Source organism: Protomyctophum parallelum (genome assembly GCF_964188405.1).
Source record: "Protomyctophum parallelum genome assembly, chromosome: 19".
NCBI classification, from domain to species: domain Eukaryota; kingdom Metazoa; phylum Chordata; class Actinopteri; order Myctophiformes; family Myctophidae; genus Protomyctophum; species Protomyctophum parallelum.
Window position 1 is genome coordinate 22,232,506 of NC_139717.1, and position 72,089 is coordinate 22,304,594.

Sequence of the window (72,089 nt, forward strand, 5' to 3'; positions counted from 1 at the left end):
GCCTCTCTGATGAAATGAAATGCTCTTTTAACCTGGTGAAAAACATGAACCTTGTGTGTACCTATTAGTGATTAATATACAGAAAGGAGTTCTTGATCTCCATATCAAATCAAGTGGCGTAGTCAGCAATATCCAGCATTGTTTTATTGAGTTACGACAGTAGTATGCAGGGCAGGAATTTCGCGGCGGGCCACGGCCGTCAAGATTTTACCGTTTTTCATCTGCGCAGTTTTCCAGTCATTACGGTAACCAATGTTCCCCTAACGCCCCGCGCAGAACAAATCTGTGTTGTAGTTGTGTTGACATTTGCAAAGTGTTTTGATTATTTTGCGGTACTTTGCCTTCATAACTACCCCCGCTGCCGCTGGTCTTCATGACACACACGCGCACACACGCACACACACCTCCTCCTCCGCGCCACACATACACGCACTGTCTGACAGAGTAAACAGAGGGCATTAAATTTTAGCCCACACGCTGCCTAGTGTAGCTAATCTAGCTATCCGGTCAAACTGCAACTATCACTCAAAACAAAATAATGTTTTCTACAGTTGCGACAGTGTGGCGGTCCTACGTCACATGCATTAACGTTGGTCGCTGGTCGGACATGGTCCAGCTGATTTATTTTTCTCTAATGCGAAACAGCGTGGCTGTCCATACAAGGAGGAGGAGAGATGATCTACCCCAGACTCTGTATCTCTGAGAGTGTACAAATGGAACCAAATGGACCCTTATGGGTCTGTATCTCTGAGAGTGTACACACTCTGAGAGTGTACATGGAATGGAACCATACACTCTCAGAGTTAAATTAACATTGATTTTACAATATAAATTGGGGGTCCCAGAGATAGAAATCATAGAAATGCCATTTAACATGGCGTAGCCATAATGCGTGTCAAATTGGGGGTCCTTGAAATTAAACGGGTTGAGAATCACTGCTAGAGCAGTAAACATCTTCTCTTATGGGGGTCCTTGGCATATCTTTTCAAATTGGGGGTCCACGGGCTAATTAGTGTCAATTTGGGGGTCCATGACATGAAAAGGTTTGGGAATTGAATTGAATTGAATTGAATTGAATTGAATTGAATTGAATTGAATTGAATTGAATTGAATTGAATTGAATTGAATTGAGTATACTTACTGGACTTTGTGTAATGCAAACGGATGATATTGTGTGTGCTGGGCCGTGTGTTGTGTGTCTAAACTGGAATAACAGTCCTGACGTGACACATAATGGTTATTTTTCTTACGTTTCTTATCATCTTCTTTCTACTTAAATTGTACACAATCAACACCCAATGAAGGTCCCCAGGAGCCCTTGTCTTTGCCTCAAACCCAGTGCCGCACAGTCCAGTTTCCCTGAAGGGCTCCCCAACTAACTAACTAATGGCTAATCTGGCCCTGAGATCTGCTACTATCAAGGTGAAATAATGGCACATTCTGCTAATGAGTATACTTTTACTTTGGTAGCCTACTGAATACCAAACTAAAATGATTGCATGTTTTGATGCGAAATACTTTTGTACTTTTTTACTGAGTTCTAACTATGCTGTTATTCATACACTGACACTATGGAGATAATGACTCATCTCCATCTGCTGTTGTGGGTCATTAGGAAGGTGAGAAGGTTCAAGGAATGTCGCATAATTGCCTTCCTTGAATTTTAAATGCTAATTTCCGAGGGCAGCCCCATGCATGCAGCCACAAATATGCCCTGCTTATATAGGCCACACCGAAAACACTGGTTCTCAATCTGTGGGTCGGGTTCCCAGAGAGGACTTTTAAGACCTTTTTTAATACCTTTACATCAGCGGTTTTCAACCTTTTTTCATATCAAGGTCCATTATTTATTCTGCATTTGAGCCACGGACCACCATTTGATGAGATTTAACCTCTCAGACCCGAGACTAAAGAATATTTGTCATCGTCGGATATGTTGTTCTCTAATTTAATTGTGCAGACTTCTTGTAAATTAAGTAATGCAGATTTTGAACAATGTAACTCTTGAGAGCGTAACATGAAACCAAATGGTTTCATTTTACGCTCTCAAGAGTTAAAGATCTAATAAGAGTTCATTTGGTTACCAACTTTCCATCATTTAGCTGGGGACCAGCTGGACCCCCTCAAGGACCACTGGTGGTCCCTGGACCACTGGGTGAGAGAGAAAGAAAGACCATTACTATACATCAAAAGGGATAAACTATATCCTAATTTAAAAACTGGTCAAACGTTGGCCAAATTGTCAACTTATTGTATAGGCCTATAAGAAAGAGGCAAACATTTAGAACATAGCAGATCTGCTATTTTCACAATATCTGTGGAACAGAGTCAAACCAAATGCGATGCCTCAACTCCTGCAATTATTTCGGGGGGACCCCTGTTCAAATATGATTATGATGTTCCTTTCCCCTGATGGAGGAAATATCTGTATTGTAGTGGAGTAAAATGTACAATATTTCCCCGGGATTTTGTACAGTAGAAGTGAATGTATTGGAAAAAAATACATAATACACACGCACACACACAGCAACGTGTGAGTGAATAGCCCACTGCCATCCGACAGTGGAAAAAGTCAATGAAAGGAGACATCTCTCTCTCTCTCTCTCTCTCTCTCTCTCTCTCTCTCTCTCTCTCTCTCTCTCTCTCTCTCTCTCTCTCTCTCTCTCTCTCTCTCTCTCTCTCTCTCTCTCTTTCTTGTCTGGAAAAAAAAACACAACATTAATTCCATCAAGGAATTTGCAGAATGTGCCATTTCACAAGTTCAAAATGTGTACAAAAGTACAAATGTTGGCTCCGAGATGTAGTGGAGTACAAGTGCAAGTAGCCTACTGGAAATTGGAAATACTCAAGTAAAGTACAAATACCTCAAAATTGTACTTAAGTAAAAGTACTTAGTTACTTTCCACCACTGCCTCTTATTGATATGATTGATGTCGGTGCGGTGCGTGGAGCAGTGTTGTTTTTGGCGGCACATTTTTATTTTAGTTTTAGTCATAGTCTCTTGAATAGCTTTCATTTAGCTTTAGTAACCTGTAATATGTTTTAGTGTTTAGTCTAGTTTTAGTCGACTGACATTTACGGTTGATTTAGTCGACTGAAATGTATTTTGTCGTCGTAATGACAGATCTTACACTTGCTGAAAATAGCCGATCTACAATCAGATCAGATCGTATCAGATCTACAAACTATCAGTAGATCTGATATTTTTAGCATGCAACCAAGTGTAAAATTACTTATAGCCTACTGGATCTCTGGTCCACAAGTCCCTTCCTAATATTTTAGTCTAGTTTTTATTTGACGAAAACTTTTAGTCATCATAGCTTTGTTTTCATTTAGTTTCCATTTAGTTTTCAGCAGTGGAAAAACGTAGTCAACGAACATTGTTCGTCACAGTTTTAGTCGACGAAAACAACACTGGCATGGAGAGCTACCCTAAAGGGCAGTCCATACTGTCTCCGACCATCAAACTTTTCGTCGGAAAGCTCTGGTACAACTACAACATGACATCACTCGCAACTTCTGAAACGCATTCCTCTGAATTTTTGTTCTGAAAGCTGCACTCCCAGATGATCTGACTCGCCGAACTCTAAAAGTTCGGTGGTCGGAAACAGTATGGACTGCCCTTAAGAGAGAACAAATGGAACCAAATGGACCCATCTGGACACTCAGAATTAAAATATTACACTTCTTCAGTGTAGTTTGGGTCCCAGAGATACAATAATTGCATCAATGAAGAGCCATGGTAAGGAAAGGAAAGGTACATTGTTTACCCAGGGTAACTGGACTAAGCTCAAGTACTTGTTTACAGCCAGGCCCTGCTCATAGAACATTTCATAGTAGGGGTTCAATGCCTTGTCCAAGGGCACTTCAGCGGTGGTAATTTTAACGTGCCGGTCCGGGGATACGAACTGGCGACCTTCCGATATCACGCAAACCGTTCGGCCACCGCTGCCCCGCTGGTATTGTTCCACTAGACTATAGTATAGACTGTACCTGCAGCAGCCTGCAAGGGGATACTTGCAAAAGAGAAATGAAGCCAATCCACTTCTAAAAACAAGCCCAATTATATGGCCACATATTCCCAATAAAAAAAGAGTTGATGCATTTATCACACAAGATATCAGAGTGAAATATGGACGTGAGGGTATTGATTTGAGCTCACTCTTTGTGGGCACTAACAGAGAGACTTTGTGTGTGCTGCATGCCTGCCTGTCTCTTGTGGAGCAATAGAAAGCTCCTGTTGTAAACAGATTTTGTATTGTATATTTTTATGTATTGTAGATTTTAAAGTTTTTGATTCATGGGTTTTTATTGTTGTTTGGACCCAATGTTTTATACATTTGTGTCAATAAATAATAAACTAACTAACTATCATCAAGCCCCAAAGTCGCGGTAAATCAGCGGACTTGGCAACCCTGCTCAAGGGGTACAGTACTACAGGCTACACACACACACGTACGACAAAAATGAGGTCGGGAAGCTATGCAGTTTGATATGCATGATTAGAGCCAAACGCGCATAAATTATATCAAGCTGAGAGAGGGTCCTTGACTTTCAAAAAGGTGGGGAAGACTCACTGACCTGGTGCCTTAAAGATGTAAATGCAAATTTCTTAAGGGCAGCTTACCCATAATGCCTTGCGGGGGCTAGCACATCAAGCACCTAAAACAAAGCTCCCCCCAGGTGGTCTCCTCCTCTCACACACACACACACAACACACGCACGCACGCGCACACACGAAGAAGCAAGCCGTTCACACCTCTAATGGTTGCCATTGTGATCCCCCCCCCCCGCCAGTGTCAACAAGTAATAGCCACCACAATTCAATTTCAAAGGAGCTTTATTGGCATGATAAAACATGATGTTTACATTGCCAAAGCAATAGTGTCAAAATATAAGAAAGGAAAAGAAAGAAGAAAATGGGGAAAGTATATAAGATTGAAGGGGGTACAGCATTTTGTAAACAGAGCTATGTCATATTGCGTCGTTACATTAACCCATTTTGGGCGGGAACCCCTTTTGGTGTTTTATACATTATGTTATACTTTAGCTATTGAAAAATAGCAGATCTACAAGCTCATAGCCCGGCACTGAGTGCAGCAGTATAAACTTGTATAGGTCTGCTATTTTTTTTAATCGTGAAAATGTGGCCCAAATGTTTGAATATATATTCTTTCAGAATTTTTTTAACTCAAATCTTTGCTTCTGGGAAGGTCCCTGGAACAACATAATATTCAGATGGGGGTCGCCGGCCAATTACATATATGTTTGGGGGTCCTTGACATGAAAAACTTTGAGAACCATTGAAGAAACGTAGGTTTTTCAGAAAACTGTCAGGATTTAGAAGACATTTGTAGAATCGTCCTCAGATCTAAATAGTACACAAAAAAGCCTCAGATTTAAGATGTGTTTACAGGTAGCAGCTCTGTTTACATGTTACATGTCACACACACTCGCACGTGCACGCACACACACACATTACACGCGCGGCAACGCACGCACACACACACACACACACACACACACACACACACACACACTGTGTTGCCACTTTTGGCCATTAGTCTAGAATTAACAATCATCATTATCGCATCACAGGTGGGTGATTTTTATTGTTGCCAAATTCAGACAGTTATATAGAGTAGTAGTGGTTCTCAACATGCTATCTCTCTTATGGTATCACATATCAAGTACAGCATGGAATTGTGCATGGAATGGAATCTTATAACAAAAACAAAAAAAATGAGGACGAGAACATTAATCAATTTCTTAAGGAAACACATGAAAACACTGCAGTGTATATAGCCTACATAATATTATGTCTGTCTGTCTGTCTGTCTGTCTGTGCGTGCCGTAAACATGGAGTGCTGTCACTGTGTGGGGACTGGGGAGTAGGGACTTTCATCTTGATAAACTTGTAAACATTTTGCGCTGCTGTCTGTTATATCAGTGCGCTCAGCGCTGTGCCTCCATGCCCAAAAGAACAGTGCGTGGCTGCATGCATATAGTGTGAGAGAGAGAGAGAAAGAGGGGGGGTCCAGTCCCAGACGGCACAACACATGCACGTTATGAGTATAATTTTATCACCATAGATTTCACTGTGTAGGCTAGTCCCCCCTGCTGCGTTTCCAATTGCTGCGGATGACAGTGTGAAGGCTAACCGCAGCAAATTAAATATGCAAGAATCCCAACTTCTCCACCCATTCACATCGAGTCTACCGAAGTAGCCTATTAGGTCGGAAAGTGACCTAAGTCTCATCAAATGGTGATCCGTTTGATTGATTGATTGAAATATTTATTAACAGTTTGCAGAATTACAGTACATTTCAAGTACAACTTAACAAAACGGTTAACTGTGAGTGGACGACACCATAAAAGCATTACACTTGTTTAACAAACATGTTTCCGCCCAGTTCCGAACCGGGGACCTTTCGCGTGTCAGGCAAATGTGATAACCACAACACTACGGAAATGCAGTGGCTCAAACGGCCAATACATAATGACAATGAAACAATAATGACATTGGTCATGACATTCAATGACATGACATGACATGACATTCAATCTGAAAAAATGGTTGCTTGAAAATCAAAGCTGCAACCATTTGTGATCTTATTTTAGGTGTAATTTTATGCCGTGTTCCCTATGTAATGTTATGTATTATTCCAAGGTTTGTCTGTCTGTTTTCTGTTTTTCTGTTTCTCTGTGAGGACTGCGGATGAAAACTAGCATTTCTGCTAAAATCCGGTGTATTTGCATCCATGTGACGTTAATATGCACTGTCCTGTCCTGTAAAGAAACAAATGAAGTAAAGTAATGAAAAAAGGTTGACAATTACTGATATAGAGGTATCTAAAAGATATTCTGGAGAGCTGACCATGTCTAATGTCAGGAGAGTGCTTTTGAAACCACTGCAAATCAATTAAATTCAGTTAAATTCAAAGGAGCTTTATCGGCGTGACAAAACACACGTTTACATTGCCAGATGAAGTGTCGCAAACATAATAAGAATAACAAAACGTAAAAAAAATAAAACGCCTCTAGACTTGTAGATCTGCTATTTTGTGTGAATGGGATGATTTGATGCTGGGGCTCAGATAATAATTTAATAAGTTATAAGTTATAATTCACTTATTTTCTGCTCTTGTCTAGTCTTCGTCAGTTCATTAACACGCACACACACACGCACACACACACACACACACACACACACACACACACACACACACACACACACACACACCCTGATAAAGTGCAGTGACTGACAGTGGGCCGGTCAGCTCATCTGCGTGAATGGAGGAGGGTCTTCAACATGCAAGGAGGGCGTTTGGGTTTACACCTCGTGGGGTGGGGGTCTTTCCATGTCAAAGTCACTGTCTCCTCCATCATGCTAAACAGGGGAATGGTCTGCATTTCCATAGCCGTTTCTCCAAAGCACTCTTTTTATAATGTGCATTATGCCTTCTCCCATTCACACGCACGTGCACACACACAGGCACACACACGCACGCACGCACGCGCCAAGCTTGTAGGTCTGCTATTTTTGAAAAATCGAAGAACGACTGACATAGAAACATAGTCAGAAAACAGTCAGAATGTAGAAGACATTTTTAGAATCTGATCTCAGGTCAAAATGGGTTAAATGTTTCTAAAACCCACAGGCATATAGTTAACCGCCGTGGTCTGAATTATTTTGGGCAAGCGAAGATGCTTTTTTTTTGTCACTGTTATTGAACATTTTATATCTCTGCTGTCGCGAGGAAACCACCTAACTCCAAAATGTTCCTTTTTTTCAGAAAATGAAAAATATACATTTTTCAGGAAAATTTGAAAACCTTGTATTATGAAAACAAAGCAATACTGCCTCATCAAAGTTGGTGTTGTGACTTTATATATTGTCAATTAGCCTACTTGCATGAGAGGGGGAGAGGTGGTGAAGTTAGCTGTTTTAGCAGACAGTTTGAGGGTCCAATGGAGTTAAGAGGTTTTGTCCAAAGCGTGTTTTACTACTTTCCATTGGTTTTCAAAACAACACACAGATGTCAAAAATCAAAAACCTTAAAAATGGAGTTAAGAGGTTTCCTCCCGACAACAACGATATGTAAATGTTGAATCATGTTTTGGAGGATTTGAGAACATTCCCAACAATGGGTTTTACTCATGGTTGGTGTGTGTGTGACACACGCTGTTGCCAGATTTAGCGAGAGAAATAAACAACCAGGTCTATGAAAACAAGGCCCAAGAGAAGCAACTTAACACACGAGCACTATGAAAAGACCATTTACAAGCTCTATCTGCTAAAAAAAAAGAGGCAAATATCTTTGGAATATCTTTGAAACATTTGTAACACAAATCTCACAAAATAGCTATTTATTTGGGGTTCCTTGGCATGAGAAATAAGGCCCCATTTCCAAATCCAGCCTGAATCAGATCTGAGCCACATCCAGACTGGAATCTGATTTGTTTAAATGAGTCATGTGACATGTTGGACTCATTTTAAACAAATCTGATTTCAATCTCGATGTGGCACAGATCTGATTCAGGCTAGATCTGTCTGCCAGTGTAAATGGGGCCTTTAGAGTTGTTCCGATACCGATACTGGTATCGGATCCTCGGGGCCGATACCACCCTCAAGTACTCGTACCCGATACTCTGACCCAGGTACCAAAACATCCAATTGACAATGACACTATAGAGCGTTGCAGTCCCCGTTCAGAACGACCAGTGGCCCAGGAAATGATTCTCCATTAATTTTCTCCATAGGCTTTTCAAAAAGGGGGCGGGACTGTGACGCTCTATAGAGCGTCGCAGTCCCGCCCCCTTTCATGACGACGCCAGGCCCAGGAAATGAATCCCAATGCATTTTTCCCATAGGCATTTCAAAACGTATTTATTTAAAGACCTTAAGCGTCGTACGAAGCCAACTCTTGTCGTGACAAATCATGACAACACACACAATATTTTGGACCGAACAAATAATTACAAAGAAGAAAAACAACCAAAAAAGTGTAACCTGTCGTTTTTTTCTACTTTCTAATTCTTTGTTTGGCCCGAAAATTTGTGTTGTCATGATTTATCACGACAAGTTGGCTTTGTCCGCAGCGTAAACGTCTTTAAATAAATACTTTCTGAAAAGTCTATGAGGAAAATTTATGGGATTTAATTTCCGTGTCTCTCGAGGGGGCGGGACTGCAACGCTCTATAGGCTGAACGAATATACGATACGATACGATAAAACTCTATTGTCAGCTTTCACTGAAATTTGTTTTTCCACCGTTGTCACCGTTCAAGATACAGACATAGACAATACATTACAAAAGATACATATTACAGGACACAAATCACAGAAGCAGACAGGAACAATAGAACATATCCTCTTGGTTTACCGCTTTTGGTATAAAAGCAGAACAGACTGCATGCTGTACAAAAGATTTCTTGAGCCTGTTTTTCTTATATTTCTGGACTCTAAACCGCCTCATGGAGGGCAACAGTTGATATTAATTTAACACGTCATGTAAGGGATCAGAGGAGATGCTCTTCGCCAGTCTAAGCATGCTCTTGGTCTGGGCCTCTTTAAAGGAACGTAACATGACCTCAACTGGCCTACCAACAATTTTAGCACAGATCTTATTTTGGCTAAACAGTTTGTTCTTATATAACAAAAACGGTTGAATGCAACGGGAGCAAGGCTGACCCTACACCCTGCAGCAAATTGCCCCAAAAACAGCCGATCTACAAGCATACGTGACAACTGACAAGTGCAGATCGGAACTCCATCTGCATCTATGAGAAAACAAAAATTAAGTATTCGTATGAGTCCTATCGGTACTCTGTCTGAAAAAGAAAATGGGTGGGGGATGAAATCAGCTAACGGTGTCTGTTAGAGAGGGGGTGTGTCGCCGCTGTCGCGACGTACTCACAGTGAATGGTGGCAGGGTTGCCATGTTGGCTTGTTTCCCGCCAAAGTTGGCTTGTTTTTCTGCATGAGTGACAGAATCGTTCTGGTGTCTCTACTATGTTTGTAATAGTATATTAATAAATGACCAAAACATTCATGATTGTAGACATAGATAGTATTTATAATGATACATGCATCAAATATTTTAGTATTAGTATTATATGGCGATATTATTGGGCTTTTTTGGCTTGTTTTTCGAGGGAAGATTTGGCTTATTTCTCTCACAAGAGTTGCCAACACTGAATGGTGGTGACGCGCCTGGGCAGGTTGGTGCCTTGCATGGTTTCCTCCGCCATCGGTGTGTGCTATGAATGTGTGTATGAATGTAACGCACGATATATGTAAAGCGCTTTGGATTTAAAAAAAGCTCTATATAAATGCACCATCTACCAACGTTGCTTATCTAATGCACAGACGTGGCAACACTGGTGACATATTGACAGCTAAGCACAGCAGGATGTGTCTTTGTAAATGTCACAGAGGGGAAAGCAGTCTCTGTGAAGGAAATTATTTTTTACTGGAATGAAAGTGATCTGGAGGCGGTTGGGCTGATGTGGGTGTGTGCCTGACTGTGAGGGGGCTGCTCCAGCCTCCCTGGGGGGGGGGGGGGGCTGTTCAAATGCATACGAGTCCTCCACCTTCAAGCTGCCTTCTTTAAAACCCATTTAGACCTGAGGACGATTCTACAAAATGTCGTCTAAGTTCTGACAGTTTTCTTGAAAAACCCTATGTTCTCACTCAACTATTTCATGTCAACGACGCCCAGAATTGTATGTAATCGGCCGCCGACCCTCATCTCAAAATATGTTGTTCCAGGAAGAATACGTATTCAACGATTTGCGCCACATTTTCAAGATTTTTCCAAAAAATAGCAGATCTACAAGCTCCCAAAAGGTGTTCCCGTCCAGAATACGTTAACCATAATACAGCTCAGTGGTTCTCAACCACTGGTCCGGGGACCACCAGTGGTCCTTGAAGGGCTTCCAGGTGGTCCCCAGCTAAATGGAGAGTTATTGGTAACCAAATGGACCCTCGTATAGGTCCTTATATCGCTTGAGTGTTCAATTATGACACATCTACATTACTTAATTTACAAGAAGTCTACACAATTAGAGAACATAGAATAATTTGTTATTTTGATCAACGTTTGCCTGTTATCTGTCCTTATGGTACAATAATACAGCATGGGATTGTGGACGGAAGCTTATCCAGTGATAAGAAAAATATTCTACGTTTTGGGTCCGAGAGGCTAATTCAATTTCATCAGGTCCGTGGCTTAAATCCCAAATACATAATGGACCTTGAAAAAAGCCCGCAGAGAGAGCTCAAATAACTGCCGTAGTAGAAGAAGCACATCGCTAAAATCCCTTCAACTTTCTAAGTGTTAATGAATCAACGCTGAAAGTGAGTTCATTGTATATAATGTCTTGGAATGGCTTGATGAATTGAACGCACATAGTCTGGACCACAAAGGAAACAAGACCCCTATAGGCCTAGGCTATGGAGCCGCTTTTGTGTTATCCTTTTGGCAATCATTTTAATATCTGCAAGTATACTGTAGAGAAAGTATCAATCGTGTATGTCTCGTGTATTAGTGTAATTTGTGTAATCGTGTATTGTTGTGTATTTGTGTACTATATTCAGAGTTAAGCTCTCTCTCCCTCCTCAAAAATCAATCCAATATACTTCATTGACACAACAGCACAGCAACCTATTTTTGTGAGGAAACGCAGTTAGAAATGATAATCAATACAATAATCAATGAATCAGTCATTTCATTGATTATATTGTGTGTTCTCTCTCTATTTTGTTGAATTATTGCTTAATCGACCGTGTGTGTGTGTGTGTGTGTGTGTGTGTGTGTGTGTGTGTGTGTGTGTGTGTGTGTGTGTGTGTGTGTGCATGCACTATCATTCATCTGCACATCTCCCATAGCACCTGATCATACAGGAAGAGAAGAAAAAAAACTAGATTGTGTTACATGAAAAAAACACATGTGTTTTATTTGGTTTAAATCACTGTTTGGCATGAAACACATTCCTACAAACCACAAGGGCACACACGCACACACACACACACACACACACACACACACACACACACACACACACACACACACACACACACACACACACACACACACACACACACACACACACACACACACACACACACACACGTGCCACCAACGGACCAGAACCAGAACCAATGCAAAGACGGGCTTTGATGTTGCAGCCTTGTCTCTTCTCCTCTCCTCTCCTCTCCATACATTGACTGGAAGCAGCTCATTCATTATTCCCGTCTCGTATTCTGTGTCCAGACAGTCCCCCCCCCCCCCCCCCCCACAGACCCACACACACACACACACACACACACACACACACACACACACACACTAACCAACCCTCCCCTCCCCCACTTACAGCGCTCTGTTCTTCTCTCTTCCAGTACCTCAGGAGGAGAGAGAGAGAGAGAGAGAGAGAGAGAGAGAGAGAGAGAGAGAGAGAGAGAGAGAGAGAGAGAGAGAAGAAGATATTGAGATATATCCCTATAGGACCCTACTCCCTAGCTATTTATATTCAAAATGTATTTCTACACATGTATACATTGTTTTGCCACATACATTCTTACTTTGGCCATGTAGGCCTATGTTTTATCTTGTCAATAAAGCTCAATTTAATTTAATTTATATTAAATTGAATAATTGAAGTTGAAGAGAGAGAGAGAGAGAGAGAGAGAGAGAGAGAGAGAGAGAGAGAGAAGGGTTAAACGGGAATGTCTGGAAGACTGCGCCCCCCCCCCCCCCCCCCCCCCCCCACACACACACACACACACACACACACACACACACACACGCACGCCTTGCGGGGGGGCGGGGCCAGGCAATTTGTGATTGGTCGACGGGCCGACAGGGGAGGAGGGACGCGAGAGCCCTTATTGGTCGAACGACCGGCGAAACAGAGAGAGAGAGAGACTTGAGAAGAAAGAAGCCGGTTTTTAAGAGAGAAGAGATCGAGAGAAAGAAACACAACCTGAAACTGGAAAGTTTAGCACCAGAGAGAGAGAGAGAGATACTCACTGAGCGATCAGAGAGATAACATAAAGGAACTGGATTAGGAGGGATCCGAGAGAATGTTTTGAGGTGATCAAGTTGGACTTGTGCAGTTCTATTAAAAAAAGGTAGAACGATCAGAAGTTTCCTTCCAACGGATTAAACAACAGGAAAAAAAACGACCGTTAATTTGAAAAAAGAAAAAAATCTATTAAAGAGCACCCGCCCGCCGCGATGGTGCAGCGGACAGACGGCATGAGCCCGATCCACCCGGAGGAGGGCGCGCTGAAGCCGGCCGCGGTGGCTCCCACCACCACGGTCACCACAACCACCACAGGTCCCACCAAGCCGGGGGAGGACTGGTGCACGACGGCCACGGGCCACATCAAGAGGCCCATGAACGCGTTCATGGTGTGGTCCAAGATCGAGCGGCGGAAGATCATGGAGCAGAGCCCCGACCTGCACAACGCCGAGATCTCCAAGCGGCTGGGCGTGCGCTGGAAGGGCCTGGCGGAGCCCGAGAAGAGCCCGTTCATCCGCGAGGCGGAGCGGCTCCGGCTCAAGCACATGGCCGACTACCCGGACTACAAGTACCGGCCCAGGAAGAAACCCCGCGGGGTGGCGGCGGTGGTGGACATTGTTGTTGGTGGTGGTGGTGGGTTCGGGTCTTCTTCTGGTGGTGGTGGCGGGGGATTCAAGACGTCCACGCCGGAGAAACAGCAGCAGATCCCCGCTGGTGGCACCGGTAGTACCACCACCACGGTCAAACCTAAGCCCAACCCCGGGAGGAAGCGGTTGAGAGCGGGCAGAGGGAGTACCAAGATCGCCGCTGGTACCGGTACCAGTACCACCACTACTACCACCACCGGACCGGCCATCACCACTGCCGCCAGCAGACCGCCGGTGGCGTGCCCCGCCGGCTCCACCGAAGCCCGGCGCCAGCACCTCTCCGCCGGCCTCAGGGTGAGCCTCAAGCCGCCGGCTGCGGTCAAACGGAGGATCTACTCCACCTCGTCGTCATCCTCCTCCTCATCCTCCGATGATGATGAGGATGAAGAGGAGTATGGATATGTTTCTGAGGAGGACCAGAGGCTTCCATACTACCAGAGGTAGGTTGACTTATTTAGACTTCTTTAAAACATGCATATGTGTGTGCTTCTCCAAAACGTTTATTTTTTAACGTCAAGGAGCCATGATGAATTCCTGTTCATGTTCTTTGGCTTTATAGAAGTGTATATTTGTACGTCTCTAAATGTGTTGATGAATTGAACAAGGTGGACCCTCTTGTAAACAAGTGTAATGCTTTTATTGGGTCGTCCACTCAGTCACTTAACAGTATTTGTATTGAGTTGTGCTTGAAATGTACTGTAATTCTGCAAACTGTTAATACATATTTCAATCAATCAATCAAAACCACAAATCAATATTTGGCTGTGTTTGATACCCTCGTCTAAACATATAGGCTGTTTTAGATATCGGGCAGCCACCCCATCTCCCAGCTCTTTAATAAACGGAAAATACAGGAGAGAGAATCCAGAGGAGAGCGCTTCAATTTGATAGTGTTTGACCAGTTCCAATTTTGCCTGCTTGTTTAGTTTGTGTGTTCTTTCCCCCCCCTGATTCCATTAGTTTACCGTGTCATGTGGGAGTTCTCCATCCGCTTACTTAGGTGAAAACATTTTTTATCAAAGAGCTGGAGAGACTGGGAGACCCCTGTTACTGGACAGACACTACAGCAATGATTACTATCACCTGGTCCATAGAGTTTAAAGTAGCATTTCATCTTCACAAATTATATACTTTATACCCGAGTATGTTGTATCAAAAGTTGAACCTAATAACGACGAGCATATTCTGCGACATACTAGCATGATGTCCAGGCCGGGGCGTGTACTTGAACATCACTAGTAGGGCTTGGTTCCTTTTGATTTCAAATTAAGAACTTCTCTAACTTTAAGAGAACCTCTGTCTGTGACTGGTATCCACATACCAGCTCTGACCTGTGTGATGATGAAAACCGGTTCTAAATGTGTTGGAATGCCAATGGAACCGATTCCTGGTTCATGTCGGATCCGGTTCCTCCGGGAGTTTCCGGATCCCCCCCCAAAACCCCTGACGCTTACAGAAACAGGAGATATACAGGCTCCAGCCTTTCTTTGTGGGCCACGTGGTTCATAGTAGTATTAGTAAGCTGAGTAAATGTAACTAATGTACTATTCTTCTCCCACCTCTTTGCGTCCTACCAGAGTCAACGCGGCCAAGGTCCCGGCCAGCCCGACCCTGAGCTCCAGCGGAGAGCCCTGCCCGGAGAGCAGCATGTACGAGGACACGCCCTGGAGCGCGCCGCTCTCCAAACGCCTCCACGCCGACAACAAGAGCGCCACGATGTACGAGGACACGCCCTGGAGCGCGCCGCTCTCCAAACGCCTCCACGCCGGCAACAAGAACGCCACGATGTACGAGGACACTCCCTGGAGCGCGCCGCTCTCCAAACGCCTCCACGCCGGCAACAAGAGCGCCACGATGTACGAGGACACGCCCTGGAGCGCGCCGCTCTCCAAACGCCTCCACGCCGGCAACAAGAACGCCACGACAACAACATCGGCATCCTTAAGGTCTTCGTCGCTGGCCTTCTCCTCGTCCTCCTCCAATCACTCGGAGCCGAGACGTCCACACCGGTAAGTCCAGTTGCCACACGATCGCCATTCGCCACGATTGTTGTCATTATTATTATTCGCGAAGAGTGTGGTTATTTTTGTCTTTCGCGGATCTACAGCTCATGATGAGCTTGTAAATCGGCCATCTCCGCCACGTTTTAAAATGTTTTGAAAGTATTTAATGATTAAATAGTAAAAATTGTCCTGCTGCGACGTGTTGTGAGCTTGTAGATCGGCTATTTTCAGCATGCAACCATGTGTACATGCCACCAAAGCCCGCCAAAATACATACACATAAAAACATCTTTATAAACTAAAAAGCAAGAGAACCTTCAACCAACATTTTGCTATACGTCAAAGCAGAAGCAATGTTTGGGAAGTGTGCCCATGGCAATCCTTTTAACCCATCCTTTTGGTGTTTCAAGGATTATGTTATACTATAGCTATTGGAAAATTGCAGATCTACAAGCTCATAGCCAAATACAGATAATTCATGAAATAGTTTGAGAGCGACATAGAAAACATAGGTTTTTCCAGAAAACTGTCATGATTTAGAAGACATCTTGTAGAATCGTCCTCGGGTGTCTTACATTTAACATCGCGTTAATTCCACGTGATCCCCTTGCAGGTGTGCGTCGGTGTCCTCGTCCTCGGAGGACTCTTCGGAGCAGGACGACCTGCTCCTCCTGGACCTGAGCGTCAACCTGAACGGCTCCATTTCCTCTGCGGTGCTCCTGGAGCACATGGTAACGGACGGCCACGGCCACCACCACGCCAACCTGTGCCTGGGCTTCGTGGACAGGGACCTGGACCTGTCGTTCGGCGAGGGGGGACTAGGGTTTCCGTCGTCGTCGCGCTCCCTGGCGGCGGGCTCCCACTTCTCCTTCCCCGACTACTGCACGCCCGAACTGAGCGCGATGATCGCCGGGGACCGCTTCTCCGATCTGGTGTTCACCTACTGAAGACCACCTTTTTTTCTCTCTCTCTCCTCTCTCTTCCCCTTTTTTCATCCCGACGACAAGAACTAAAGTGAAACCCCTGCTCCGGGAAGGGTGTACGTCTTTGATCCAGGAACCCGAGTTTATACCCGGGAATTGGTTAACATCACTTTTTTTTTGGTTGATCCGTACCTGGTTTGATCACACTGTGTCAGAGCTGGTCATGTGGACTTCCCGTTTGCGATAACAATTACAATAACGATGGTAATCAAACTTTTTAATTTTATTTCAAGGACCCCCGATAAGTCTTGAGATTGTACAACATCTACAAATGGAAGCAAATTAACCTTTTGGTTCCATTTGTTTCCACACAGTCGGTTACAAACCTTTTCAAGGGTCCGTTTGGAAGCGGAATCCTTAAACCGCTAAACCCTAGATCAAAGCTTCCCCCCCCCCCCCCCCTCTGACAACAAGAACTAAAGCGGACCGTTCTGTGAGATGGAATATCATTTCCACTGTCTGGATTTAGTTTCCATACACTACTAAGGCTCAGGAAGGTGGGTTTCTGGGAACCCCTGAACTTTTCAATATTTTTTTTCTTTCTAAAATAGCCGATCTACGAGGTTGGCGCATAGAGAGCTCGTGGATTTTTGCTTCTTTTATGACGTTTTATTTATGCCATATATGCCCCTTCAGGGTGGTTCTTCTGGTTTTAATGGCGAAACGGAACAAAAAAAAATCACAGAACTTAAGCGGGTTCTTCAAAGCTTCAGGTTATGTTAGTCGAGAAGAGAAGAAATTAATGAACCCAACCACAGCCCGATTCTTTTTCCCCTTTTTTTGGGAGGTCCCGTCATGATTTTGGACGGTCCTAGAGACCACCAGTCCAGCTCCGATAGCTGCACCGACATTTTCAAAAGGAGGGGAAAAAAGTACAAAAGAAAAGTATATTTGATGAAACGAACAGTTGGTATTGGTTGAAAGCCGGGGGAAGATCAAAATGGGAACATTCTGGACACACACGTACACACACAAATCGGGGCTGGTTGGAATGGATGTGTGGGATTTTCTGGTTCCCATTCTGTTGGAAATGAAGGAACACAATGGCAGTGGGGAGAATTGAAATTATTTGTTTTTCTTTTAAGTGAAACTCTGTTACTTTAACTCTCAAGAGCGGTACTTGTCACCCCATGTCAAGGACCCCCAAGTTGCATTTGGTTATAGACAGACCCCTATTTTTTGGAACCAAATGGACCCTTTTACGAGTCTGTAACCCCATGAGAGCATACATTTGTACCCTCTCAAAAGTTACGGGGTGGTCCGTGGACCGGGAGTCCTTGACATAAATACGAAAACAAACTTACAGCAATATACACTGTGGATGTGGTGATGTCACAGTGACAGGACTGCATTACTGGTTTTGGTTTTCAAAACCAAAACCAGACCGGGTTTCATGTCACACAATGGACAATATGGACACAAATACCTCAATATCGATATTGCGACGGTAAAAAAAAGAGGCAATTTTTGGGAATATGACCATTTCTGTGATTAAAAAAAACAAAACACGAATGTTAATGCCATATCATGGTATTACAATATCCAAAATCCCAGTCTCAATCTAGTCTATCGATACAATATCGCCATATTGCCTGGCAGCCCTAGTTTTACGATGATTTTTTTCTGTGTTTTATATTTCAGTTCACCTTTTTCAAGTGTCGATTTCAAAAAGCTCAAAGTTCAAATCAACCGACACCGCTGTCTGCAGGAAACAGTTTTTTGATAACATAACCAACATACCTCATCTTTTAACCCCCCCCCCCCCCCCCCCCCCCCAAAGCTATAAATATTTTCAGGCATATTTTTGTACAGTTCAAAAAGGGAATGTTCTCTTCGCTGTTGCTCCCAGCGAGGTCTTTTTTTGTTGTTTTTGTTTTGTATATATACATTTTTTTCAGGCACTTCATGTTTATTGATGTTATTATTCTAAATATTATTCTTGATTCCCCCCATCCCCTTCGTTTAGCATGCAAGGATCACAGGCCAAAAAATTTGCCTTGCGATGGTTTTAATGCTATGATGCTATGACATGTACGAAACGAAGTAGCCCCGATTAGTCCACGCGGACGTCGGCATAGATTGTATATGTTCTGTAAGATAAAGACAAAAAAAAAGAAGCTAGGAGTTTATGTATATTTGGTATGATTGGGTCCGAGGAGATAGCAGAAAATGGAGTTGTTTTCATTTTTTTATATATATATATATATATATACGGTATATATTATCAACCTTCAATGGCAGATGTTTTTCATTATTTTGTGCAATATAGATTCTTTTAAGGACCAGTTTTTTGTTTTTTTGTAGCAAAACAATTGCATTACTTGTTGTTCTGTACCGTTGCTATGACGACTGAATAAATCAGCTGGAACTGAATTGATTTGGATTGTGTTATTTCAGTGATTTGTGTTATTTCAAAATTGCAGATCCCATGGATTACGGATTAGCTGTTGAAAAATAGCAGATCTACAAGCTCGTAGCGCGGCACTCAGCTTGTAGGTCTGCTATTTTGGAGAAAATGTGGCACAAATCCTTGAATATTATATATTCTTTCACGTGGACATTTTTAACTCAAATATTTGCTTTTGTATATATATTTGATAATATTTTCAGATGGGGGTCGGTGGCCAATTACATATGATTTTGAGTGTCCAGGACTCTCACGACTAACATATAGACGCATGAGGCTTTTCAGAAAACTCTGGATTTAGAAGACATTTTGTAGAATCGTCCTCGGGTCTAAATGGATTAAAGTTCTCAGTCACCACGACTGAATTCAGTCTTTGGGATTCCACAGCAGCCAGTATGTCTTCCATAGAAGCGACTCTTGTACTGAAAATAGTCGATCTACAAGCTCAACACTGTAGATCGTGAGGGGCTGTGTTTTTTCATTTACTGTTTTTATTAATTTTCAATAATTATTTTGGAAAAGAACATCCTCTAGGAGGAGGCCGGAGGATAACAAAAAAAAAATTGTATAGGAAGGGTGCGGGGCAGCTATTATTTTTTAGTTTATTTAACAGGGACAATACAAAAAACAATGTATCAAGTTGTTAAAACATGAAACCGTTGCAATGTATATGGGTTTGTAGCCAAGGCTAATTTGCAACCCCAGTCCCTGGTTGGTTAGGCCTTTCTATAATATGTCCACCTAAAACAATCCTTTAAAACATCTACCTGAAACAATCTTTTACATACAAATACTAACATCCAATACATCTAATCCAAGTACAATACCAGTTTTAAAATGTGCCTAACACATTAGTGTTCGCACCTCTGGCCCGATTTCAACCAGAGTTTGACTTCATCATTAAACAATTTGAGATCAGTTTGTTGTTTTATTTCAGTTGGTAGGGCATTCCACAGGTGTATCCCTTGTACTGAGTAAGAAGACTGACCAAATGTGGTGTTACGCTTTGCTACCTTGAGGTTGCCGGCTGCTGATCCCCTTGTGATCCTACTAGTTGGTCTATCAGATAGAAAAATAGACTCTATCTGGTCCTTTTATCTGCGGACAGTACCGCTGGGGCAAGATCATGAACACATTTGAAAATTACCTTAATGAAAGAGAATTTAATAAAACTGTCAAAACTAAACAAGTTGTATTTTCTAAGTATTATGCAATGATGCCATTGGTTTTTCCATTAATTTGAGTGCTTCTGTTTATAAAGTGATGTGATTGGTTTGATGCCTGACTGTGAGGCCTGGCCCCAGACAGTGATACAGTAGGAGATATGGGAAAAAATCATGGCATGCATAAACAGTTGGGCTGCGTGCAGTGGTATATATTGTCTGGTTAGTCTAAAGCAGTTCAGGTTTGTTTTTAGTGTCTTGCTCAACTTTTTGGTGTGTTTATCAAATTCTTGTTGAGAGTCAAGAATGACACCCAGAAATTTGAATTCCCTGACTTCCTCAATTTCTTCTTGATCTATTTTAATGTTCAATTCATAATTTTCTCACCTCCTTATTGAGAGGTTTTTAGATTCAGAGTTAGGTGATTCCTTTTAAGCCATTGAGACACATCCTCCATTTCCTGGGTTAGTAATGAATATCATATCTAAATACTGAATGGAGTAACTTAAAAAGCTGTCTGTGGTGTTCACATAAGCCTGAGTAGACGATACAATCACCCAAAGTTTTTTTTAAAGTGAAATATCCCTTTAATTGCAGTATAGTTGGGTCATATCTTGATACTTCTGTGACATCAACCTGTTAAGGCACAATAAGGCAAAATTACCTACAATTCATTCTGCTTTAAGTAGCATGTAACATGTCAAACTAGGAGGTTGTCATGATTCTGAATACATTCCAAGCATTAGATTTGAACAAAAAAACACTCCTTGGGTTAAAAACGGCCATAGCCGTCATCACAAATGTGATGAGGTCAGATACATTTGAGCACAATTGGGCACATTTGGGCAAGTTGTTGATGGTGGCCATATGGATCTGGGGCTCTCATGAATTCTGCCCGTATTTCTGCTGGTTTGTTTACCTTCATAGATGATAAATCCACTGAGAAACGGAAACCTTTGCTCTCTCCGCGGTCACGGAAGTATCAGAGCAGTGTTGTTTTTGGCAGCAAATCGTCGTAGTCTCTTGAATAGTTTTCATTTCGTTTTAGTCTCATTTTAGTCACCTGGAAGGTTTTAGTGCCAAGTCTAGAATCAGTCGACTAAATATCATAAGATTTATTGATTTAGTCGACTAAAATGTATTTCAGTCAGACAACTCAAGAAGGATGTAATATATATATATATTTATTGAATATAAGATGAGCAATACAATATATTTATTATGGTTTGGCGATGTATTGGATCTTCTTTTTAGGTACTCAGATCAAGCGCATCAGTCCCGACCATAGGGACTCCGAATCCCCCGTACCTAAATAGTAGATCCAAAACGACAGGTGGTAGCTGGGGTGGAGGTGGAAGCGCAGCAGGTTTGTATACAGCAGCACGCTGATACAGCAGCAGCAGCAGAATTGAGCGCAGGTTGTATATAGCGGCACGCTGAAACAGCAGCAGCAAGCAAGCAAGAAGGCAGAGGAATGCAAACCTCTGGTTCTAGTAGCCGGTATGAAGATGGAGTGAGTGTGTGATTGGCTGAGTGAATAATGTGAATGAGAGCGTGAGGCTGAGGCGGCCCAATTAACGGCCGGCAGCAACTGCACTGAGGTTCCCTGACTGAACTTGCCCTGCGCATGTCTACGACAGGCACAAATGCTCATTTTGGCGGGCCTTGATGCCGTCGTAATGGCTGATTTTACACTTGCTGAAAATAGCCGATCTACAAGCTCACAACGCGTCACAGCTTGTAGATCGGCTATTTTCAGCATGCAACCAAGTGTAAAATGACTTATACTGGATCCTTCCTAACATTTTAGTCTAGTTTGTATTTGTTGACGAAATTGTCAGTATATTTAGTACAAGTTTTAGTCATCATAGCTTAGCTTTCATTTAGTTTCCATGTAGTTTCCGTCAGTGAAAAAAGGTAGTCGACGAACATTTTCCGTCATAGTTTTAGTCGACGAAAACAACACTGTATCAGATACGACCCCACTAGTTGGCCTATTTGAGTAAATGTACTTAGTGACTTTTCACCACCCATGACACACCGTTTTGTTTGGGGACAGATGAAGTGGTGGCCGTCACTATAATCAGCAGCAGCTGGACCCCCCACGGTTAAAAGTGCACCCTGTCAGCGCTTTTTTTTGCTGTTAATCTCCTTCTGCTTCCATAATGCAGGACGTTTGAACACGCCGTGCGCTTCTGTGTTGGTGTCTCTCTCCACCACACACCCTGCACGGTGAGAATCTCCACAAACAACACACACACACTTTCTCCGCTGCCTTTATGGAACTCGCTTATCAGCTTGTTCCAACGCATGCGTGCCATTAATGACGGTAAAGCACAGCCTCTTGTGTACTATTGTATCCATTTACTACACGTGTATTTAAATCAGTCTGGCCGTTAAATCAGTCTGACCAGAAGCTATTAATGAGCATCCATCCATCTTCATCCGCTTATCCGTAGTCGGGTCGCGGGGGCAACAGCTCCACCAGAGAGCTCCAGACCTCCCTCTCCAGAGCAACCCTAACCCTTAGTAACTTCATTCATAACTGGGATCCCGAGGCGGTCCCGGCGAATATTGGAGATATAAACCCTCCATCTCATCCTTAATTGGTCTGCCCACGGGGGTCTCCATCGGGATGTGCATCGAGGACCTCCCTAGGGAAACGCTCGCTTCCTAACCAGATGCCTGAACCACCTTTTAATGAGCATGAGAGGGAATATAAATAGCAGAGGTGTGGCCTTTTCCTCACTAAAATGTACACATCTGATTGATTGAAATAGTTATGTACCCGTGCTTCAAACGAGCATAGTAACACACCTAATCAAAATAATAAAAAATAAATCTCGCAGAGCAGACTCGCTAATGTTCCCCGCAGAATAGGGATGCTTATGGGTGCAAGTGGTTAATTTAAAACAAATAAAATAAATCCCATCACACACAATTGGCGGCCCCCATGGAGTAACTCTGAGGACCCGCTAGGGCAGGTGTGTACAAACCGTCTTCAAAGGTGGCCATATTAGAAAGAATATTATTAAAGTGCAAATAACATGCATTTTAAAACTGCTTTTAATATGTAATAATCATATTGTCTATGTCCCTCAAAGTTATTTCTAATGGTTTGAGCCTCAATCACCACTCTGATATAACCAGGCCTTGTCATTTCTTTCTGGACTTTGAAAGCAGTTTTAGCTGCAGTACCACACTGTCCTGAGGTGGAGAGGGTGCTGATATGCAGATTATTTAATATTTGAGTCATTATAATACTCATGCTAGATAAAACCAGGCTTGTTTCCATTCCATGCCAGCTTGGAAAATCAACAATGGTGGACATTGTAAACAAAGTGGAAATGCAAATTTGCAACTGAAGACTGAAGAAAAGGAGGAATTATACAAAGTAGGGTGACATTGATGACATCACGATGAGGCCAAAATCAGTCGAGCTGTTTCTGAGAGAAATTTCCATTAAAACACCCATATGACATGAAGGCCTGATTGTTCAAAATTGGTTATTTGTGGGGATAGAAAACACACATGGGAGCCCCAAAAACACAAAATAAATTGAAAAAGTTGAATTTTATGTTATAGGTCCTTTAACACCCAAGGGCCAACTACATCTGCTCGATTGACACAATGGGCTGTATTTTGCGTGTCTTAAGTACCAGGTCTTATTCCCTAACTTGAGTAAACTAAGGGAATACGACACGCAAAATACAGCCCAATGTGCCTTCGGACTATAACAAAGTCACATACATACTGTAATGCATCTCATTTAAACGATTTTATGTAACTATCCTCATCATCAATATTATTGTAATAGCAATGGTCTTTTGTTAGGTGTGCTGTGAACAAAAAACAAAAATAACTCAGCCTTTTTCACATTACCAAATGTAGCCGGACGTGCAAGGTATAACAACATTAAATAAAATAGCCTTCAGAATGAGACAACAAGGAACAAGGAATCTTGAAAATGAGTGATGGGAGATTAATCGGAAAACACATCGGTATCGGCCGGTAATGGCCTTAAAAGGATATAATATATATACCGATATTATCGGCAATCGGTATCGGTAAAATAATATATTGGTTTTAGCAGATACTTTATTTGATAATTATGTTGGGGGGGGGGGGGGGGGGGGGGGGGAAGAAAAAAACTGAAAATGTCACGATATCTGTCTGTTGTATATGTAGCCCTCCCATCAGCCTTACTCACATTAATTATCAGGTTAATGAAAAGCATGGGAGGAGCAATACCAAAATTCTCGTTATCTAGGTTCTCACAAGGGTGACCAAAAAGAGACCTCAGGTAGCCACAGAGACATAGATGTCCTCAGTGATGTCAGTAGGTAGCAGAACATCTGCAACAGCTGATTGATGATGTCACTACACCAGTCACTTCTGTAAACTGGAGAAATCTGGGCCACCAGCAGCGAAGTTCCCAGAGATCTCTGCTCCGCTGAAGTCAAAGCCAGGATTCTCCCTCTGGAAGCGCTCCAGTGTGAGTTTCTTCTGCATCTGGTCCTGGACCATGGGGTCTGCGGCGTACTGGCCCTCTAGCAGGGACCCCCAGCAGTTCCCTGCCTGACGGTTGGCCTTCATCAAGATAATGCGGATTAAACTCTTGTCCTCCAGAGTCCATGTCCCCTCGTCAGACACAGTGGTCCCAAAAAACTTCCCCTTGATTATCTCTTTTCCCTTGACGTAAACTTCCATCTGTTTTGAGCTCAAACTGCACTTGACCTCCTTTCCGGACGTCCCCTGCGGCACGTTGACTTCGACGAAGATCTCCTCCATGGTTTGGTACCAGGACCCCCAGGGGGTCTGGCATGGGACCACCCCACTCCTCTCCTCGAAATTCACAGTACAGCCGCGATTCAAACGTCCTCCTAATCCACAGTACTGACAGCCCGACAATCATGTGTGTGCGCACACCGTCTGGAGGTTCTGTGTGTCCCCCCTCTTTTCCTTCACTTCCGTTTCCCTCTCCTTAAAGGCACAGTACACACATCTTCACAAATAATAATAACCTCCCAGTTTCAAAGAAATACAGTTGACAAAGTTATAGAAAATAACAAAAGTCAAAGACTAAAGGCTTTAATCAATGAATATAATTATTCAGGGGCACTACATATACTTGTATTATGTAGTCATGTTCTAGTGTTTCCTGTTTTCCCTAGTTACTGTTTCCTATTCTGTATTGAATCAAAAAAATACCCCGGTGAGAACTTAACTGGGATGTCTGAATGTCTGACACAACAATATCTGTGTTAAAGGTCAAATATTCTGTCTCGTAGGGAAGGCGTTGGAGTGTCTCAAGTGGATCGTAGTAAATGCTGCTTGCATCTCATCTCGATGGAAATAACTCTTTATATAGGGCTTGGCTGGATGCTTGTTAGGATGACAATGCCAGTCGGCTAGAAGCTTGTCACAGCGACGATGCCAGTCGTCATATCCATATATGGAGTTCTATATTGACCTGATGTCAACACTAGATGTCTCTGTCGTCTCTACAATGGAGCTCGTCGGCCCAGGCCAAATATGAAGATTGCAATGTTAGACTTGGTTAAGTTAGTTAAATAATTATGGCGGCAGTCGTGTGTGTAAACCTTACACACTAGGAGTCCCGGAACCCCTGTTGATGACCCCTGCAACCACTACACTGTAGGGTGATCTATCTAGAAGTTCCACAAATCTCTGTCTGTGTGCCTGTTCTCCGTGCTCGCCCACATACGGAGTTCCACACTATTTGGTATCAGTGTGACGACATCGATATGACCTCAGTCTTGCCCTAATATGGAGTGCCACATGCGAGTGCGTGACATCGTTCCAAACAGGTCGATGTAGAGAAACCAAAAAAACTCACAGCTCCACGGCTCCAGGAGGCGACGTGAACTCGACGTTAACAAGAAGCAGGTGTCAGACTTCCTGTCTTGGGCAGAGTGCTTGTTTGTTGCTTCGCTAATGTCTTCCCAGGTGCCTTTTTCAGAAGAGGATCTGTCCTGTTCTGTGTGCCGCGGCGTATTTAGAGATCCTGTCATCCTGCCATGCAGCCACAGCTTCTGTAAAGCCTGTCTGCAGGAATGGTGGAAACGGAAGGAAATAACGCAATGTCCGGTGTGTAAGAGGACAAATAAAAGAACGCACACGCCCTGTAACCTGGCTCTGAAGAACCTGTGCGAGACTTTCACGAAGGAGAAACGTCGGAAAATGGGTCCAGAGGAAGCAGCGGCGGAGGAAACACTGGAGCTCTTGCAGAAGAAACTGAACGTCTTCACTGAAGTAAGAACAAACTGTGACCAGATAGCAGAACACATCGAGGTCCAGACACAGAACACAGAGAGGAAGATCAAGGAACAGTTTCAGAAGCTTCATCTGTTTCTACAAGAGGAAGAGGAGGCTAGGATCGCTGCACTGAGGGAGGAAGAGTCCAAGAAGAGTCAGATGATGAAGGAGAAGATTGAGGGTCTGAAGAGAGACATAGTAACCCTTTCAAACGACATCAGAGGTGTAGAGGAGGAGCTGAGAGCTGAACACATCTCATTCCTGCAGAACTGCAAGACCACGGCGGATAGAGTCCAGCTCACCCTGCAGGACCCACAGCCGGTCCCAGGAGCACTGATAGACGAAGCCAAACACCTGGGAAACCTGGCCTTCAGAGTCTGGGACAGGATGAAGGACATTGTCTCCTACACCCCTGTCATTCTGGACCCCAACACTGCACATCCTAGACTCACCTTGTCTGATGATCTGACCAGCGTGAGACGTGGAGAGGTACAGCAGCTCCCTGACAACGCTGAGAGGTTCGACTGCCGTGGCTATGTCCTGGGTTCTGAGGGCTTCAACTCTGGGACTCGCAGCTGGGACGTCGAGGTCGGAGACAACACGATCTGGGACATCGGTGTGTTATCAGAGTGTCAGCCGAGGAAGGGAAAAACAAAACCAAGGAGTCAATACTGGAAAATATCCAGTCGTTGTTGTATGTACATCGCAGAGTCCCCCTCCGCCTTGCTCCGACTTTCGGTGACACAGAAACCCCGGAGGATTAGAGTCCGGCTGGACTGGGACGCTGGGGAGCTGTCCTTCTCCGATCTGGATTCCGACGCACGCCTGCACACCTTCACAAACGCCTTCACCGACACACTTTTTCCATACTTAAAGAATATCAGCAGTGCTCTCCCTCTGAAGATGTTGCCCAGGGAGATCGGTGCAATCTAAGAGTTAAACAAGGTCAGGGGAATATCAGACGCAGAGGCATGAAGGGGATGACTGATTTACAAAGCGCACATGTTGTAGTTGCGTTAAATATCTCTGCAGAAAGTATAGCTCTCAATGTAGAGCGCCTACTTTACGTGAGTGATTGTTGCAACATGGCAAGGGTCTACACATTTTAGACCAATTCATCAATAATATATATATATATATATATTTTTTTTTACATAAACCCACCCGGGGTCCCCAGATGACAGTGACAATTTAACCCACTGCTACCACCACTACGGGAAATGTGGCGCCAGTGCCAGAAAAATGTGTGGAATCCCAAATAAGAGGCTCCCTGACTAACCACGTGGTGTAGCCCCCCATACAGCTGTTGTTATTATTAGGCATGGAGGGGCAGCAGTGCCCAGCGCTAGCATTATCGATAGCTTAGCTTGTTTTCAGGTTTTATAAGATCCTAAAGACCTCATTTGGAGCAGATAAAGGACAAATAAGCACGTGTGAGTAAAATAAATAAATAAGTAAATTAATGAATGAATGAATGTTTTTAATTACCGGATTAAATTACACTAAAGGTAGATGGATTTTACGTTCTGGTACAGACGGGGGGTGGAGAATAAAACGGAATTCCACGTTTTCGGCATGCATTCGGTTAACAGAGTAATTAAAAGCATCGTGTGTGTGTGTGTAGGTGGCTTCCATTACGGAGCCATGCGCACTCCTTTATTTAAGCATCTATTAACAGAACTTTTTTTTATATCCAAAGCCAAAGTAGCGTAACGTGGGTTAATCATTAACACTTAGCCCGCTAGCATTTATTGACAAATTAGGATCTAATTCATGCCTTTTCATTCAAGCATTTGTCCCAGTTGAGCACTTATTTTGAAAATCCACATTTCCAGACTTCCGGAAGTGAACATAAACTAGTAAATGAAACGGGTCCCGTTCAACTGTTGTTTACAAGATGGATCTATACCGGGGCATTGGAGGGCTCCACATCTCCACATCAGGGGGCGGGACTGCAACGCTCTATAGGGCAGGAGCCTATCTCCTGTTTCTGTAGCCATGAGGCCCATAGGACAGGAGGAGCCTATCTCCTGTTTCTGTAGCCATGAGGCCCATAGGGCAGGAGCCTATCTCCTGTTTCTGTAGCCATGAGGAGGCCCATAGGGCAGGAGCCTATCTCCTGTTTCTGTAGCCATGAGGAGGCCCATATGGCAGGAGCCTATCTCCTGTTTCTGTAGCCATGAGGCCCATAGGGCAGGAGCCTATCTCCTGTTTCTGTAGCGTGAGGCAAATTGATGTACAAGTACACCCCCTGGACATGACGCTAGTATGTCACAGGGACTTAACCCAAATCCAACCCTTGATGCTGAGTGCCAAGCAGGGAGGCACTGGGTCCCATTTTACAGTCTTTGGTATATGACCCGGCCGGGGATTGAACCCCGAGCTCCCAGTCTAAGGGCGGACACTCTAACCACAAGGCCACTGAGCTGGTTCCCGCCCAGATTGGGTTAAGTCTTTTTTTTTTTTAAAGAAGATCTGCTTCTGGTTTCACTTCACGCAGGTTGGCTCATATCCTTTAAGTGCCGACCTCAGAGAGAGAGAGAAGCCAGTCAGTGATTGTTCATGTGGTCGGGACTCAGGGTGACCGACCGCTGCTACTAAAGTGACAAAAAACCCCAATGAACCGTGACATCATTACAGCTCTTTACTCACTATCACCGTGACAAAGTCATGTCCCGGCGCACGCACGCACGCACGCACGCACGCACACACACACACACACACACACACACACACACACACACACACACACACACACACACACACACACACACACACACACACACACACACACACACACACACACACACAGCTAGCATGTCATTACGCCAATACAGCATCAGTGCTGTTTTTGGCAGCTTTTAGTCGACTAAATCTACAGTGGATTTAGTCAACTAAAATGTATTTTGGCAGGCCTTTATGCCATCGTAATGGCTGATTTTACACTTGCTGAAAATAGCCTATCTACAAGTGACAACGTGTCACACTCCGACCCGTTGTGAGCTTGTAGATCGGCTATTTTCAGCATGCAACCAAGTGTAAAATGACTTATACTGGATCTCTTGTCCACTAGTCCCTTCCTACCATTCTAGTCTAGTTTTTTATTGCTGACGAAATTGTCAGTATATTTAGTCTTATAGTTTTGGTCCGCATAGCGCATTCGCCATTCGCCAGCGAAAGTCTGCAAAATTCGACACCAGAGCGAAAAAAATAAGGAGCGAAAACAGTTGCATTTTTGCAAATTTGCCACTCATGTGGAAGCTTGCATTACACACACACACACACACACACACACACACACATACACACACACACACACACACACAGAGACAGACACACGCACAGCTAGCACGTCATTACGCCAACGCAGCATATATAGACTTCTACTGATGTATACATCACTTACTTCGATAGTCTTCTGTATTCTGTAACTTTAGCGGATGTAACCGTAGATCTACAAGCATCGACCAAGTCATGCCCACTGACTCTGATTAGTCTTTTCTTTCCACAAATCTGGTACCGTAATTTGGCCCTCGAGTCCACTCATTCTGCTCGAGTCCCGAGTCACTACAATGCTTCTTCTCGAAAACGAGAACAATGGGGTATTCCTAAATAAATAATTTCAAACAATGCAATGAGATACATAGTATTATACCACATTTTACCCATTCACATTAACATTATAAGGGAGCTTATTACACACACGCACACACACACAAGTTCACACATGCCTCGTGGCTTCAGGCACGTTTTTGTGTGTCACCATGACACTGGGGAATCTCCGTGGAAACTCAGATGTGTGATGTGAGAGTGATAGAGAGAGAGAGAGAGAGAGAGAGAGAGAGAGAGAGAGTGTGTGTGTGTGTGTGTGTGTGTGTGTGTGTGTGTGTGTGTGTGCGTATGCGTGTGTGTGTGTCGTCATAGGTTTGACTCACCACAGACATGCTCTGAGGGAAACCTGCCCGACCACAGCTATGCTATCATACCACTTATGTAACTAGATATGCATCATTGCTGATTTATGTAATATAAATCATTGCTGTTGGCATAATTTGTCGGGCAGAAACCTCCAGAATTCTCCATAGCAGTGTTCATTTAGACAGCGACAGAGTCACCATAACCCATAACACGCCATTTAGTTTGAGTCCTATTTTAGTCACCTGAAATTGTTTAGTCTTAGTCGACTAAATATCAGAATATATTAGTCTTAGTATAGTCAACTAATTTTTTTAATTAATACCCTACTTCAGTGGTTCCAGACCTTGTTTAGCTCGAGGCACAAAAGACAAATTTGATGTCTGCCTGGCCGGGACCCAAACTATGGTGAAAATAGCAGACCAGCGACACGTTGTGATCTTGTAGATCTGCTAGAGAAGTGGAGAAAATCAATTTAGGAAAATAATTACATTTGTTCCAATTCTTTTTTTTTTAATTCTGTTAAATTAATGTTGTTAAATTGATTAATTGAAATATTTATTAACGGTTTGCAGAATTGCAGTACATTTCAAGCACAACTCAATATAAAGACTGTTAACTGTGAGTGGACGACCCAATAAAGCATTACACTTGTTTACAAGAGGGTCCACCTTGTTCAATTCATCAAAACATTTAGAGACGTAGAAAACATGTCTTTGCCATTTCTGAAAATGTTAGATTGTTTTTGGTTACAACAAAGAAAAACCCTCAAATGGGTTCCGACCCAGTGTTTTGGAAACATTCATAGCGCAGCACCGAGTGCCACGAGCTTGTAGATCTGCTATCTTTGAGAAATCATGAAAATGTGGCGCAAATCTTTGAATATATATTCTTTCACAGCAAACATTTTTAGCTCAAATCTTTGCTTCTGCAGGGGGTCCCTGGAACAACATATTTTTAGATGGGGGTCCGCAGCCAGATATATCTAATTCTGGGGGGTCCTTGACATGAAAAAGTATGAGCACCACTGACAAACTGTTACCTTTAGCCGTCTTTGGCGTTTGGATCCTGAAAAGTAACACTTTGTGGACATAATATGAGGTTTAAACCCGATAGAGACGATTATGTGTTATGTGTATGGATCCTATTACATAGCATTACTCTGCCTGGCCATTACATTACATGTCATTCATCACAGCTGTACGGAGGGTTACTCCCATGTCTGTCTGTCTGTCTGTCTGTCTGTCTGTCTGTCTGTCTGTCTGTCTAAAAACAGTCTAAAAACCAGGAAGAGACGCCGGCAGACAGCGGCTTTTGGCATGGCATGGAATCCTAGGTGTGCTTTCACCCTGCCTGCCTGCCTGCCTGCCTGCCTGCCTGCCTGCCTGCCTGCCTGCCTGCCTGCCTGCCTGCCTGCCTGCCTGCCTGCCTGCCTGCCTGCCTGCCTGCCTGCCTGCCTGCCTGCCTGCCTGCCTGCCTGCCTGCCTGCCTGCCTGCCTGCCTGCCTGCCTGCCTGCCTGCCTGCCTGCCTGCCTGCCTGCCTGCCTGCCTGCCTGCCTGCCTGCCTGCCTGCCTGCCTGCCTGCCTGCCTGCCTGCCTGCCTGCCTGCCTGCCTGCCTGCCTGCCTGCCTGCCTGCCTGCCTGCCTGCCTGCCTGCCTGCCTGCCTGCCTGCCTGCCTGCCTGCCTGCCTGCCTGCCTGCCTGCCTGCCTGCCTGCCTGCCTGCCTGCCTGCCTGCCTGCCTGCCTGCCTGCCTGCCTGCCTGCCTGCCTGCCTGCCTGCCTGCCTGCCTGCCTGCCTGCCTGCCTGCCTGCCTGCCTGCCTGCCTGCCTGCCTGCCTGCCTGCCTGCCTGCCTGCCTGCCTGCCTGCCTGCCTGCCTGCCTGCCTGCCTGCCTGCCTGCCTGCCTGCCTGCCTGCCTGCCTGCCTGCCTGCCTGCCTGCCTGCCTGCCTGCCTGCCTGCCTGCCTGCCTGCCTGCCTGCCTGCCTGCCTGCCTGCCTGCCTGCCTGCCTGCCTGCCTGCCTGCCTGCCTGCCTGCCTGCCTGCCTGCCTGCCTGCCTGCCTGCCTGCCTGCCTGCCTGCCTGCCTGCCTGCCTGCCTGCCTGCCTGCCTGCCTGCCTGCCTGCCTGCCTGCCTGCCTGCCTGCCTGCCTGCCTGCCTGCCTGCCTGCCTGCCTGCCTGCCTGCCTGCCTGCCTGCCTGCCTGCCTGCCTGCCTGCCTGCCTGCCTGCCTGCCTGCCTGCCTGCCTGCCTGCCTGCCTGCCTGCCTGCCTGCCTGCCTGCCTGCCTGCCTGCCTGCCTGCCTGCCTGCCTGCCTGCCTGCCTGCCTGCCTGCCTGCCTGCCTGCCTGCCTGCCTGCCTGCCTGCCTGCCTGCCTGCCTGCCTGCCTGCCTGCCTGCCTGCCTGCCTGCCTGCCTGCCTGCCTGCCTGCCTGCCTGCCTGCCTGCCTGCCTGCCTGCCTGCCTGCCTGCCTGCCTGCCTGCCTGCCTGCCTGCCTGCCTGCCTGCCTGCCTGCCTGCCTGCCTGCCTGCCTGCCTGCCTGCCTGCCTGCCTGCCTGCCTGCCTGCCTGCCTTCCTGCCTTCCTTCCTTCCTTCCTTCCTTCCTTCCTTCCTGCCTGCCTGCCTGCCTGCCGGGGTGCAAACTTAGTTTAGACTAGTCATTGGTTAGACATGGTTCAAGGTTAGGTTTAAATGTGCTGCCCCGTGGGAGGTTAGGTTTAGGGTGAGGGTTTGAGATAGGTTGTAGTTGTAGGACTAATGACTGGTCTAACCAATGACAATGTCTAAACCAAATACTGTCTAAACTAAGTACTGCACCCGCAAATTAAATATAAAATGCACTTTTTAGCCAAAAAGGCCTAATTCTTCCACCGAAAAAACAACAACTTTTAGTTACTCCACTGCGCCCTCTAACGATATTGCCAAGAGAAAATCTCATAGACAATCTAAAATCTAATTTCAGAGGGCTCGGAGTGCGTCCACTAAGGAAAGTTTAGGCTTTCTAATTACACCAGCCGCCTTTGTATTCGTAAGTAGGTAAAACGTTCTTTATTTTTTAAGCTACAGACGAGAGGCTGGTCTGCAGAACAGTAGAGCTATGGACCAGAGCTAATTGATCAAAATTCAAATACATCAATACAAATCGTAATCCAGGATCATAGGTAAACCATTGAAATTCCATTGAAACCATACAAACTATAGGATGACAGGTCAACAAATGAACCTGGGCATCTGTCATAACATCTAAATTACCACGATGGATTTTGTGCATGTAGGCTATGTGTTGAGGATTTCATGAAAGCATTGCAAATAAATTGTCAGTTTGTAATAGTTAGCTAGCTTATTATTAATGGGTTATATGTACTCATTGGTGTAAAGTAACTAAGTACTAAATACAACTTTGAGATATTTGTACTTTACTATATAGTATATTTCCAATACATTTACCACTGCATCTCGGATTCAAAATATTGTACTTTTAATCCACTACATTTATTTGAAAACTGTACTTGCTAGTTACTTTGTAGATTTAGATATTACAAAACAAACACCCTAACCACTTCAGCCCTATACATTTCGGCCATTTGAAAATAGCCGATAAGCTCATTGTGAGCTTGTAAATCTGCCATTTTCAAAATACTTTTTGTCTTATACATTTGAAAACTTGAAATGGGACAGATCTGCGCAAAGAATACTACTTTTTCTTTTGGTAGCATGTAGCCTATATTTTGATACCAATACATTTTGAATTCCAGAACTTTAATTACTACTTGCAAGTTGCAACATAGTATTTCTACATTGCAGTATTGCTACTTTTAATTAATCCATTCTGGGCGGGAACCCCTTTTGGTGTTACGTTATACTTTAGCTATTACAAAAATAGCAGATCTACAAGCTCATAGCGAGCTACGAGCTTTGAAAAGTTGTGAAAATGTGGTGCAAATCTTTGAATATATATTTCAGAGGGAACATTTTTAACTAAAATATTTGCTTCTGGGGGGTCCCTGGAACAACATATCTTGAGATGGGGGTCCGTGGCCTAATAGAGATAATTTTGGGGGTCCTTGACATGAAAAAGGCAAAGGCTTTTCAGAAAACTATTAGGATTTCGAAGCCTTCTTTTTTGTCTAAAATGGGTTAAGTAAATAAAAGTGCCCTTTCCACGATTTCCACCACTGCGTGTACTAGATCAGATCTCAACACATGTTCAACCTTCAGGGAACACAGTCCCACATGCCCTGGAACAAGGCAGTGAATGCACCTCTATAGCTATAGCGCGTAACCCAACGTGGTGTTTAAACGCCGACTCAGCCTTAGTCAGACACACTCACAGAGGATGATGAGCAGCATGATGCAACAGCTTGACGTGCGTGCGCGCGCGTGAGCACACTTTGTAACCCATGTGTATGCATTTAACTAAATGATCGTCTTTCGTTTTTTAACCAGTTGGTGTTAACTGTTTTAAAAATGTCAATCCATCTATGTTCCATTATAGTTTGTGCTGTCCACTGGTCCCATGGACTCCGCATTCCAGACCTGAAATGATGAGGTTATTAGCGATAGGATGGGATTGAAAGTGTATACAGAGTTGTGTGTATGTCTGCTCGTCTGATGGGATAGGTGTTTTTTGAGACGTGTTTCTGAAGTGTGTTTGGTTTTTCCTAGGTAATGTAAATCGCAGTGTGTGCAAGTAAGTGATGATATAAAGTTTCTATCATAGTTTATATTCTAAACTATATTGGGGTTTGTCAGAGACAGGTAGCCTCGGTACCAGGCTTTCATTTTTGTTGGTGCAAAAATTGAAAGCCTGGAGGAACGCATTGGCCGCTCTGGTCTAAAAGTGGGAGTCAACCCTTCCGGGTGGGCGTCGCTCCAAATGATGTGACATAGCACTGCACTAGGGGGGAGAGGAGGGGCCGGGGGTGACGGACAGATCGATGAGATCCAATCAGGGCGTGCGCAAATCTGAGCCGCGACCCGCCCCTCTAGACCAGAAACCTAACACGTTAGCTCAGGCTAAGAGACAGGGGATCCTGGATGGGGAAAGATGTGTGACTATGGGGTGCATGTGGTTTTGGGGGCTTGGGAGGTAATGCAGAAAAGCTGGAATGCACAAGGAGGTCTCCCGGGTTCTAATTATTCCTTTTGAGTGCCGATATGATATGACCTTATGTGATCATAATGGGGGGTATAGGATTATCGTATAGTGGTTAAATTCTGTTTGAATTCATGGTGTATAGCTCTGGTCCATAGCCTTCTACTGCTTCTACGATTCTGCCCTGCGCAGTAAGGCTATGGGACTTTCCGTTTTAAATCTCAAATCAAAATCAGACCAGCCTCTCCTCTTTGGCGTAAATAAAAAGAACGTTTTTGCTACTCACCAAAACAAAGGCGGGTTGTGTCATTAGAAAGCCTACTTTCCTTAGTGGACGCACTCTGATCCCCCCACCACACGTATAAACGGTACTTTTTGGCCAGAAAGGGATTTATTTTCACCGGAGGAAAGATATTCTCTATGAGGCAGTTCTCTGGGCAATATCAGTAGAGGGCGCAGCGGAGTAACTAAAAATATTTTTCCGGTGGAAACAAAATCCCCTTTTGGCCAAAAAGTACAGAGATTAACATACCTCTCAATGAAACGCATGATTAGAGCTATGGACCAGAGCTAGTGTATATCATGGCCTCTGCAGGATATCTGCTCAGTGGTTGGGCAGGAATACTAAGGTTATGGTTCGGGCTGAGGTTAGAGTCAGGTTTAGGTTAGATTTAAAAAGGAAGAATAAGGCCCTTTCCCAATTCCTTTTTTAACCCTACCCCTCAGCCCTTGCCCCTTCCCCTTGCCCCTACATAATGAGTGTCAAGGGGTAGGGAGATAAATCCTCCCCCTAGGAATTGGAACATCCCTAAATATTGAACGTCCCTTGTAGAAATTGATATGTGATATAGCCTAATATATTGATATACAACCTGATATACAACCTGATAAAATAGCTGATCTGCAAGCTCACTATAGGCCAGTGGTTCCCAAACCTTTTCATGTCAAGGACACCCAAATTGACACTAATTAGCCCGCAGACACCCATTTGAAGAGATATGCCAGGGACCCCATAGATTGTTACGGCTCTAGCAGTGTCAAGGACCGCCAGTGTGACATGCATTAGTCCATGGACCCCCATTTGATGGCATTTCTGTCTCTGGGACCCCAAATTTATATTGTAAAATCAATGTCTCTGAGAGTGTACAAATGGACCCTTATGGGTCCATTTGGTTCCAAACTATCATTTAGCTGGGGACCCCCGTATTTTGGCAGCGTCGCTTCCCGACGAATAACACACGCTATGTTTTTGGCGGTTAATTTGGTCTCTGTTAACTATAAGATCCTGTCAATTTACAATTTAGCAGACACTCTTAATCCATGAGAGGTACTCATATAGAACCAGAGCTCAGCTGTCAGTCTGCTGTGGAACTTTTGGTTCAGATAGTGTCAGGATATGATTTTAGGACCCAGAAGCGGACAGAAACAGGTTGAAGGTGAAACAGAGTTTTAATTGTAATTCAGTTCACAGGTAAGGAAGTCCAAAACAAGTCCATGAAACAGATCCACAAAAAACCCTGGCAAACAAATCCAAAATCCGGCAGGCAAAAGGAAGGTCAGAATCCAGGCAGGTGGTCAAAGAACAAAAATCTAAATGCAAGCAAAAACTGGTGGGACTGGAGCAGAGAGCACAGGGACACAGGAGATATAATCTGGCAGAGAACAAAGAGACAAGCAGGGTTTAAGTAGACTGAGTGTGACAAACGAACAGAGTGCAGGTGTGAAGCTCCACTCTGATTGGCTGATTGAGAGTGAGCAGATGAGTGGGAGTGACGGCACTGGAATGACAAGAAATGACAATTAGTCAGGGCAGAAGCACATATGGCAAGTATAGTCACACCCACAGGCAAGCCTCAGACTGTATTCCTGACAGTACCCCTCCCCTGACGGATGCCTCCTGGCATCACTGATGGATGAGAAGGATGTTGACGATGGAAATCCTGGATGAGAGAACGGTCCAGAATGTCTCTAGCAGGAACCCAAGTTCTCTCCTCCGGACCGTAACCCTCCCAGTCAACAAGGTACTGCATACCTCTGCCACGGCGTCTGGAATCTAACAGCTGGCGAACAGTGTAGGCAGGAGCCCCATCGATAAGCCGTGGAGGCGGTGGGGCTGGGGATGGCGGTGCATGAGGACTATGGAGAACAGGCTTGATCCGGGACACATGGAACGTAGGATGAACACGACGAAGAGAATTAGGCAGTCTGAGTCTTACCACTGAAGGACTGATAATCTTAATGATGGGGTAGGGACCAATAAACCGGGGAGCCAACTTCCGTGAACATGACCTCAAAGGAAGATCACGAGTGGACAACCAAACCTTCTGACCACATCGGTATCGAGGTGCTCTGGTGCGGCGTCTATCCGCAGCCCTCCTCACCTGCTCCCCATGACGAAGGAGAGTTAAGCGAGCCTTCCTCCAGGTCCTCTTACACCGGCGGATGAAGGCCTGGACAGATGGGACTCTGGCCTCCTCCTCCTGAGATGGAAACAGAGGGGGTTGATAGCCAAGACAACATTGAAAAGGGGACAGCCCAGTGGAGGATACCGGTAGTGAATTGTGTGCATATTCAACCCATGCCAAACGCTGACTCCAGGAGGATGGATTTTGAGAGGCCACACAACGAAGCACCCGTTCCAAGTCCTGGTTGGCCCGCTCCGTCTGTCCATTTGTCTGAGGATGGTATCCGGACGACAGGCTAACTGTAGCACCCAGAAGTCTACAGAATTCCCTCCAAAACTGTGAAATAAACTGGGGGCCTCTGTCAGAAACCACATCAACACATAAGCCGTGAATCTTAAAAACATTGTCAATCATGAGTTCAGCTGTTTTCTTAGCAGAGGGTAAGCTCTCAAGAGCAATGAAATGAGCAGATTTTGAAAACCTGTCTACTACCGTAAGAACAGCAGTGTTACCATCGGAGGGGGGAAGTCCAGTCACAAAATCCAGAGAAATGTGGGACCAAGGGCGTTGTGGTACGGGCAAAGGTTGCAGCAGACCCGCAGGAGGTTGGTTGGAGTTCTTATTTCGAGCACAGACTGAACAGGCAGCAACAAAGGTCCTGACATCCTCCGTCATAGACGGCCACCAAAAGCGCTGACGTAGAAATGCCATGGTTCTTCTGACACCAGGATGGCATGCGAGCTGTGAAGAATGGCCCCACTGGAGGACCTGGGAGCGTGTGTTGCTCGGAACAAACAACATGTTAGCAGGACAGTTTGCAGGGGTTGACTCCTGTTGCTGCGCATTACGTACTGCATTTTCAACATCCCAGGTTACTGCAGCCACAAAACATTGTGAAGGAAGAATTGTGTCTGATCTCTTACTTTCCTCTGATTTGCAGAACTGTCGAGACAAAGCATCAGGCTTTCCATTCTTGGAACCGGGTCTGTAAGACAGAACAAAATTAAAGCGAGCAAAAAACAACGACCACCGTGCCTGACGAGAACTTAGGCGCTTAGCCGTCTTGAGGTACTCCAAATTCTTATGATCCGTCCAGACGACAAATGGGACAGAGGCACCCTCAAGCCAGTGACGCCACTCCTCCAAAGCCATTCTCACTGCCAGCAACTCACGGTCCCCGACAGCATAGTTTCTTTCGGTGGAGTCTAATCGATGGGAGAAAAAGGCACAGGGGTGAATCTTGTGATCCCTCTCAGAACGCTGGGACAACACTGCACCGATACCAACATCTGAGGCATCCACCTCCACAATGAACTGGAGAGAGGGGTCGGGAAGTGTCAAAATGGGTGCAGTTGTGAAAAGCCCTTTGAGTAGATTAAAAGCCTTGCTGGCTCCGTCTGACCAGCAAAACCTAATCTTGGTAGAAGTAAGATCTGTGAGAGGTGCAGCGATCTTACTGTAATCCCTTATGAAACGCCTATAAAAATTGGCGAATCCCAAAAACCTCTGAACGTCCTTACGGTTTTGAGGGGTGGGCCAGTCGACCACTGCTTTCACCTTCGCTTCATCCATCTGGACTCCTCCTGCACCGGCAACAAAACCCAGGAAAGACACTGTAGTTTGATGGAATGAGCACTTCTCCGCCTTGACATAAAGTTGATTCTCCAACAGTCTCTGCAGCACCCGACGGACATGCTGGACATGCTCCTGGACAGACTGGGAAAAAATCAGTATGTCATCGAGGTAAATGAATACAAATAGGCCCACCATGTCCCGTAGCACATCGTTCACCATACTCTGAAAAACTGCGGGGGCATTTGTCAATCCGAACGGCATAACAAGATACTCATAATGTCCAGATGCAGTGTTGAACGCTGTTTTCCACTCATCTCCTTCACGAATGCGAACCAGATGGTACGCGTTGCGAAGATCCAACTTGGTGAACACAGTAGCCCCCTGTATCAGTTCAAAAGCAGAGGACATGAGGGGTAACGGATAACAATTCTTTACAGTGATAGCATTTAACCCTCTATAGTCAATGCATGGGCGAAGAGAGTCGTCCTTCTTCTTCACAAAAAAGAAACCTGCCCCTGCAGGTGAAGAGGAGGGCCGGATGATTCCAGCTGCCAGTGACTCACTAATGTACTTATTCATTGCCTTGACCTCAGGCGGCGCTAGTGAGTAAAGGCGACCCCGGGGGGGGCTAGTTCCCTCCAACAGATCAACAGGGCAGTCATAGAGGCGATGAGGTGGTAAAGATAGGGCCCGGGACTTGCTAAATACTGGTTGAAGGTCCAGATACTCAGGGGGAACTGCAGACAGATCAGGAAAGTCCTCCTGAGTGATTATAGGGGGGGGGACAGAACACTGGGCAGAGCGGAGACAGTGTGAGTGACAAAAATCACTCCAACCCACAATGGTATTCATAACCCAGTTAATATGAGGATTATGTTTAACCAACCAGGGATGACCTAAAACTATAGGAGCCATAGGTGAGTCAATAATATGCAGGGCTATCTCCTCATGATGATTGCCAGATAAAAGAAGACTCACCGGGGCTGTGATGTGGGAAATACTGGCGAGCTTCTTCCCATTGAGTGCATTGGCCTGCAGTGGTGACTGTAGAGCGGTGATGGAAACGCCCAACTGTGCAGCCAACGCAGTGTCGATGAAGCTCTCGTCAGCACCAGAATCCACCAGCACGGAAAGGGGAAGTTGCTGACCTCCCCAGGTCAATGTAGCAGGCAACAGAGTACGCAGTGTAGGGGAACTTTGAACAGGGGTCACGCTCACCAGTACTCCCCGGTCTACTAGCGAGCGTTCCCTTTTACCGGACAGGTAGCAATGAAATGTCCTACTGTGCCACAGTACAGACACGCCTTGGCCTCTCTCCTTCTCTGTTTCTCAACGGAAGTCAGATGTGTACGATCCACTTGCATGGGCTCCACAGACAGTACCTTGTTGACTGGGAGGGTTACGGTCCGGAGGAGAGAACTTGGGTTCCTGCTAGAGACATTCTGGACCGTTCTCTCATCCAGGATTTCCATCGTCAACATCCTTCTCATCCATCAGTGATGCCAGGAGGCATCCGTCAGGGGAGGGGTACTGTCAGGAATACAGTCTGAGGCTTGCCTGTGGGTGTGACTATACTTGCCATATGTGCTTCTGCCCTGACTAATTGTCATTTCTTGTCATTCCAGTGCCGTCACTCCCACTCATCTGCTCACTCTCAATCAGCCAATCAGAGTGGAGCTTCACACCTGCACTCTGTTCGTTTGTCACACTCAGTCTACTTAAACCCTGCTTGTCTCTTTGTTCTCTGCCAGATTATATCTCCTGTGTCCCTGTGCTCTCTGCTCCAGTCCCACCAGTTTTTGCTTGCATTTAGATTTTTGTTCTTTGACCACCTGCCTGGATTCTGACCTTCCTTTTGCCTGCCGGATTTTGGATTTGTTTGCCAGGGTTTTTTGTGGATCTGTTTCATGGACTTGTTTTGGACTTCCTTACCTGTGAACTGAATTACAATTAAAACTCTGTTTCACCTTCAACCTGTTTCTGTCCGCTTCTGGGTCCTAAAATCATATCCTGACATTGGCCAGATTATAATGTCAGGATATGATTTTAGGACCCAGAAGCGGACAGAAACAGGTTGAAGGTGAAACAGAGTTTTAATTGTAATTCAGTTCACAGGTAAGGAAGTCCAAAACAAGTCCATGAAACAGATCCACAAAAAACCCTGGCAAACAAATCCAAAATCCGGCAGGCAAAAGGAAGGTCAGAATCCAGGCAGGTGGTCAAAGAACAAAAATCTAAATGCAAGCAAAAACTGGTGGGACTGGAGCAGAGAGCACAGGGACACAGGAGATATAATCTGGCAGAGAACAAAGAGACAAGCAGGGTTTAAGTAGACTGAGTGTGACAAACGAACAGAGTGCAGGTGTGAAGCTCCACTCTGATTGGCTGATTGAGAGTGAGCAGATGAGTGGGAGTGACGGCACTGGAATGACAAGAAATGACAATTAGTCAGGGCAGAAGCACATATGGCAAGTATAGTCACACCCACAGGCAAGCCTCAGACTGTATTCCTGACAGATAGATTATATCAGTGACCTTCCTGTCTGTCCACAATCCAAATTAACCCATCTCTTTCATGCTGTGAGCAGGTTGAGAAGTGCAAGTGCAAAAAGAAGAAGAAGAGAAGAAAAAAAAAAACATTATTCTACTCTCAAACCCATTCAGAACTGGAACCCATTTTTGGGTTAGTTGCTATACAGTATTTAGCAACATATGTGAAGTGAGGGGCGCTAATATATTACAGTCTAACTCATGTTTATTAGGTGATGTAATGGTGATATAAAACAAACAGTGCAAACACAAACATTAAACGCCATTAACAATAAAGGGACAATATGACGTAATGAGGTACATTATGATGTAAAATTTCCCTTCATTGTCAATGGCGTTTACAATACAAACATTGGACTAAAGACAAACATTAAACCTGTGTACCCTCAAAAGTATACAGGCTATATTTAAATGTATTAACATATGTATATAAATTATTTTAAGCCTATAAAGCCTTCCAGGATCCTGGTGAATCATCACCATAAAACCTTTGATTCTGTGAATAAATTAAAATGAAAAACGCTAAACAAAGAGCATTTATTAAATGTAGTATACCATATCATATAATTAAATATGCAATCTTGTGGTTTGTTTTCTCACAGAATCAGAGGTGTTATGGTCATGACTCACCAGGATCCTGGATGGATTGATTCTAGGCTCAGAATAATTTATATAAATATTCTAGTAAGTCTCTATGAGAGAGTACACTGTACCATGGCTCCCCCTAGTGACCGTTTATGGTACGTGCACCGTGCACGCTCCAGGCTCCAGCAGGGCTAGTGCGCATGCGCACACATGCGCACTAGCCCTGCTGGAGCCTGTGCACACACAGCACAGTCTTTTTGGCAAATCTAGAACTTCCTGTTTGGGAGCTAGCAAGAATAAAAGTGTTAATTAAATATTAGTATTATTATTACATTACAGTTATTGTAAAGACGATGTAAGAACGCATTCATGATATCTGTATTTTTTTAATTGCTTATACTAGGCTTATAGCCTACTGTGTGGCATCACCTATTTAATAGTGTCTATAGAGACATATGCAGACTGACGCTAAAGCAAAAGAGGGCGCTGTTCTCCTTATTTGCAGATGGATTAATATTATTATATTATTGAGCTTTTAGATGATAGATTGTGTGTTGCATAGCAACACGTTGTGAGCTTGTAGATCTGTCTTATTATATAAATTAAAATAAATCTAAACAATTGGAGAATGTAGTTTTTTTTTCTTAAACCAGTGGTCCGGGGACCACAGTGGTCCTTGAGCGAGTTCCTGGTGGACCTCAGCTAACTGATGGAGAGTGGTAACCATATGGACCCTTATAGATCTTACTTAAATTACAATTAATCTAAACAATTCGAGAATGTAGCTTTTTCTTCTTAAACCAGTGGTCCGGGGACCACCAATCGTCCTTGAGGGAGTTCCTGGTGGTCCTCAGCTAAATGATGGAGAGTTGGTAACCAAGGTAGGGTAGACCCTTGCATTACTTAAATTAAAATAAGTCTAACAATTGGAGGACATAATTCTATTCTTCCATCAACACCTGTTAATACAGCATGGAATTGTGGAAAAAATCTTATCCAACAACAAAATATTCTTAGTCTTACAAATAGCCTATAGGCCTATAACAAATGGTCGTCTGTGGCTTTCATAAATTGAACAGGGACAAACATCCCTGCTATGTTTCGACTAGTGTGACATACGCACGCGTCCGGGGAGACCCCCTCTACAACACCACACCCTCCGCTAAGCAGCAGGGGTGTAAAAAAGAAATTGGCACGCCATACAGTGAGGTCAGAGGTAAAAAATAATATCCCATTTCCAGACTAAAGTGGACTGCACCTCTGCTGCTTAGCGGAGGATGTGGTGGTGTAGACTGTAGAGGAGGTCTCCCCGGACGCGTGCATATGTCACACTAATCGAAACATATAGCAGGGATTTTTGTCCAGCGTCCATGCACTCCAGTGAATAGCATTTATCCATTTTAGATAACTTTTAGACGTCATTGAATTACTTATTTTTACACAGAAACATAATATGTGTCTCATATCATCGTTTAAATGCTTAATTTATAGTTTTAATGTGCAAATTAATCTTTTTTTTCAATTCTAGAGTGTAGTCTACTCTTATTTTGAAGAGATCGTCCACCGGAAGTCTTATATTTGCTAGTTTAGATTTGGCTCCGTCTTTTGAGCTAATTTAGAACTTCCTGTCTGAGAGCTAGCTAATTTAAGACATCCGGTTGCCTTCAGAATAAAATAAGGTTATTTAATTAATAATTATTACATTACATTATTAGTATTATTATTACATTACAGTTATTGTAAAGACACACATTATGTTTCTGTGTAAAAATAAGTAATTAAATAACATCAAAAAGTTATCTAAATGGATAAATGCTATTCACTGGAGTGAATATTCTATTATATTCTAAAAACGACTTATAAATCCTAAAGCCTTGTTCATACTTCACTGTGCAACGGTCCTATGCTGGACAATAGCAGATATGCAAACTCACAGCACATCTCATTCAAGACACTGAACTTGCAGATCTGCCATTTTTGAACACACTATAAAGTTAACCATTTATCATGCTGCTCTACGTGGCACTGCATTCTGTGACATTAAACCAAATGGCATTTTCCACTCTATGACACTACTGTTCTACATTTTTGTCTAATAAAATAGGCTATTAATTTAATCAATCAAACTGCATTAACTAACAGAGATACTACTAACCAAGCTATCCATGTCAACATGCTCTATAGGAGTCTCAATAACAGGTATAAGTAACGTTTAATGTTTAGTAATTTTTAATGTAGCAGAAGAGGCCATTCATTGAACAGAGTTTTGCACAATTTTAACATCCCAGATCGATTGAAATATGAATCTACTGTGCTGTGCTACACCATGATATATTAAGAGTACAATAACATTCCATTGTGAATAAAAACGTATTAACCACAGTGTAATGCTAAAGGTTTCATCACAGGGCTGTCTGCTTCATGTAATATCATTAAAAGTGTTGTTGGTGACAGTTATATGAGTTGGAAGCATTAAGACCCATTTTAACCCTCAATGGCTTCCTTTCTGACAAATAACGTTATTGTAAAAAAAAAAAAAAGATTCACGCGTAGCTATTTTGCATTTACAATAGAGCACCGAAGTCTGACGTCACTTTCAGTAGAGGGCGTCAGTCCCCAAGTTCATGTATTTGTTTAGTTGCATTGAAAGCCTCATTATAACAACTGTGTTTGAACAATAAACATGTCACCCCGGCCGCTTCACTCATATGGATATGAAGAATCAACTGACTGAGAGAAAACGCTAATGTTACTGCTGCTGAATTAGTTCGATTTTCGCTAGAAGCAGACCGTATCATATATGAGTGACTGACTGTTGCAAACGATACAGAGACACCTCCCTGACAATAACGCCGAGACAGCTTGTTTATTTTTGGACCACAACGCTTATAGTAGACCAGGGGAATGGTCGGGATGAGCCAGTTACGTCAGGACTTCGGTGCTCAATGAGAAGCGGATGGGACCAAGGGACCCGGATGTAACGTAGAAGGACTACAATAAATTCGCTGTTAAATCTCGCGGGCGTGGCCTCACACCGGAAGGAAGTGCCGCCGTCCTCAAATACGGAAGAGACGCGTGGAGGTCGGCTTGGTCAGTGTTTGTTTGGAAGTGCCACGTCACCATCTTCCGGGTCCGTCTTCGGAGCAAGTAAGTGATTAAATGTTATTTAATACTTAACGCTGTTGTTGTTTTTGTGTTCAAACGTCTATCACTTGAAGTTACTTGTTATGATGTTTATATATGATGTTTGTACACCGAATGGTTACTGTTGAAGGTTTATAAACAACGGGCCCGTCGATGACAGAGTGTTTTTCCTTCTACCAAAACAAACACAATTGTTTTTCCATCTAGTCGAGGTCCATTATTCATTAAGTATTTGAGCCACGGACCACCATGTTACATTTATAGACTCACATTAGAAATGAGCGAGTTATGATTAAAAGAACGTATAAGACGTATGATCTTGGCTCTTTGCTCTTTAACACACGACACAGACGGCTAGCTAACTAGGCTAGCTAGCTTCTAGCCTGTTGTTTGTTGGTGAAAGACTCCAAGCTGGGAAGTGTATTTCAGCGAGTAGCTATACGTGGTTTTGTTTATTTTCTGTAAAGTATAACCCTCGCTGCTACTCGCTGAAATACACTTCCCAGCTTGGAGTAAATAAACAAAACCACGTATAGCTACTCGCTGAAATACACTTCCCAACTTGGAGTCTTTCACCAACAAACAACAGGCTAGAAGCTAGCTAGCCTAGTTAGCTAGCCGTCTGTGTCACTCATTTCTTGCTCATTTAAAAAAAGGTTATATACTATGTAAACTATGAAATGCAGGCTTTCATTTGGTATATAGAACGTTTGTGTAGGCCGTCTCTATGAAACGGTATCAATTGAAAAGGAAATGTCGGGAAATCGCTTTATTTTTTCCCTCGCGCACCCAGCGCCAAGATCACGCGTCGTGTAGGCCGTCTCTACGAAACGGTATCAATTGACTAATGATCATTATGACTTGCTGTTTGCTGTATCTGTTTTTAAATAGCAAAATACTGGGTCAATTGTCTGACTTTGATTGCTTAAAGTAGACCTGCATAAAATTCTGTACTGCAGCTATTTACAACCAGGTAGTGTATAAGTTAAATTGAATTGTTGTACTTTCAAAAGGGTTTATTGGGGCACCTAAGGTGTTAGATCTCATTCTTCTGCCCTTTGTTTCATTGCACACATGTTAAAGCATTGGTCTAAAACTACATAGCCTATATCCATTGAAAACTCTGTTAGCCTACTAGTTACTTTTTAGATTGTATTATTACAAAATATACACTAAACAACTTCAGTCCTATATTTCTTTACTTTAACTTACTTTTACTTTAACCTAGTGGGGGAGTGGTTAGTGGGTGGGGGAGTGATTATGCAAGAAATTAGGGTTGTGGACAAGTATCTATTGTCACACCCATTCAAGTGGTGCTAAAATTTCAGGATTCTTTGCATGGCTTATTCTCTGCTTTGGGGTTTCTGTTTCAACAAGTTTTAGATGGTCATATCTCCTTCAATTATTGTCCAATTTCATTGAATGATACATCATATGAAAGCTTACATTCTGTACTTTAATAATTTACTGTAATCTGTAAAAATCGAGTTGAGGCATATTCTGCTGGCACTGGTCACAGATTCTAAACACAACAAGTAACTTAAAAAGTGATAACATGTTTGAGCCACGGACCACCATTTCACATTAATAGACTCTCACAATGGTGGTCAGTGATTATGCAAGAAATTAGGGTTGTGGACAAGTATCTATTGTCACACCCATTCAAGTGGTGCTAAAATTTCAGGATTCTTTGCATGGCTTATTCTCTGCTTTGGGGTTTCTGTTTCAACAAGTTTTAGATGGTCATATCTCCTTCAATTATTGTCCAATTTCATTGAATGATACATCATATGAAAGCTTACATTCTGTACTTTAATAATTTACTGTAATCTGTAAAAATCGAGTTGAGGCATATTCTGCTGGCACTGGTCACAGATTCTAAACACAACAAGTAACTTAAAAAGTGATAACATGTTTGAGCCACGGACCACCATTTCACATTAATAGACTCTCACAATGGTGGTCAGTGGCTCAAATGGGTCTGAGAGACTAGATGGCGTCAAATGTTGGTCCGTGGTTCAAACGCTGAATAAATAATCGACTAGAGGTGAGAAGAGTATTGTTTGGTAGGTAAAGGACACACATTCTGTGAAAATTGGCGCGAAGCAACAAACATTCTTTGAAATTGGTGGGAAACGATCCCGGGCACTCATGTTAACAAAGCTCAGTCACTAACCACTATGCTACAATCAGCATTATATAATTAAAGGATCAAAAGTAGCAATCTTCTACATTCTCTAATTGTGTAGTTTTTTGGAAATTAAGCAGATGCTTAACAACAATTGAACTATTGAGAGTGTAAAGATCTACTATTGGGGTCAATTTGGTTACCTAAATTAAATTGCTCTGTATTGTGACAGTAATCATTGCTATAGAGTGTGTGTTCAGTAACAGTGTTAAATAGCTCTATAGTGTGACAGAAATCATTGCTATAGTGTGTGTTCAGTAACAGTGTTAAATAGATATTGTGACAGTAATCATTGCTATAGTGTGTGTTCAGTAACAGTGTTAAATAGCTCTATATTGTGACAGTAATCATTGCTATAGTGTTTGTTCAGTAACAGAGGTCTCCCGGTCTCTCCAGCTTTTTGTTAAACACAGTCCCATAGTCACAGTACCTCCCATTCACTCCCACTCAGTCCCATTCACTCCCATTCACTTTTATTCACTTCCATTCAGTCACATAGTAACAGTACATCCCATTCAGTCCCATTCACTCCCATAGTATCAGTCCCATAGTAACAATACCTCCCATTCACTCCCATCCACTCCCATGCACTCCCATAGTATCAGTCCCATAGTAACAGTACCTCCCTTTCACTCCCATTCAGTCCCATAGTATCAGTAACTCCCATTATCTTGCAACACAGCAGCCAAGTATATGCAGAACATGTATACACGCATTTGACATAACACAAACAACAAGACAATTTACATACATAAAGACATGAAGACAAGAGCAATATCCACCGCTTTGATTATCCTGTGGCTACTACAACTCCTGATTAAACCCTTTTCTATTTATTAAAGAGCTGGAGAGACAGGAATATTCCTGTTACTGAACACACACTATAGCAATTATTACTGTCACAATAACTTTGTACTTTTGCTACTGATGTTTGTGTGCAACATTTGAGCTGGTGTCAAGTCACCTTAATTCAAGTGATAGATTATATACAGGGGCATGCCATATGGTCTACCTGCACAGCCTTTGTGATTACTGGTAGATCACGATGTACCTTTTGGGCACCCCTGCAATACAGGATTCCTGTCCAGAATTGTTTTTTATTAAATATAGAGGGTTTAAGTGTAGGGTTTGTCATGTTGGTGTTCTCTATAACTTTTCGTCCTGGGCATGACGTTAAACTGTCCAGTGTAACTCCAAGTTACATGGGGTGGGTATGGTTTGAGAGTTTGTGATGCTCAGTTCTTTTTTTGGGTCTCGGTTCCTCAGGTGGAAGCTGCATAGTTGGGTTTTTGATGGGTTGGGTTTCAAGTGGCTGGTCGTTTGTTTAGATATTGAAAAGGAGGGGGGCGAGCGCGCTACCTTGTGGGAGGCCGTTCTTTTCGGCTTTCCATTTACTCCTCTGGTCATTTAACTGAACATAGAAGCGCCTGTTGTTGAGGAGGCTTTTCCTGACCATTGTGCGGTGTTGGACAGTGTCGTAGGCAGCAGAGAGATCTCTGAATGCTGCTCCAGTTATTTGTTTCCCCTCAAACCCATCCTCAATGTGTTGGGTGAGGTTGAGCTCTGTCCAGCACAGGAGCGGCTGGGACGGAAACCAGCTTGGTCTTTAGTCAGCTTGGTATCTATGAGTGGCAACAAGGCGTTGGAGTAGCAGCTTCTCATATAGCCTTGTAGGTGATGCAGAGGGAAATGGGTCGGTAGCTCTTTGTGGATAATGGGTCTATGCCAGGTTTAGGTATTGCAACCACGTTGGCCTTTTCCCAGACAGAAGGGATGGTTTTCTGTGCTATGCATGTGTTCAGCATCCCCACAAGCCAGGTCTTTGCGTTGGGTCCCAGGTGCTGTAACATTTCTGCCAGTAGGTCATCAATCCCTGCTGCTTTTCCGGGTTTCAACTTTCCCATTGCAGTTTCAAGTTCTTCTAGGTCGAAGGGTTTGGTTTGAGGGCTGGCTGATTGTGGTTGGTCTGATACCACTGTGCGATGGTATTCTCCTGTGGGTCGGTGGCGGTCTTGGTCACAACTGGTGGCCAACAGTTGTAACCAACACCGCCACCGACCCACATAGAATACCATCGCACAGTGGTATCAGACCAACCACAATCAGCCAGCCCTCAAACCAAACCCTTCGACTTAGAAGAACGTGAAACTGCAATGGGAAAGTTGAAACCCGGAAAAGCAGCAGGGATTGATGGCATACTGGCAGAAATGATACAGCACCTGGGACCTATCGCAAGGACCTGGCTTGTGGGGATGCTGAACACATGCATAGCACAGAAAACCATCCCTTCTGTTTGGAAAAAGGCTGGAGTAGTTGCAATCCCTAAACCTGGCAAAGACCCATTATCCCCGAAGAGCTACCGACCCATTTCCCTCCTCTGCATCACCTACAAGCTCTATGAGAGGCACTAGAATTTCTGAACAGACTATATTTACATCAATATGTCTGGGTCCCCACCTACTCACTCAGGGTTGACGTGTCACACCTGCAGTGATGGGAGGGGCACCAAAATGTGGTATTTTGATTGTTTAATGGGGGCACTCCCTTAGTATAAAAGTGTATGTTTTGTGTACACATGACCTGATGAAGATCAAATGGATCGAAACGCTGTCAGTATTTCAACAAAGAACGTCTTTCTTATACCTGTGGTGTGCGGGCTCCATCCAATACCTACACCAGTTGTGATGCAACAGAGTTTGCTGTGACCGTTGTGAATTATGGGTGGTGTGGTTTTTGCCAAGACGGTGGATTGTGGCCCATGCCTTCCTGCTGTTATTTGACATGTTGGTGTTCTCTATATCTTTTCGTCCTGGGCATGACGTTAAACTGTTCCGTTCGAGAGGACCAGCGACCCTCGAATGTAAACGGCCACGAAAGGAAATTATGTGTGTGTGAGGTGTTCTCTATAGGTTGGGTTTCAGGTGGTTGTATTGTAGTAGCTTGACATTTCTTGGAGGGCACTTTCAAGGACAGACTCAATCTTCTGGAAGTCTGCTTGTTGGGTCGTAATGCAGAGGTTGTCGGCGTAGATGAAACGCTGGCATTAGGCATTGGGTAGTGGCTGGTCGTTTGTGTAGATATTGAAAAGGAGGGGGCGAGCACGCTACCTTGTTGGAGGCCGTTCTTTTGGGCTTTCCATTTACTCCTCTGGTCATTTAACTGGACATAGAAGCGCCTGTTGTTGAGGAGGCTTTTCCTGACCATTGTGCGGTGTTGGACAGTGTCGTAGGCAGCAGAGAGATCTCTGAATGCTGCTCCAGTTATTTGTTTCCCCTCAAACCCATCCTCAATGTGTTGGGTGAGGTTGAGCTCTGTCCAGCACAGGAGTGGCTGGGACGGAAACCAGCTTGGTCTTTAGTCAGCTTGGTATCTATGAGTGGCAACAAGGCGTTGGAGTAGCAGCTTCTCATATAGCCTTGTAGGTGATGCAGAGGGAAATGGGTCGGTAGCTCTTTGTGGATAATGGGTCTTTGCCAGGTTTAGGGATTGCAACCACTTTGGCCTTTTCCCAGACAGAAGGGATGGTTTTCTGTGCTATGCATGTGTTCAGCATCCCCACAAGCCAGGTCTTTGCGTTGGGTCCCAGGTGCTGTAACATTTCTGCCAGTAGGTCATCAATCCCTGCTGCTTTTCCGGGTTTCAACTTTCCCATTGCAGTTTCAAGTTCTTCTAGGTCGAAGGGTTTGGTTTGAGGGCTGGCTGATTGTGGTTGGTCTGGTACCACTGTGCGATGGTATTCTCCTGTGGGTCGGTGGCGGTCTTGGTCACAACTGGTGGCCAACAGTTGTAACCAACACCGCCACCGACCCACATAGAATACCATCGCACAGTGGTATCAGACCAACCACAATCAGCCAGCCCTCAAACCAAACCCTTCGACTTAGAAGAACGTGAAACTGCAATGGGAAAGTTGAAACCCGGAAAAGCAGCAGGGATTGATGGCATACTGGCAGAAATGATACAGCACCTGGGACCTATCGCAAGGACCTGGCTTGTGGGGATGCTGAACACATGCATAGCACAGAAAACCATCCCTTCTGTTTGGAAAAAGGCTGGAGTAGTTGCAATCCCTAAACCTGGCAAAGACCCATTATCCCCGAAGAGCTACCGACCCAGTTCCCTCCTCTGCATCACCTACAAGCTCTATGAGAGGCACTAGAATTTCTGAACAGACTATATTTACATCAATATGTCTGGGTCCCCACCTACTCACTCAGGGTTGACGTGTCACACCTGCAGTGATGGGAGGGGCACCAAAATGTGGTATTTTGATTGTTTAATGGGGGCACTCCCTTAGTATAAAAGTGTATGTTTTGTGTACACATGACCTGATGAAGATCAAATGGATCGAAACGCTGTCAGTATTTCAACAAAGAACGTCTTTCTTATACCTGTGGTGTGCGGGCTCCATCCAATACCTACACCAGTTGTGATGCAACAGAGTTTGCTGTGACCGTTGTGAATTATGGGTGGTGTGGTTTTTGCCAAGACGGTGGATTGTGGCCCATGCCTTCCTGCTGTTATTTGACATGTTGGTGTTCTCTATATCTTTTCGTCCTGGGCATGACGTTAAACTGTTCCGTTCGAGAGGACCAGCGACCCTCGAATGTAAACGGCCACGAAAGGAAATTATGTGTGTGTGAGGTGTTCTCTATAGGTTGGGTTTCAGGTGGTTGTATTGTAGTAGCTTGACATTTCTTGGAGGGCACTTTCAAGGACAGACTCAATCTTCTGGAAGTCTGCTTGTTGGGTCGTAATGCAGAGGTTGTCGGCGTAGATGAAACGCTGGCATTAGGCATTGGGTAGTGGCTGGTCGTTTGTGTAGATATTGAAAAGGAGGGGGGCGAGCACGCTACCTTGTTGGAGGCCGTTCTTTTGGGCTTTCCATTTACTCCTCTGGTCATTTAACTGGACATAGAAGCGCCTGTTGTTGAGGAGGCTTTTCCTGACCATTGTGCGGTGTTGGACAGTGTCGTAGGCAGCAGAGAGATCTCTGAATGCTGCTCCAGTTATTTGTTTCCCCTCAAACCCATCCTCAATGTGTTGGGTGAGGTTGAGCTCTGTCCAGCACAGGAGCGGCTGGGACGGAAACCAGCTTGGTCTTTAGTCAGCTTGGTATCTATGAGTGGCAACAAGGCGTTGGAGTAGCAGCTTCTCATATAGCCTTGTAGGTGATGCAGAGGGAAATGGGTCGGTAGCTCTTTGTGGATAATGGGTCTTTGCCAGGTTTAGGGATTGCAACCACTTTGGCCTTTTCCCAGACAGAAGGGATGGTTTTCTGTGCTATGCATGTGTTCAGCATCCCCACAAGCCAGGTCTTTGCGTTGGGTCCCAGGTGCTGTAACATTTCTGCCAGTAGGTCATCAATCCCTGCTGCTTTTCCGGGTTTCAACTTTCCCATTGCAGTTTCAAGTTCTTCTAGGTCGAAGGGTTTGGTTTGAGGGCTGGCTGATTGTGGTTGGTCTGATACCACTGTGCGATGGTATTCTCCTGTGGGTCGGTGGCGGTCTTGGTCACAACTGGTGGCCAACAGTTGTAACCAACACCGCCACCGACCCACATAGAATACCATCGCACAGTGGTATCAGACCAACCACAATCAGCCAGCCCTCAAACCAAACCCTTCGACTTAGAAGAACGTGAAACTGCAATGGGAAAGTTGAAACCCGGAAAAGCAGCAGGGATTGATGGCATACTGGCAGAAATGATACAGCACCTGGGACCTATCGCAAGGACCTGGCTTGTGGGGATGCTGAACACATGCATAGCACAGAAAACCATCCCTTCTGTTTGGAAAAAGGCTGGAGTAGTTGCAATCCCTAAACCTGGCAAAGACCCATTATCCCCGAAGAGCTACCGACCCAGTTCCCTCCTCTGCATCACCTACAAGCTCTATGAGAGGCACTAGAATTTCTGAACAGACTATATTTACATCAATATGTCTGGGTCCCCACCTACTCACTCAGGGTTGACGTGTCACACCTGCAGTGATGGGAGGGGCACCAAAATGTGGTATTTTGATTGTTTAATGGGGGCACTCCCTTAGTATAAAAGTGTATGTTTTGTGTACACATGACCTGATGAAGATCAAATGGATCGAAACGCTGTCAGTATTTCAACAAAGAACGTCTTTCTTATACCTGTGGTGTGCGGGCTCCATCCAATACCTACACCAGTTGTGATGCAACAGAGTTTGCTGTGACCGTTGTGAATTATGGGTGGTGTGGTTTTTGCCAAGACGGTGGATTGTGGCCCATGCCTTCCTGCTGTTATTTGACATGTTGGTGTTCTCTATATCTTTTCGTCCTGGGCATGACGTTAAACTGTTCCGTTCGAGAGGACCAGCGACCCTCGAATGTAAACGGCCACGAAAGGAAATTATGTGTGTGTGAGGTGTTCTCTATAGGTTGGGTTTCAGGTGGTTGTATTGTAGTAGCTTGACATTTCTTGGAGGGCACTTTCAAGGACAGACTCAATCTTCTGGAAGTCTGCTTGTTGGGTCGTAATGCAGAGGTTGTCGGCGTAGATGAAACGCTGGCATTAGGCATTGGGTAGTGGCTGGTCGTTTGTGTAGATATTGAAAAGGAGGGGGGCGAGCACGCTACCTTGTTGGAGGCCGTTCTTTTGGGCTTTCCATTTACTCCTCTGGTCATTTAACTGGACATAGAAGCGCCTGTTGTTGAGGAGGCTTTTCCTGACCATTGTGCGGTGTTGGACAGTGTCGTAGGCAGCAGAGAGATCTCTGAATGCTGCTCCAGTTATTTGTTTCCCCTCAAACCCATCCTCAATGTGTTGGGTGAGGTTGAGCTCTGTCCAGCACAGGAGCGGCTGGGACGGAAACCAGCTTGGTCTTTAGTCAGCTTGGTATCTATGAGTGGCAACAAGGCGTTGGAGTAGCAGCTTCTCATATAGCCTTGTAGGTGATGCAGAGGGAAATGGGTCGGTAGCTCTTTGTGGATAATGGGTCTTTGCCAGGTTTAGGGATTGCAACCACTTTGGCCTTTTCCCAGACAGAAGGGATGGTTTTCTGTGCTATGCATGTGTTCAGCATCCCCACAAGCCAGGTCTTTGCGTTGGGTCCCAGGTGCTGTAACATTTCTGCCAGTAGGTCATCAATCCCTGCTGCTTTTCCGGGTTTCAACTTTCCCATTGCAGTTTCAAGTTCTTCTAGGTCGAAGGGTTTGGTTTGAGGGCTGGCTGATTGTGGTTGGTCTGGTACCACTGTGCGATGGTATTCTCCTGTGGGTCGGTGGCGGTCTTGGTCACAACTGGTGGCCAACAGTTGTAACCAACACCGCCACCGACCCACATAGAATACCATCGCACAGTGGTATCAGACCAACCACAATCAGCCAGCCCTCAAACCAAACCCTTCGACTTAGAAGAACGTGAAACTGCAATGGGAAAGTTGAAACCCGGAAAAGCAGCAGGGATTGATGGCATACTGGCAGAAATGATACAGCACCTGGGACCTATCGCAAGGACCTGGCTTGTGGGGATGCTGAACACATGCATAGCACAGAAAACCATCCCTTCTGTTTGGAAAAAGGCTGGAGTAGTTGCAATCCCTAAACCTGGCAAAGACCCATTATCCCCGAAGAGCTACCGACCCATTTCCCTCCTCTGCATCACGTCTTTCTTATACCTGTGGTGTGCGGGCTCCATCCAATACCTACACCAGTTGTGATGCAACAGAGTTTGCTGTGACCGTTGTGAATTATGGGTGGTGTGGTCTTTGCCAAGACGGTGGATTGTGGCCCATGCCTTCCTGCTGTTATTTGTCATTATGGTGTTCTCTATATCTTTTCGTCCTGGGCATGACGTTAAACTGTTCCGTTCGAGAGGACCAGCGACCCTCGAATGTAAACGGCCACGAAAGGAAACTGTGTGTGTGAGGTGTTCTCTATCATTTCATTCCAGACTTCACTGTCTATCTCCTGTGTTTTCCATTCATCTTGAGCGTTACACAGTCGTCTGATGTGCGGGTGGAGGTGCCGGCTAGCGCATAAAGGCACGGACGGGACAGGTGTTGTCTTGACCCATCCCGTGATGATGCGACAGGTGTCATTTAGGGCTGTGTCGACCAATTTGGTGTGACGTGATCGGCTCCAGCTTGAGCAGGCATACTCTGCTGTAGAGAAAGACAGGGCCATGGCAGTTGCACGGATTGTTTGTGGGTCTGCGCCCCACTTGGGAGTTCACTAGTTTTCACAGGATGTTATTGTGGGTGTTGACCGTGGCTTTTGTGTTCTCCAGGTGTTTTTTTGAAGAAGAGTGTCCTGTCCAGTGTAACTCCAAGATACATGGGGTGGGTATGGTTGGAGAGTTTGTGACCATCCCAAGTGACGCTCAGTTCTTTTCTCGCGTCTCGGTTCCTCAGGTGGAAGCTGCATAGTTGGGTTTGTGTGTCTTTCTTTTTCTGTCTTTCTTTCTTAGGACGGAGATCAAGGTAGACGCCATAGGAAGGCTCAACACTAGCCGATGCCCCTAGAGATCCATCCCAAAGCTTCCCTCAGGGAGCACAGCAAGCCAGCTAGCCAGCAAGCCTGCCCAGTCAGCCAACGCAGCCAGTTAGCTCCGCCAGTCAGCCAGTGTAGAAAGTCAGGCTGCCAAGCCAGAGCATATCAGCCCTTGCAGTCAGCCATTGCAGCCATACCAGCCTTGCTCAGTCAGCTCAGCCAGGCCTCTCTTGAGGCCTGGCTCTCTGTCTGCCTGGCCCGGTCTGCCCTGCCCTGCCTTGCAGCAACAGAACCAGCCTTTCTGGAAAGCCAGCCAGCTCAGAATGCGAGCTGAGCAAGCCAGTGCAGCAGCAAGCCCAGACTAGGTTACCGCAGCCTTACTGTGCAGCCACAGCCACTCAGTCTAGACCAGCAGGAGCTGGCCAGGCTCCAACCCTTGCAGCGCAGCCTTAGGCCGGACAGTCCCCCTGCCTGCACTTTGTTGCCTTCCTGGCCTGTCTGCCTGCCTAGGCGCCTCGGTCTTCCTGTCTGTCTGCCTTGGCCTGCCAGTCTGAAACTGGTTTAGACTAACTGCGTGCTTGCCAGCTGCGCTGGCTTGCTGAGCTCGTATTCTGAGCTGGCTGGCTTGCCAGCAAGGCTGGTTCTGTTGCTGCAAGGCAGGGCGGGGCAGACCGGGCCAGGCAGACAGAGAGCCAGGCCTCGAGAGAGGCCTGGCTGAGCTGACTGAGCAAGGCTGGTATGGCTACAATGGTTGACTGCAAGGGCTGATGTGCGCTGGCTTGGCAGCCTGACTTTCTACACTGGCTGACTGGCGGAGCTGGCTGGCTGCGTTGGCTGACTGGGCGGGCTTGCTGGCTAGCTGGCTTGCTGGACTCCCTGAGGGAACCTTTGGGATGGATCTCTAGGGGCATCGGCTTGTGTTGAGCCTTCCAACGGCGTCTACCTTGATCTTCGTCCTAAGAAAGAAAGACAGAAAAAGAAACACACACACAAACTCAACTATGCAGCTTCCACATGAGGAAGGCACGCAGGCAGGCACAAGCTGCCTGCGTGCTTGCTTCGCCCTCCAGTTGCTGCTCCAGTTATTTGTTTTCCCTCAAACCCATCCTCAATGTGTTGGGTGAGGTTGAGCTCTGTCCAGCACAGGACGGGACGGAAACCAGCTTGGTCTTTAGTCAGCTTGGTGTCTCTGAGTGGTATGAGGCGTTGGAGTAGCAGCCTCTCTTGTAGGTGATGCAGAGGAGGGAAATGGGTCGGTAGCTCTTTGAGGATGATGGGTCTTTGCCAGGTTTGGGGATTGCAACCACTTTGGCTTTTCTCCAGACAGAAGGGATGGTTTTCTGTGCCATGCATGTGTTCAGCATCCCCACGAGCCAGGTCTTTGCGTTAGGTTCCAGGTGCTGTATAATTTCTGCCAGTATGTCATCAATCCCTGCTGCTTTTCCGGGTTTCAACTTTCCCATTGCAGTTTTGAGTTCTTCTAGGTCGAAGGGTTTGGTTTGAGGGCTGGCTGATTGTGGTTGGTCTGATACCACTGTGCGATGGTATTCTCCTGTGGGTCGTGGCGGTGTTGGTTACGACTGTTGGCCACCAGTTGTGATGCAACAGAGTTCGCTGTGACCGTTGTGAATTATGGGTGGCTCCCTGAGGTCCTTGATCGCCTTTGGGTCCAACAGTGGTCATTGAAGCGTGCACACACATGCACACATGCACCTACACACACAGGGGCACATGCATATGCACACCTGGACCTTTAAATGAACAACAACACAAAAACTAAGGCACTGGTGTCGGACTTCTGGTTTACCGGAACGGGGTTCAACTCCCTGCAGTGCCCTGCTCAATGTGTTGTATTTCATTCATTGGTCCATGGTCTCAGGTCATTGAGCGGCGCGCTATAGTGTGCGATTCTTCATCATTGTTGAGGATTTTTTAAAGGTGAAAATCAAGGAAAAGCAAAAGGCTATAGTCCATGGTCACGGACCGCATACTGGTCAAGGTCATTTATACTGGTGAAGATCATTTACTAGTCTTCTAAAGGTCATTTATACTGGTGAAGATCATTTACTAGTCTTCTAAAGGTCATTTATACTGGTCAAGGTCAATTACTAGTCTCATGAAGGTAATTTATACTGGTCACAGTCATATACTGGTCACGGTCATTTCTACTGGTGAAGGTCATTTATACTGGTCAAGGTCATTTGTACTTGTCAAGGTCATTTATACTGGTCAAGGTCATTTACTAGTCTTATTGAAGGTAATTTATACTGCTCAAGGTCATTGATATTGGTCAAGGTCATTAAGTGGCACGCTATAGTGCGCGATTCTTCATCATGGTTGAGGATTTGAAAAAAGGTTAAATTGCAGAAAAGCGAAAGGCTAAAGTCCATGGTCACGGAGGGCATACTATAGTATGTTGTTTTTCTTTTTTTTGGTGGTGTGCGGGCTCCATCCAATAACTACACCAGTTGTGATGCAATAGAGTTTGCTGTGACCGTTGTGAATTATGGGTGGTGTGGTCTTTGCCAAGACGGTGGATTATGGCCCATGCCTTCCTGCTGTTATTTGTCATGTTGGTGTTCTCTATATCTTTTCGTCCTGGGCATGACGTTAAACTGTTCCGTTCGAGAGGACCGGCGACCCTCGAATGTAAACAGGTGTTGGGACAGGGTCAGGTGTTGTCTTGATGCATCCTATGATGATGCCACAGGTGTCATTTAGGGCTGTGTCGACCAATTTGGTGTGACGGGATAGGCTTGTAGGTGATGCAGAGGAGGGAAATGGGTCGGTAGCTCTTTGGGGATAATGGGTCTTTGCCAGGTTTAGGGATTGCAACCACTTTGGCCTTTTTCCAGACAGAAGGGATGGTTTTCTGTGCTATGCATGTGTTCAGCATCCCCACAAGCCAGGTCTTTCCGTTAGGTCCCAGGTGCTGTATCATTTCTGCTAGTAGGTCATCAATCCCTGCTGCTTTTCCGGGTTTCAACTTTCCCATTGCAGTTTCACGTTCTTCTAGGTCGAAGGGTTTGGTTTGAAGGCTGGCTGATTGTGGTTGGTCTGATACCACTGTGCGATGGTATTCTCCTGTGGGTTGGTGGCGGTCTTGGTCACAACTGGTGGCCAACAGTTGTAACCAACACCGCCACCGACCCACATAGAATACCATCGCACAGTGGTATCAGACCAACCATAATCAGCCATCACTCAAACCAAACCCTTCGACCTAGAAGAACTTGAAACTGCAATGGGAAAGTTGAAACCCGGAAAAGCAGCAGGGATTGATGACCTACTGGCAGAAATGATACAGCACCTGGGACCTAACTCAAGGCCCTGGCTTGTGGGGATGCTGAACACATGCACAGCACAGAAAACCACCCCTTCTGTCTGGAAAAAGGCCAAAGTGGTTGCATTCCCTAAACCTGGCAAAGAACCATTATCCCCGAAGAGCTACCGACCCATTTCCCTCCTCTGCATCACGTCTTTCTTATACCTGTGGTGTGCGGGCTCCATCCAATACCTACACTAGTTGTGATGCAACAGAATTTGCTGTGACCGTTGTGAATTATGGGTGGTGTGGTCTTTGCCAAGACGGTGGATTGGGGCCCATGCCTTCCTGCTGTTATTTGTCATTTGTCATTATGGTGTTCTCTATATCTTTTCGTCCTGGGCATGACGTTAAACTGTTCCGTTTGAGAGGACCGGCGACCCTCGAATGTAAACAGCCACGAAAGGAAACTGTGTGTGTGAGGTGTTCTCTATCATTTCATTCCAGACTTCACTGTCTATCTCCTGTGTTTTCCATTCATCTTGAGCGTTACACAGTCGTCTGATGTGCGGGGGGAGGTGCCGGCTAGCGCATAAAGGCACGGACGGGACAGGTGTTTTCTTGACCCATCCCGTGATGATGCGACAGGTGTCATTTAGGGCTGTGTCGACCAATTTGGTGTGACGTGATCGGCTCCAGCTTGAGCAGGAATACTCTGCTGTAGAGAAAGACAGGGCCATGGCAGTTGCACGGATTGTTTGTGGGTCTGCGCCCCACTTGGGAGTTCACTAGTTTTCACAGGATGTTATTGTGGGTGTTGACCGTGGCTTTTGTGTTCTCCAGGTGTTTTTTTGAAGAAGAGTGTCCTGTCCAGTGTAACTCCAAGATACATGGGGTGGGTATGGTTGGAGAGTTTGTGACCATCCCAAGTGACGCTCAGTTCTTTTCTCGCGTCTCGGTTCCTCAGGTGGAAGCTGCATAGTTGGGTTTGTGTGTCTTTCTTTTTCTGTCTTTCTTTCTTAGGACGGAGATCAAGGTAGACGCCATAGGAAGGCTCAACACTAGCCGATGCCCCTAGAGATCCATCCCAAAGCTTCCCTCAGGGAGCACAGCAAGCCAGCTAGCCAGCAAGCCTGCCCAGTCAGCCAACGCAGCCAGTTAGCTCCGCCAGTCAGCCAGTGTAGAAAGTCAGGCTGCCAAGCCAGAGCATATCAGCCCTTGCAGTCAGCCATTGCAGCCATACCAGCCTTGCTCAGTCAGCTCAGCCAGGCCTCTCTTGAGGCCTGGCTCTCTGTCTGCCTGGCCCGGTCTGCCCTGCCCTGCCTTGCAGCAACAGAACCAGCCTTTCTGGAAAGCCAGCCAGCTCAGAATGCGAGCTGAGCAAGCCAGTGCAGCAGCAAGCCCAGACTAGGTTACCGCAGCCTTACTGTGCAGCCACAGCCACTCAGTCTAGACCAGCAGGAGCTGGCCAGGCTCCAACCCTTGCAGCGCAGCCTTAGGCCGGACAGTCCCCCTGCCTGCACTTTGTTGCCTTCCTGGCCTGTCTGCCTGCCTAGGCGCCTCGGTCTTCCTGTCTGTCTGCCTTGGCCTGCCAGTCTGAAACTGGTTTAGACTAACTGCGTGCTTGCCAGCTGCGCTGGCTTGCTGAGCTCGTATTCTGAGCTGGCTGGCTTGCCAGCAAGGCTGGTTCTGTTGCTGCAAGGCAGGGCGGGGCAGACCGGGCCAGGCAGACAGAGAGCCAGGCCTCGAGAGAGGCCTGGCTGAGCTGACTGAGCAAAGCTGGTATGGCTACAATGGTTGACTGCAAGGGCTGATGTGCGCTGGCTTGGCAGCCTGACTTTCTACACTGGCTGACTGGCGGAGCTGGCTGGCTGCGTTGGCTGACTGGGCGGGCTTGCTGGCTAGCTGGCTTGCTGGGCTCCCTGAGGGAAGCTTTGGGATGGATCTCTAGGGGCATCGGCTTGTGTTGAGCCTTCCAACGGCGTCTACCTTGATCTTCGTCCTAAGAAAGAAAGACAGAAAAAGAAAGACACACACAAACTCAACTACGCAGCTTCCACATGAGGAAGGCAGGCAGGCACGCACGCACGCAGGCAGGCACAAGCTGCCTGCGTGCTTGCTTCGCCCTCCAGTTATTTGTTTTCCCTCAAACCCATCCTCAATGTGTTGGGTGAGGTTGAGCTCTGTCCAGCACAGGAGCGGCCGGGACGGAAACCAGCTTGGTCTTTAGTCAGCTTGGTGTCTATGAGTGGCATGAGGCGTTGGAGTAGCAGCCTCTCTTGTAGGTGATGCAGAAGAGGGAAATGGGTCGGTTGCTCTTTGGGGATGATGGGTCTTTGCCAGGTTTAGGGATTGCAACCACTTTGGCCGTTCTCCAGACAGAAGGGATGGTTTTCTGTGCCATGCATGTATTCAGCATCCCTACGAGCCAGGTCTTTGCGTTAGGTTCCAGGTGCTGTATAATTTCTGCCAGTATGTCATCAATCCCTGCTGCTTTTCCGGGTTTCAACTTTCCCATTGCAGTTTCGAGTTCTTCTAGGTCGAAGGGTTTGGTTTGAGGGCTGGCTGATTGTGGTTGGTCTGATACCACTGTGTGATGGTATTCTCCTGTGGGTCGGTGGCGGTCTTGGTCACAACTGGTGGCCAACAGTTGTGATGCAACAGAGTTCGCTGTGACCGTTGTGAATTATGGGTGGCTCCCTGAGGTCCTTGATCCCCATGGGGTCCAACAGTGGTCATTGAAGTGTGCACACACACATGCACACATGCACCTACACACACAGGCCTGTAAATGAACAACAACACAAAAACTAAGGCACTGGTGTCGGACTTCTGGTTTACCGGAACGGGGTTCAACTCCCTGCAGTGCCCTGCTCAATGTGTTGTATTTACATGGTTCATTGGTCCATGGTCTCAGGTCATTGTCATTATCCCTGAAGACTGACCCATTTCCCTCCTCTGCATCACCTACAAGCTATATGAGAGGCACTACATTTTCTGAACAGATTATATTTACATCAATATGTCTGGGTCCCCACCTACTCACTCAGGGTTGACGTGTCACACCTGCAGTGATGGGAGGGGCACCAAAATGTGGTGTTTTGATTGGTTAATGGAGGCACTCCCTTAGTATAAAAGTGTATGTTTTGTGTACACATGACCTGATGAAGATCAAATTGATCGAAACGTCAGTATTTCAATAAAGAACGTCTTTCTTATACCTGTGGTGTGCGGGCTCCATCCAATACCTACACCAGTTGTGATGCAACAGAGTTTGCTGTGACCGTTGTGAATTATGGGTGGTGTGGTCTTTGCCAAGACGGTGGATTGTGGCCCATGCCTTCCTGCGTTTATTTGTCATGTTGGTGTTCTCTATATCTTTTCGTCCTGGGCATGACGTTAAACTGTTCCGTTCGAGAGGACCGGCGACCCTCGAATGTAAACAGGTGTTAGGACAGGGACAGGTGTTGTCTTGATGCATCCCGTGATGATGCGACAGGTGTCATTTAGGGCTGTGTCGACCAATTTGGTGTGACGTGATCGGCTCCAGCTTGAGCAGGCATACTCTGCTGTAGAGAAAGACAGGGCCATGGCAGTTGCACGGATTGTTTGTGGGTCTGCACCCCACTTGGAGTTCACTAGTTTTCACAGGATGTTATTGTGGGTGTTGACCGTGGCTTTTGTGTTCTCCAGGTGTTTTTTGAAGAAGAGTGTCCTGTCCAGTGTAACTCCAAGATACATGGGGTGGGTATGGTTGGAGAGTTTGTGACCATCCCAAGTGACGCTCAGTTCTGGCTGACTGGGCGGGCTTGCTGAGGGAAGCTTTGGGATGGATCTCTAGGGGCATCGGCTTGTGTTGAGCCTTCCAACGGCGTCTACCTTGATCTTCGTCCTAAGAAAGAAAGACAGAAAAAGAAAGACACACACAAACTCAACTACGCAGCTTCCACATGAGGAAGGCAGAAAAAAAAGGTGAAAATCAAGGAAAAGCGAAAGGCTATAGTCCATGGTCACGGACCGCATACTGGTCAAGGTCATTTATACTGGTAAAGATCATTTACTAGTCTTATGAAGGTCATTTATACTGGTCAAGGTCATTTACTAGTCTCATGAAGGTAATTTATATTGGTCAGTCATATACTGGTCACGGTCATTTATACTGGTCAAGGTCATTTGTACTTGTCAAGGTCATTTATACTGGTCAAGGTCATTTACTAGTCTTATTGAAGGTCATTTATACTGCTCAAGGTCATTGATCAATATCAATGACCTTGATGACCCCAAGGTCATTAAGTGGCATGCTATAGTGCGCGATTCTTCATCATTGTTTACGATTTGAAAAAAGGTAAAATTGCGGAAAAGCGAAAGGCTATAGTCCATGGTCACGGAGGGCATACTATAGTATGTTGTCTTTCAAGATTTCGGAGGATTTGAAAAAAAGGTGAAAATCACGGAAAAGCTAAAGGCTATAGTCCATAGTCTCGGAAAGCATACAAAAATGTGTGGTGCTATACAGGCCGTTCTGGAAAATTTGGGACAGAGGTTCATCGTTGGCATCCAGGGAGTGTGTGTGCAAAATTTGGCATCGACCGGGTTAATGGTGCTGGAGATTAGCTGTTAACAAACTGACGGACACACACACACACACACACACACACACACACACACACACACTCTCACTCAGAGTGCAAAACATACTCTATCCCCATGGCTTTGGCCTGGTGCCATACCGTTATTAATTATTGCCTACAATGTCAATTGTGAAATTACTTTACCGTTGCAATGCAAAATTTACATTTCAACGAATGGACCTCGTAAAACAAAACAAAAACCAAGGCACTGGTTGTGGTACTTCTGGTTTACCGGAATGGGGTTCAACTCCCTGCAGTGCTCTGCTCAATTTGTTGTATTTACATGGTTCATTTTTATTTTCTGCTCATTGTGTTGCCTTTTCATAGATGATAACCCCCAGGTTCTTTAATGTGTTTGCACTCCCTACAGTTAGGTTACCAAGTCTATTTATTTATTATTTCTGTTCACTAGAACTAGAACCAATTACCAAAGTAGGCTTTCTAATGACACAACTCGCCTTTGTTTTTATGTGTAGCAAAAACGTTCTTTTTATTTACGCCAAAGAGTAGAGGCTGGTCTGCATTCATGCGAGCGGGGAAGTTTAGAGTAACATAGCTCTAAATGAAACGCATTAGAGCTATGGACCAGAGCTAGTAGTCATAGCACTTCATGGTATATGCATAGTTTATATAGTTTCATTATAGATATATTAAACAGAGAGGACTGGAGTCAATTGGGTTATATTATGTTTAACACTAATTTGAAGCTGTCAAAATCTGACAGACTTCTGGCGGCCATGGCCACGCCCACCTTTTGGTAACGCCCACTTTCGGCCAAGCCCACAAAAAGGACCCCCCATGTCATTTGCCAGGCAGGCTCCACTCTCAGACAGATATTTGGCTCCGTCTTGTGAGCTAATTTAGAATTTCCTGTCTGAGAGCTAGCTAATTTAAGACATCCGGTTGCCTTCAGAATAAAATAAGGTTATTTAATTCGTTAATTAAATAATTGTCAATGCCCCAAGGCACAGCACTTTTTTGAGCGTTGACCTCAGTAGAAGGTCTGCTGCCGTGAATTTTACACCTCTCCCACTTAGCGGAGAGTGGGGTGTGGTACAGGACATCTCCCCGAACGCGTGGGTATACTGCATCTACAAGTAGTACAAGATAAATTGAAACCATTGACACCTACTTCGATGGTTCAGTTGTCATCTATGCCGGGGAATTTAGCAGCTCTCATTCAAGCGTTTTTTCAAAATCCAGGTCACACATTTGATTGCAAAACAATCTGTGGTGTCACTCAACAACTAGTGAATAGCATCTTACTTGGCCTTAGGAATGCACAATGACGCATTAGATTTTATACACAAACTAGTAGTTTGGTTGAGTATGTGTGGTGTCCACACAGTTGTTCAAGCAAAACATACAGACATCTGTACATTCTGTGCCTGGACAGTTGAAAGCAATTAACAGAACAATAACGGAGGACAATTTGGAAGAAGATGATGATGATGTGGTTTTATGCAATGAAAGTCTAAATGACAATATGTGTGAAGCTATACCATTACCAATTCTAACATTTCTACAACAGACATCTGCTATCAAAAAATGTCACACACGGCTTGAAGAAGCAGCAGCGCAGGACTCAACATTTAGACGGAAACTTGAGAAATTCAATCTAGCCAACACATCAGTGTCATTAGTGTCTCAGAAATGTTCTAGGACAGAAGAATGCACCATATTAAACAGCTTTGTAGAATACACACTTCGGTCTCCTTTCCTTGGAGATGACCTGCTTTGCCTGAAAAGTCTTAGTCTGTATAGTTGTACTCAATGTGGTGACAAGGCCTTACCATCTACAAAGAACATGTCACAATTCATAGTGCAGCCACTTGACGTGTCACAAAAAGGCATCTTAGACACTATTGCACAAATATTACCTGCTCAATCTGAACAATGTGAAACATGTCAGCAGGAAAAGAGCTTATCAACATATGAAGTAATTAACAGCCCACAGACCTTACTTCTCCTGTTAAGAGCTGGCACAAAAATTCCAAAAACGTTCAATTTATCCTGTCTGTACCACCAAAATGAGTATGCTTTGACCAGTATGTGTGTATTTTTCGACAGGCCACCATATGCGTCATTGTACATCCTTAAAGATCATAAATGGCATATCTGGACAAATGAATCGAATGACACAGCAGGCTATACCTTTGATGCAAAGAACATCCGCTCGACAGCACACAAAGACAGTAGTCACAAGTAGTTTCTATGTCGTGTCATACGAGAAAATAAACAGTCGAGAAATAATCAAGTTTCGTCAGGACAAACAAATGCATAAATGCACAGACAGATGCAATCAACACACACAAGTGACACCCATTCCAAAGCTAGAGGTTTCAGCGTTGACCACAGTAGAAGGTCTGCTGCTGTGAATTTTACACCTCTCCCGCTTAGCGGAGAGTGGGGTGTGGTACAGGACATCTCCCCGAACGCGTGGGTATGTCCAGATAGTTGCCTCGCGGAGCCGTCTATTGTCCAGTGTCCATTCTGGGTCCGGAAACGGTACTTTTTGTCAGCCTTGACCCCAGTAGAAGGTCTGCTGCTGTGAATTTTACACCTCTCCCGCTTAGCGGAGAGTGTGGTGTGGTAGAGGACATCTCCCCGAACGTGTGGGTATGTCCAGATAGTTGCCTCGCGGAGGCCTCTTTGTCCAGTGTCCATTCTGGGTCCGGAAACGGTACTTTTTGTCAGCATTGACCCCAGTAGAAGGTCTGCTGCTGTGAATTTTACACCTCTCCCGCTTAGCGGAGAGTGTGGTGTGGTAGAGGACATCTCCCCGAACGTGTGGGTATGTCCAGATAGTTGCCTCGCGGAGGCCTCTTTGTCCAGTGTCCATTCTGGGTCCGGAAACGGTATTTTTTTCAGCGTTGACCACAGTAGAAGGTCTGCTGCTGTGAATTTTACACCTCTCCCGCTTAGCGGAGAGTGGGGTGTGGTACAGGACATCTCCCCGAACGCGTGGGTATGTCCAGATAGTTGCCTCGCGGAGCCGTCTTTTGTCCAGTGTCCATTCTGGGTCCGGAAACGGTACTTTTTGTCAGCCTTGACCCCAGTAGAAGGTCTGCTGCTGTGAATTTTACACCTCTCCCGCTTAGCGGAGAGTGTGGTGTGGTAGAGGACATCTCCCCGAACGTGTGGGTATGTCCAGATAGTTGCCTCGCGGAGGCCTCTTTGTCCAGTGTCCATTCTGGGTCCGGAAACGGTACTTTTTGTCAGCATTGACCCCAGTAGAAGGTCTGCTGCTGTGAATTTTACACCTCTCCCGCTTAGCGGAGAGTGGGGTGTGGTACAGGACATCTCCCCGAACGCGTGGGTATGTCCAGATAGTTGCCTCGCGGAGCCGTCTTTTGTCCAGTGTCCATTCTGGGTCCGGAAACGGTACTTTTTGTCAGCCTTGACCCCAGTAGAAGGTCTGCTGCTGTGAATTTTACACCTCTCCCGCTTAGCGGAGAGTGTGGTGTGGTAGAGGACATCTCCCCGAACGTGTGGGTATGTCCAGATAGTTGCCTCGCGGAGGCCTCTTTGTCCAGTGTCCATTCTGGGTCCGGAAACGGTACTTTTTGTCAGCATTGACCCCAGTAGAAGGTCTGCTGCTGTGAATTTTACACCTCTCCCGCTTAGCGGAGAGTGTGGTGTGGTAGAGGACATCTCCCCGAACGTGTGGGTATGTCCAGATAGTTGCCTCGCGGAGGCCTCTTTGTCCAGTGTCCATTCTGGGTCCGGAAACGGTACTTTTTTCAGCGTTGACCACAGTAGAAGGTCTGCTGCTGTGAATTTTACACCTCTCCCGCTTAGCGGAGAGTGGGGTGTGGTACAGGACATCTCCCCGAACGCGTGGGTATGTCCAGATAGTTGCCTCGCGGAGCCGTCTTTTGTCCAGTGTCCATTCTGGGTCCGGAAACGGTACTTTTTGTCAGCCTTGACCCCAGTAGAAGGTCTGCTGCTGTGAATTTTACACCTCTCCCGCTTAGTGGAGAGTGGGGTGTGGTATAGGACATCTCCCCGAACGCGTGGGTATGTCCAGATAGTTGCCTTGCGGAGCCGTCTTTTGTCCAGTGTCCACTTTATAAAGTCCATGCACTCCAGTGAATAGCATTTATCCATTTAGATAACTTTATTATTATTATTATAAGGATTTAATTACTTATTCTTACACAGAAACATAATGTGTGTCTTATAGCATCATATAGCATCATTTAAATGCTTAATTTGTAGTTTTAATGTGCAAATTAAACTTTTTTTCAATACTCTAGAGGGTACTCTTATTTTGAAGAGATCGTCCACCGGAAGTCTTAAATTAGCTCACTAGATTAGCTCACTAGACGCTGCCTTTAGATTTGCCAAGAACAGTCAGAGTGCCCGCAGCCCCGCACAAGCCAGCTAGCTGTTAGCAGTGTCGTTTGAAAACACTTGAATAATAAAAGTAAAACGTTTTTAAAACAGTTTAATAATAACAGTAAAACGTTTGAAAACAGTATCGTCGTTAAGCAGCTCAACCCTGAAACACAGCAGGTAAGATTAACTGATTCACCTCGTTTTTACTATACATTTATCTTTTATATTATTGACTCATCTTTTACACGACGAGTATTTCTCTCATAATGCTTTTACACGACGAGTATTTCTCTCATATATGCTTGTTTGTTATACATTATTCCAAAGAAGCAGTATTAATACTAGCAGCAGTAATAATATTGTAACTTGTTTGTTATAAACAAGCAGTAGCCTAATACTAATTTGCTCCTCCAAAGGGAGCTAGCTCTCTTGGCGGTTTGTTGCCTGCCTGCTCTGCTGAGTTAGAGAATGGACCAAAATGCACAGGTCAATAATACAAAAACTGCACCTTTAAATGCTCTGATTAATTCAAAATGATGAATTGAACAATGTGGACCCTGTTGTAAACAAGTGTAATGCTTAATTGGGTCGTCCACTCAGAGTTGACAGTCTTTGTATTGAGTTTGTGCTTAAAATGTACTAAATTCTACAAACTGTTAATAAATATTTCAATCAATCAATCAAACCCTGGTGTAAACTAGCCGCAATTTGCAACTCTAGATTTTTTTACAATGGGTTGAATCTAGAGTTGCAACAAGCTCCATCCACTTCCTATTCATCATTTTTGGTTTGTGATCTGCTTGTCTTAAATTACGTTAAACTCACCAACATTGCAGCTGCAGTCCAAGCTTGAATTATCCTCTTTCAATCTGCCGAGCTTGTTTTTCATAAAAATCCCCCGTAGACATGTTATGAGCTACTTTCTGTCCAAAATATTCCAAGAGTGACATTCCGAGCCAGCCATTTTGTATTTTTGCAACGTGCCGTAAAACAAGATGTGAGGGGGAGCGCTTGTTTAATAGAAGGCTGTGCGTGATGGGGCGTCGCACTGCGTCGGCCTCTTCTTTGGGTGTCTTACCTGCGCAGGTAAGATTCTATTAAGACAAGCAGATCACAAACCAAAAATGATGAATAGGAATGCTCTGATACATCGGTCGCCGATATACTACTACTAACCTTAATGTCTAAAAACTATAATCCACATGGTTAGTGTGTCCGACTCCAGACACAAAGTTGCTTGGAAATGTGCAGAAGCATAATTGGCAGCCTGCAGCTATGTAAGATGAGCCTGCCTGCATGGGCATTATAGCTTGACGCACATAGGCAATCAACTGATTCAAGACTATTATGACAGCTGTGAACTATTGTCAGCTCCACTTGGGACATCAGTGACCCATTATGCTTTGCAGTTTGTATGATGCGTGATGCTTCTAATGTACAGGATTCTATAGGTTACCACTTTCATTGTGACACACGGCACACTGCTGTTTACATGCTGTTCTCGGTGTTCACTCTCCATTCCTACATGCTGCCACTCCTACATTGACTTCTAATTGTCGGAATGGTGGTATGCTTCATATTTGTAAACATCCCACCATTCCGACAGAACAAAGTCCCACCATTCCGACAGGGACCCGCGGCAGAAAAAGTTCCACCATTCCGACAGATCACTTTCACAACTATTTATTTATTATTTATATTTATATTTATGTATTTATTTATTATTTATATTTATTTATTTTTTTATTTTTTTATTATTATTAATTAATTAATTTATTTATTTATATTAATATAAATATTATTATTTATTTATTATTATTTTTATTATTTTTTTATTTTATTTATGGTTTATTGATTATAGTACAAATGGTTTACAACTATTTATTTATTATTATTTATATTAATATAAATATTATTATTTATATTTATTTATTGTTTATTTTATTTATTTATTTTTATTTATTTTGTATTTATTTTTTATTTATTTATGGTTTATTGATTATAGTACAAATGGTTTACAACTATTTATTTATTATTTATTTATTATTATTTATATTAATATAAATATTATTTTTTATATTTTTTATTTTATTTATTTATTTTTTATTTATGGTTTATTGATTATAGTACAAATGGTTTACAACTATTTATGTATTATTTATTTATTATTATTTATATTAATATAATATTATTTTATATATATATATATATATATATATATATATATATATATATATATATATTTTATGGTTTATTGATTATAGTACAAATGGTTTATCCTGCTTGAATATTATCGAATGTAATAGCATGAATTACTCAATTGAATTATTAATTTAACTCTGAATTATATTCAGCTAGGATACAGTGTTTGATATTGATTGCCTATTCTATGCAACAGTGTTTGATCTCATGTTGATTACCTATTCTATGCAACAGTGTTTCATCTCATAATTAGTGCAGCAGAGTACTCTTTTTACTGCCTTGCTTAGATTGGTCAGTTCTTGATTGAATGTTTGTGATTGGTGCTCTTTTTCTTTGGTCAGTGTCATGTCAGTATCATGGTCAGTGTCATGTCAGTATCATGGTCAGTATCATGTCAGTGTCATGGTCGGTGTCATGGTCAGTGTCATGTCAGTATCATGGTCAGTGTCATGTCAGTATCATGGTCAGTGTCATGTCAGTATCATGGTCAGTGTCATGTCAGTATCATGGTCAGTGTCATGTCAGTATCATGGTCAGTGTCATGGTCAGTGTCATGTCAGTATCATGGTCAGTGTCATGCCTGTATCATGGTCAGTGTCATGTCAGTATCATGGTCAGTATCATGTCAGTATCATGGTCAGTGTCATGTCAGTATCATGGTCAGTGTCATGCCAGTATCATGGTCAGTGTCATGTCAGTGTCATGGTCAGTGTCATGCCAGTATCATGGTCAGTGTCATGTCAGTAGCATGTCAGTGTCATGGTCAGTATCATGTCAGTGTCATGGTCAGTGTCATGGTCGGTGTCATGTCAGTGTCATGGTCGGTGTCATGTCAGTGTCATGGTCAGTATCATGTCAGTATCATGGTCAGTATCATGTCAGTATCATGGTCAGTGTCATGGTCAGTATCATGTCAGTATCATGTCAGTATCATGGTCAGTATCATGTCAGTATCATGGTCAGTGTCATGCCTGTATCATGGTCAGTGTCATGTCAGTATCATGGTCAGTATCATGTCAGTATCATGGTCGGTGTCATGTCAGTATCATGGTCAGTGTCATGTCAGTATCATGGTCAGTGTCATGTCAGTGTCATGGTCAGTGTCATGCCAGTATCATGGTCAGTGTCATGTCAGTATCATGTCAGTGTCATGGTCAGTATCATGTCAGTGTCATGGTCAGTGTCATGGTCGGTGTCATGTCAGTGTCATGGTCGGTGTCAT

The 72,089-nt window shown here is 44.8% G+C and overlaps 3 protein-coding genes across 3 annotated transcripts; 2 read left to right on the forward strand and 1 right to left on the reverse strand.

Annotated features, from left to right (window-relative positions):
• Positions 1 to 12,995: 12,995 nt before the first annotated feature.
• Positions 12,996 to 16,629, forward strand: LOC310876356 (transcription factor Sox-11-A-like; the record flags this gene model as incomplete). The annotated part of the gene is made up of 3 exons (XM_083789880.1): positions 12,996 to 14,119; positions 15,257 to 15,596; positions 16,408 to 16,629. Exons 1-3 carry the CDS (start codon positions 13,245 to 13,247, stop codon positions 16,627 to 16,629), a joined length of 1,437 nt encoding a protein of 478 aa, XP_083646006.1. The 5' UTR covers positions 12,996 to 13,244.
• Positions 16,630 to 24,566: 7,937 nt separating this feature from the next.
• LOC310876473 (nudC domain-containing protein 2-like) lies at positions 24,567 to 25,086 on the reverse strand. Its single transcript, XM_083790016.1, has one exon. The coding sequence runs from the start codon at positions 25,024 to 25,026 to the stop codon at positions 24,625 to 24,627; it is 402 nt and encodes a 133-aa protein (XP_083646142.1). The 5' UTR covers positions 25,027 to 25,086; the 3' UTR covers positions 24,567 to 24,624.
• A 1,107-nt stretch (positions 25,087 to 26,193) lies between these two features.
• Positions 26,194 to 27,447, forward strand: LOC310876358 (nuclear factor 7, ovary-like; the record flags this gene model as incomplete). Its single annotated transcript, XM_083789885.1, has 1 exon — positions 26,194 to 27,447. One exon carries the CDS (start codon positions 26,194 to 26,196, stop codon positions 27,445 to 27,447), a length of 1,254 nt encoding a protein of 417 aa, XP_083646011.1.
• Between the last annotated feature and the right edge of the window lie 44,642 nt (positions 27,448 to 72,089).

Excerpts from the sequence above, each read along its gene's own strand:
- LOC310876473 (XM_083790016.1), bottom strand. The coding sequence starts at position 25,026 with ATGGAGGAGATCTTCGTCGAAGTCAACGTGCCGCAGGGGACGTCCGGA.